This window comes from Scardinius erythrophthalmus (assembly GCF_964197995.2).
Source record: "Scardinius erythrophthalmus genome assembly, chromosome: 24".
Taxonomy (NCBI): Eukaryota; Metazoa; Chordata; class Actinopteri; order Cypriniformes; family Leuciscidae; genus Scardinius; species Scardinius erythrophthalmus.
In genome coordinates this window covers 9,774,114-9,845,523 of record NC_138244.1, presented here as the reverse complement: position 1 = coordinate 9,845,523, position 71,410 = coordinate 9,774,114, and the positions used below count along the sequence as shown (strand labels likewise).

The 71,410-nt window shown below is 37.3% G+C and overlaps 6 protein-coding genes and 1 long non-coding RNA gene across 8 annotated transcripts; 3 read left to right on the top strand and 4 right to left on the bottom strand.

The window, feature by feature from the left end:
- Positions 1–1,197: 1,197 nt before the first annotated feature.
- Positions 1,198–11,202, bottom strand: LOC308685024. Its single transcript, XR_014029410.1, has 3 exons — positions 11,038–11,202; positions 7,287–7,420; positions 1,198–2,210 (listed from the first exon to the last, which is right to left on the bottom strand). It is a non-coding gene; the product is annotated as an uncharacterized lncRNA (long non-coding RNA).
- Positions 2,613–6,325, top strand: tesmin (testis expressed metallothionein like protein; the record flags this gene model as incomplete). The annotated part of the gene is made up of 7 exons (XM_081355326.1): positions 2,613–2,627; positions 2,898–2,968; positions 3,080–3,139; positions 3,334–3,436; positions 3,544–3,681; positions 3,773–3,891; positions 6,130–6,325. The coding sequence occupies 7 exons, from the start codon at positions 2,613–2,615 to the stop codon at positions 6,323–6,325; spliced, it is 702 nt and encodes a 233-aa protein (XP_081211452.1).
- A 108-nt stretch (positions 11,203–11,310) lies between the features above and the next one.
- On the top strand, positions 11,311–12,573 carry cox8b (cytochrome c oxidase subunit 8B). The gene is made up of 2 exons (XM_081356451.1): positions 11,311–11,519; positions 12,338–12,573. The coding sequence occupies exons 1-2, from the start codon at positions 11,400–11,402 to the stop codon at positions 12,446–12,448; spliced, it is 231 nt and encodes a 76-aa protein (XP_081212577.1). The 5' UTR covers positions 11,311–11,399; the 3' UTR covers positions 12,449–12,573.
- Positions 12,574–13,463: 890 nt separating this feature from the next.
- On the bottom strand, positions 13,464–20,683 carry psmd13 (proteasome 26S subunit, non-ATPase 13). The gene is made up of 13 exons (XM_081356450.1): positions 20,412–20,683; positions 19,454–19,532; positions 19,336–19,370; positions 19,142–19,197; positions 18,981–19,024; positions 18,812–18,898; positions 17,674–17,845; positions 17,390–17,469; positions 16,097–16,222; positions 15,902–15,964; positions 15,645–15,725; positions 15,248–15,364; positions 13,464–13,683 (listed from the first exon to the last, which is right to left on the bottom strand). Exons 1-13 carry the CDS (start codon positions 20,510–20,512, stop codon positions 13,588–13,590), a joined length of 1,137 nt encoding a protein of 378 aa, XP_081212576.1. The 5' UTR covers positions 20,513–20,683; the 3' UTR covers positions 13,464–13,587.
- Positions 20,684–22,320: 1,637 nt separating this feature from the next.
- On the bottom strand, positions 22,321–35,462 carry ric8a (RIC8 guanine nucleotide exchange factor A). The gene is made up of 10 exons (XM_081355484.1): positions 35,209–35,462; positions 32,780–32,827; positions 27,910–28,536; positions 27,029–27,123; positions 26,357–26,507; positions 25,683–25,778; positions 25,066–25,210; positions 23,466–23,610; positions 23,245–23,364; positions 22,321–23,159 (listed from the first exon to the last, which is right to left on the bottom strand). Exons 1-10 carry the CDS (start codon positions 35,296–35,298, stop codon positions 23,024–23,026), a joined length of 1,653 nt encoding a protein of 550 aa, XP_081211610.1. The 5' UTR covers positions 35,299–35,462; the 3' UTR covers positions 22,321–23,023.
- A 3,136-nt stretch (positions 35,463–38,598) lies between these two features.
- On the top strand, positions 38,599–47,973 carry LOC308684731 (sterile alpha motif domain-containing protein 3-like). The gene is made up of 10 exons (XM_081355996.1): positions 38,599–38,733; positions 39,924–40,133; positions 43,961–44,027; positions 44,217–44,375; positions 44,554–44,641; positions 45,258–45,422; positions 46,596–46,802; positions 47,023–47,185; positions 47,343–47,422; positions 47,581–47,973. Exons 1-10 carry the CDS (start codon positions 38,640–38,642, stop codon positions 47,875–47,877), a joined length of 1,530 nt encoding a protein of 509 aa, XP_081212122.1. The 5' UTR covers positions 38,599–38,639; the 3' UTR covers positions 47,878–47,973.
- Positions 47,974–61,011: 13,038 nt separating this feature from the next.
- ehf (ets homologous factor) lies at positions 61,012–69,349 on the bottom strand. Of its 2 annotated transcripts, none has more exons than XM_081355992.1 (9): positions 69,242–69,349; positions 65,788–65,896; positions 64,600–64,857; positions 63,556–63,612; positions 63,319–63,378; positions 63,104–63,172; positions 61,918–61,947; positions 61,524–61,719; positions 61,012–61,424 (listed from the first exon to the last, which is right to left on the bottom strand). In XM_081355992.1, exons 2-9 carry the CDS (start codon positions 65,885–65,887, stop codon positions 61,325–61,327), a joined length of 870 nt encoding a protein of 289 aa, XP_081212118.1. In that variant the 5' UTR covers positions 65,888–65,896; positions 69,242–69,349; the 3' UTR covers positions 61,012–61,324. The 2 variants fall into 2 exon arrangements, with proteins under 2 accessions (XP_081212118.1, XP_081212119.1); XM_081355993.1 differs by having other exon boundaries at positions 63,319–63,375.
- Positions 69,350–71,410: the final 2,061 nt, after the last annotated feature.

The window sequence follows — 71,410 nt, the reverse complement described above, 5'->3', positions numbered from 1 at the left end:
ATCAGGAGAATGAATGAGTTGGATGGGCAAGAGTACAGCTACAGAAGAGACTTAACCGACGGGTCTCTGGTCCCCTTACACCACACCCAGGAAAGTCCTAGAATGGCAAATCTCTTCAGTCATGGGATGCATTCAGGACCGGGATATGCCAGGATGGAAGAATCCCTGCGGGAGGACGACTACACCACCTACAGGATTCTTCATCCGCTAACATATGATCCTTTGCCTCCAGTAGCCCACTTTGGCACTGCGTCCTATTCTGAATACTTACTGGCTCCGTCGAGCCATTATCAGCATGCACTAGGCCAACCATACAGCTCTATTAGAAGCCCATGGCCATCCCAGGAGGCTTTTCACTATGGCATGCCATCAGTGAGTGTGCACAAATTGAAGTATTTATTATGTGAAATCTTAAATCTCATTTGAACTGAATGCCTTAAGCATTTCCAGTAAGTAGGTTATGTCTCTAACTCATTAAATAAGCAAAACTTGTCTCATTTGTTTGTTTATCTCACAGGCAGAGATCTGTCGATCTGTCAATACTATCAGCTCTGAAAGTGCGGATGATTACAATATGGAGGGTTATTCTACACACCAAGGATTCAGACATGTTAATGTAATATGCCGGCTGAAGATGTTTGTGTGTATGTGAAGCATACGCTCGGTCCAAAGGGAGTTAATGGATTGTTCATATATACCTTTTCAGAGAAATCAGCCACATGGTCTTCTTGTGTCACCTCATGACCAGCACGAGATGGGGGAGAAGCCTCCAGTTCAGACGTCCAATATTTGTCAGGTATTAGCTCTCTCAAATGCTCTCTTACAAATATTTGTAATTGGCAGGTTTTATGGGGCTTATGAACATGAAGTGTGCATTTAAAATAAAAAAATAAAATAAAAATAATTTTCCAAATCCCAGTTAGCCGTTTGTAAGTCGACTTTCTGAAGAGAAAGGTCCTCAACCTCAATGTTTCTTGAGCACCAAATCAGCGTATTACAATGATTTCTGAATCATGTGATTATGTGAGTAATGATGCTGAAAATTCAGTTTTGCATCATGGGAATAAATTACATTTTAAAATATATTAAAAAAGAAAATATTAGGGTTTATACTGTATCAAATAAATTCAGCCTTGGTGAGCATAAGAGACTTTTAAAAAACATTGAAAAATTAAAAGACTGACCCCAAACGTTAATTCTAATGCAGGGGTGCCCAAATTATTTATTACTCTTGTTACAAACATATTGTTATTCTCTAAAGTAGATTTTACAAATTACACACACAAAAAAAGAAAGAATAATGTACAATAATAAAATATTTGTCATTTATAAGTGTTTTTTGATACATAGCTGCATTTAGATTCATGTTCAATTCATGTTATTTTGAGTGTCAAGGACAGATTATGCCAATAAACTGGAGGTCTTTGATAAATGAAAATGAAGCCGTTTGAAAAGTCTTGAAACAGGCCATCTTCTCTTAGATGTTACAGCCCGTGCAGTTTGTGTGTGATGGAGGGCAGGTCGTCATGTTGAACCATTGCAGTCCTGATCAGATTCCTCACTCTATGATGACGGATCCCAACACAGAGTCTCTGTCTAAGCTGTCAGTCCAGAGCTGCTCTACTGAGGACCAGTTACCTCATGGAAAAGGTGAACTTCAAACCTCAATGATTATAACACGTGTAGATATTTTAATTGATTTAAAGGGGTCATATCATGCATTTTTTATCATTTATGTTTTCCCTTGAGGTCCATGTATAATGCTCATTCAAGGTTTGCCAAAACTATAAAGCCATAATTTAGTTTCATGCCCTTTTTCCACGCTCTCCATGCTCTTTGGAGTCGAACAGGCTTGTTTTGTTGCTTTGCCTTTCAGTCTTCTATTTAAATAATCCCTTTGCATGTAAATTTAATAACAGCATTTACTGTTGTTAAAAATAAACGGCGTTCCTTTCTAATGCTGACATACTTCTGACTTTAAGCATTTTATTTTAAAATGGACTACAAGTTTAGTAGTTGAATGTATTGTTGAAGTATGTGAATGTCCTGTCCAGCGTCAGATGCCAGACATTCAGAGAAGACTGTGTTCACTGGGCTGCCTCAGACCCACACGACATCTGCAGGTGTGACGTTCAACCTCACGCCAGGACCTTATGCTTCACAGGTAGCGTTGAAGGCAAATATCATTTTCAGCCAGTCTCATTTGAAACCTGGAGTAAATATAACACATAATTATGTAAAGGTTTCCTTCAGCTCAAACAGTAGAGTAGCTTTGGATAAAAGCATCTGCCAAATGCATTAAAGTTGAAGGCCTATACATACATAATGAGTAATTGTTTGTCACACTTTACCTAAAAAAGAAAATTATATTTTGCTTAAAATTAAAACAATTTTTAACACTATTAATATATTTTCTCATTGTGACATTATTAATACAGTAATGAAAATAAACTTAAAATCAACTTAAATAAATTTTTCTATCATACTTATATGATGTATACATCCACTGTACTTTACAATTTAATTAATTATTAGTGTTTCTCATTAAATTAATGAGAAAGTAATTTTTTTTTATTTTAGAAATGGGAACTTGCAGAATTTTCATGAAAATAATGCCTCCAATCTTAGTGATCCTAAATTTACATAATTTTATTTATAAAAAAATGATTTTGATTTTGGGGTAAAATATGACCAGGACATTTCTTCTTAGGTTTCCTAAGTATGGTATGTGCGTATTGTATGGTTGTATTTGTCTAAATACAAAATAAATAAATAAAAGTGTGTATATATATATATATATATATATATATATATATATATATATATATATATATATAGTTAAAATTAATTTAAAAGGAATTACATTTAAAAAATATATATTTTTACTTTTTTTTTAGCTGCATCAGACGCTTTGCCCTACTGTGACTGTAGAACAGGAAGAGGAGGGTCACACTAAAGGACGTGGACGGTACATGTGTTATTACTGTAAAACCTCACATCTCGTGTTTATTCCTGAAAACCGATCTATCACTTTTATAAAACACTCTCAACTATGGCATAACTGTTCTTTGTTTATTAGTGTGAAGTGGGAAAAATCAAAGAGGCCCTGCAACTGTACAAAATCTCAGTGTTTGAAACTGTAAGTATTTTCATGTTGTAGTTTTTTTTAGCTTCTTGTGTGGTCAAATGTGACTTTAACTGATTCTTGGTTGTATTACCCAACAGTGTCTTTATTTAACACAATGATCTGTTTTATACTTGCTTTGGTCATGATGACTATGTAAAATTACTATGTAAAATCAGCTCCAAATGACCAAATAATGTCTCTGACAGTTATTGTGAATGTTTTGCGAACGGAGAGGTCTGCAACAACTGCAAATGCATAAACTGCTTCAATAATACTGAGCATGATGTAGAGAGATCCCAGGCTATAAAGGTGAACCACATAGCAATAACCTCTTAAAACATACCAACTCTAATGTGTTTCTTTGATTAGATGCCACTGATAACCTCATTATATTTTACATTTTTATTGCTCCTAAGACCTGTCTGGAGAGGAATCCAGGGGCTTTTCGGCCTAAGATTGGCAGTAAGAAGCAGGGGAATGTAAAGGGACGTCACACAAAAGGCTGCAACTGCAAGCGTTCAGGCTGCCTGAAGAACTACTGTGAGTGTTACGAGGTAAGTTGGGATGTTTTGGCTGATCTTATATTTAGTATATATTCAGTAGTGTGATTGTTTTGGAGACACTCTACACTGCAATTCCACACAGGCCAAAATCATGTGCACATCCACCTGTAAGTGTGTGGGCTGCCGAAACTATGAGGAAAGCCCTTCGAAGAAGAGATCAGACCGGGACAGGCCTGACTCCAGGATCTACAACCCGACCAGGTACATATGAGTCCATTATAATACTGAACCATAAAAACAGTACAATAGTAACAAATTTTTCTATTCAGTGTTTTTTTAAAATATCTTTTCTTATGAAAAAAAGAACAAAAAAGGAATTGTGGCCTTGTATTTTAAAAAATGAGCAGACTAGATGTGTACACACACTAGGGGTGGAACGGTACATGTATTTGTATTGAACCGAAACGGTACGGGCGTCACGGTTCGGTGCATAAATTTACACGGAGAATACACGAAATAAAAATAAATAAAACTCGCATGCAAATTAATTAATGTAATGCGGAACTACTGTTAGATATGTGGGTTCTTTAGGGACACCTAATCTGTAGCCCCGCCTTAGCTCTGAAGCGCGATGTTAAGATTGCAATGCTGGAATATGTTGTGTGTGTGTGTGAGAGAGAGAGAGAGAGGCGCGGGAGCGGGCGCGATCGAAAAGTCGCAAAGTGTTGACTTATATTTGTGTGCGTGTGCGTGTGTGTGAGTGAGGCGCGGGCGCGATCGAACAGTGGAAACATAAAAACATACTCCGTCATTTTGTTTAAACAGGACATCATTCAAAATGCAAAGTGTTTAAGTTATTGTTAATTAAAATTTTAAGGAAAACAAATATATTAATCTGAAATGTAGCAAATTAATTTTCAATTCATTCAGGTACAATTACCAAACATAGATCAAGGTCTTTTTGTCTTTTTATTAATTTAATTACAATAACAAATAAACTGGTTCTATGCCTTTACTTTATTAATAAAACTTATTTAAAAATTACAGGGCTTAAGTAATTTATTTTCCTTTAATGGTACAGTATGAGACATGCACAAGCCTTCTACATTTTTGTTCTGCTTTTCCCTCCATTGTACCGAACTTGTACCGAACCGTGATGTCTGAACCGAGGTATGAACCGAACCGTGACTTCTGTGTACCATTCCACCCCTAACACACACACATACACTGGCTACTGTAATAGGTACACCTTGACCCCTTTTGCCTTCAGAACTGTCTTAATTCGTCATGGCATAGATTCCACAAAGTGCTGGAAACATTCCTCAGAGATTTTGGTCCATATTGACATGATAGTATCACACAGTTGCTGCAGGTTTGTCGGCTGCACATCCATGATGCGAATCCTTCATTTCATCACATCCCAAAGGTGCTCTATTGGATTGAGATCTGGTGACTATGGAGGATATTTGAGTATAGTGAACTCATTAGTAGGTTCAAGAAACCAGCTTGCGATAATTGGACATTTTGTGACATGGTGTGTTATCTTGCTGGAAGTAGCCATCAGAAGATGATGCACTGTGGTCATAAAGTGATGGACATGGTCAGCAACAATGTTTAAACAATCCTCAATTGGTACTAAGGGACCCAAAGTGTGCTAAGAAAATCCCCCCCACACCATTACACCACCAGCAGCCTGAACCGCTGATACAAGGCCAGATGGATCCATGCTTTCATGCTGTTCACGCCAAATTCTGACCCTACCATCTGAACGTCTCAGCAGAAATCGAGACTCAGCAGACCAAGCAATGTTTTTCCAATCTGTTGTCCAATTTGGTGATCCCGTGTGAATTGTAGCCTTAGTTTCCTGTTCTTAGCTGACAGGAGAGGCACCGGTGTGTAGCTCATCTGCTTCAAGGTTCGACATGCTGTGCGTTCAGAAATGCTCTTCTGCAGACCTCGGTTGTAACAAGTGGTTATTCGAGTTACTGTTACCTTTCAATCAGCTTCAACCAGTCTGGCTATTCTCCTCTGACCTCTGGCATCAACAAAGCATTTTGCCAAACAGAACTGCCACTCACTGGATAATTTCTCTCTAGTGATGGCTGAGCGTGAAAATGGCTTGAGTTTTAGAAATACTCAGGTCTGCCAGTCCGGTACCAACAACCATGCCACATTTAAAGTCACATTAATCACCTTTCTTCCCCATTCTGATGCTCAGTTTGCTCAGTCTTGCCTAAATGCATTGAGTTGCTGCCATGTGATTGGCCGATTAGATATTTGCATTAACAAGCAGTTGAACAAGTGTAGCTAAGAAAGTGGCAGGTCAGTGTATGAGTATATATCCTATAAATATATATCTACATTTATGGCATCACTGTAAACTAGTCCAACGAGATTGAGATTAAAGTCGTGCTTTGTTGGTTGTTTTTCAAAAGGTAGTAAATGAGAGCAGTAGGGTTTTGTTATTCCTTCAGTCACCGAGGGTGTCTCTGTTGATAGGTGTCCTCTGGCGTGCATCACGCCTGATGTAGTGGAAGCCACATGCGGCTGTCTCCTCGCCCATGCTGAAGAGGCAGAGAAGGAAGGGTACACTTCAGCTCACGCTGAGAGAATGATTTTGGAGGAGTTCGGCCAGTGCCTGACGCAGATCGTCCGATCGATATTCAAATCCACCAACGTGCAATTCAATGTGTAGCTCGGGAACAAGCGCCCAGATGTGATTTAAAATGGTTACCAACAAGTGTTTCTGTTTCCTTTAAATGTTAAGAGATGCTTTAAAACTCACATCCTCATGACTTTAATAGCATATTTTATTTATTTATTTATTTATTTATATTTATTTATTTAAATACAAATGCCGTAATTTAAATATTATAAAAATGACTATTATTTATATATATTTTTCCATTTATTTCTTTATTTCCCACCATATCACATTTTATTTATATTTATTTATTTAAATGTACATGTTAATTATTATTTTTTACTATTGTTTCAGTTTATTTATTTATATCCATTTCCACTTCATATTCTTGTGATTTTAATTGATCATTTTATTTATATTGCACTATATTATTTAAGCATGATTTACATTTTTATTAAAAAAAAAGAAATATGTAAATTATTATTTGTATTTATTTCCATTTTTTTTTTTTTTTTTTTGTAGTTTGTTGAGAATACCTTCTATCATCTAAAGAAAAAAACACTTGCTTTTAAACCATTTAACCAGAAGCAATGTTTACATGTTTCTCCACGTTACTTGTTGCTTGTTCTGGAATGTTTTTTTGCTGTTCTGAAATTTTATCTGGTTTCTCATGTCAGGGAATTTCTGTCAGGTTGTATGAGCAGTCATTTCCGTGCATTAAAAATTGTATTGGCATTTTAATTTTGTCATTTGCAGTTGTGTTTATGTACTGGAGCTGTCACATTGTTTATGCATCAGTGACTAAATTGAATGACATCCTTATGTTTTTTTTAAAATCATTTTTAATCTTAACACCTACCCGAATCTGCCAGGATTAATAAAAAGGTCAATTTTTACGTCACCTTTCACGCAAGCAACTCATTCAAGCCATTTCGGATTCAGGGTTAAGAAAAACATGAGTGTTTTTCTCATGTGCAGAATTTTAGAGACACAGCTTTAAGGAAAACCTCACCGTATTGATTTTCATTATAGGAGACACTCTTGACGTCAAGCATTTGTGCAGGTTAATGCAGAAGGCGTTCCCATGATAGGACAAGGTGCAAGCAAGTGATGTCTCTCGCAGGGGGTTGTATCGAACCTTGGGTCCTGTTGTTAAAGAAGAACATAAATAGAGGAGTAGGGAACTGGACCGTTCACATTTGTTTAGTTCTTCTCATCAAAAACAATTCTTGATCCAACAAAAATGGTAAATATGCATACGTGTATTTTTACGTGCATACATTAGCATAGAATAAAAGATAATGTTTCATCTGTTTTCTCTTTATAGATATCAAGAATGTGGATTTTATGGACATGCACAGTTGTGATATTTTTACTGGTGAGAGAGTGTCATTGCATTAAAAAGGTATGGTTTTTGAGTTTTTATTGTAATTATTTATGCTGTTTCTTTTACTTATTTGCTCAAATGTATTTTAATAGACCACGTTATCTAAGAACTGGGGACCACAGTCAATGCTGTATCTAAAGGGAAAACGTGAGTGTTGTCTGACCTCTGATTGATTGCCAGCTGATGATCTTCTGTTTGAAATTAAGCATGAATATATATGTGGTCAGATTTTGATTTCTTGCTGTATTGATTTTTTTTCTTCTTCTTTTTTTTCCCAGATGGAAGACGGTTTGTCCCTGACATTGATGACATTATTTCAAATTCAGGGTTGAAAAGCTGGTACGCAATTCTCAAAGGTGTGAATCAATAATTCCTGATTGTTGCAGATATACAGCTCTTGCTTTGTTTCATTTTCAGTTAACTTGACTGTTGTGTTTTCTTCAAGGGTTTGAGAAACTGAAGTCGTTGAATGCAAGAAAACAATCAGGATTGTTCACAACACAGAACTTTGTTATCCATTAATTGGAGTGAAGGGTTTGTGTACAGTGTGCCATATTTTGTAATGTTTAAGATTCAAAATAAATCTATTTATGTCAAATATGTGGGGGGAAATAATTGTTTTATGTCTGCTGTTTAAAGGGATACTCCACTTTAAAATGAAAATTCTGTCGTCATATACTCACCCTCATGTTGTTTCAAACCTGTATGAATTTCTTTCTTCTGCTGAACAGAAAGGAAGATATTTAGAAGAATGTCAGTAACCAGACAGTTTCTGGTCTCATTGACTTCCATAGTATATTTTTTTCCACTATGGAAGTCAATGAGACCAGAAACTGTCTGGTTACTGATATTCTAAATATCTTCCTTTCTGTTCAGCAGAAGAAAGAAATTCATACAGGTTTGAAACAACATGAGGGTGAGTATATGACGACAGAATTTTCATTTTAAAGTGGAGTATCCCTTTAAGATAGTTGTGTTGTTTTGACAAACTTCATATTTAGGAAATGTCACACTTTTTAAGTCACTTTTTAATGTTCTGACAGTGGTGAGAATCATGTTTTATAAATGAAATAAATAACATTCACACTGAAGTTGAATTATATCCCCATTTGTGGTTATTTTATGCTTCTGCGTTTGTTTCAGTTTCGTTACACTTTTAGTTGCACTTTTCTTGATAAACAGAAGTCATTGTATGTATATAGACATAAATCCAAGGCAGCTGGGGTACTTCAGATGACCTTGAATACCTCAGAATCGCAGCCAAAGTCCAGCAGTTGCCAAAGGATATATCATATCATGTGAGCCAGACGTGACGCCTGCTCAGAGAGCAATGGCTTCTTTCACTGCCCTCGCATGCACTTCAGTCTTCAATGAAAACTATATGGGAGCTATTCTCTCACAATATGTGTTCTGTGTAGAATCATGTAGCCTATAAATCTAATCTAATAATCTAATCTAAACTGAAGCACTGCTAAGCAAACAAGTGGATATTTTCAAGTCTTTAGCCAGTTTCACTTTCTCGAGGTCACATAACTTTGCATTAAAGCATTCTGAATATGCCTGTGTTGTAATTTAAGTAGTTGCACAACAAGTATAGACTTTTAGATATATAGTCTGGTAAAGCATAGGCAATTTAACATTATCAATTACAGCATGATTATTAAAACTGGCAGGAAAACTTGCTAAAAACAGCTCAAGTTGCAGTCTAATACATCATCAAAATATCAGAATTTGTCTTGTTTGTGCTGTTTTCCCACCAAATATGATGTCACTTCCTGAAGGATGATGTCATTTAAGAACTGACAGTTAAAGTGGTATTACAAAAGACTATGGCAATCAAAATTCACTCCTTCGTTCACTTTATTTTCATTATCAACTATGATTTTCATCTTTAAAATTGTGCGTGTAATATTTTAGCCAATATAATGCTATCCATACTCAGTGGTGCGTTCAAGTCATGTCTGAAAAATCGTATTTAGGCCTACAAGCTGAACAAACTCAGATTCAAGTGAGAAGCTCGAGATTTTCTTTTACGAGTTGGGGGCGTGTCAGTGAGAAACGCGGCGGAATACTACAATATTTACACACTAAGAAAATGCTGGGTTATTTATTTATTATTTTTTACCCATGTGCTGAGTCACTGAAAAATTGCTGGGTTCTTTTTTTTAATGCTGTTGGGTCATTTAAAAAATAAAAATATTTTTACCCAGGTGCTGGGTTGACAAATAACCCAGAATTGTATTAGTGACATGGTCAGGCTTTTTTATTTTATTTACAACAAAATAAGCTAATTGCCTGCACAAGATGTAATAGCATTGTAATAGGCCACATAACAATAGGCTATCCTAACGAAAAAGTTTACAGTGGCTTCATAAATTAATTAAAACCATAAAAAAGCAAACCTGACACAAATTCTTTGTTCTTCATTTAGGAGTATAAAGTTTGCTGTAAACCTCGCTGTATTTTTGTGTAGTTTGCTAAGAGAAGGTAAACCGCCATATGACGTCATAACCATCTCGTAAAAACGAACTTCCCCTCTGCTCTTGTTTATATATATATATTTTTTCTCTGTATTAATGACTCTATTTGTGTGTTCTTATTCCTTGTATCGTAAAGATTTAAAAAAAAGATCCCAAAAACAAAAAAAACGAACTTCCCAGGAGACTTGAACGCATCAAGGTTGGGGGTCGATAAGATGGCAGCATTTATTTAATACAACATTTTTTTTTTTTAAGTATATTGTGAAATATTATTACAATTTCAAACAACTGTTTTTTACTGTATTAGGACTATATTCTAAACCGTAACTTTCATGCGAGGGCAGAGCTGTATTTTCAATCTGCAGATTTGGTGCTCAAGAAACACGTGCGTAATGTAAAAATAAATAAATAAATAGCTGATTAAAAGTAGTTTTTGGATTCTTTGGTGAATAGAACGTTAAAAAGAACAGCTTTTATTTGTAATTATTCGTCAATTGAATGGGCCAATCCTTGCTGAATAAAAATCATATAGCTCCATCTTCTGGTACATTATTGGCGAGGCAGTGGTTATAACCAAGGTTAATAGTTCTGAACATGTTTTTCAACAGTACTTAAGTGTTTTGTGAGTTGCGTATAGCCTACATTTTGAAATGCAGGTTTGACATAGATCCATTTACTGAGAGCAAGGACATGGATTATTATAGCCTACTATCAGTTTTGTAGTAAGCTTAGTTATTTTTGATGCAATGCAAAAGCCTACATAAATACAATATAACACTGAAATGTAAGTAAACAAAGTAACAATTGGGATAAAATGGAAATCAAAAGATAACATATTGTAAATCTTGGTATTTATAGATAACAAGAAGCATGCAAAAAAGCAGAAAAATACGTACGAAATAGACTGCATTTTTGCCTTCTAACCTTCTGTGGTTCAGTTCTTCCGTTTTAGAGCACCGTAGAGAAGACCTTACTTTTAAGACATCTTGCAGGTTGCATCCATCTGACTGCAGGCACGAAAACACTCTCCATCTTTACTGCAGCGGGACAGCCAATTAAATAGACCGAGCTTATCACACTCGCAGCGGATTGGCAAACACACACATTTCTTTTTCTTTTTTCCTCGCCCTGACCTTAAATAGGAGTTGGCAGGTAGACAAGAAATTGCAACTCGTCTCGCTTTCCCTGTAGGGCGCATTACCACTCGAGGCGCGCGCAAGTGGCGCATACATTTTAGCGTTTGGATATATCCAACAACATGACCATCATGTCAGCCTTTAATTGCTCTTTCAACCTGCTGAGGGCTACGATGAGACATCAAATCATCCCTAAAGCCAACATTTCAGCCAAACCAGCCAAACATGTGCTGTCCACTGGGGTGAGTATGGGCTGACTTTAACTGCGCACTTTACCACCAGACTGTCTGCGCGCGCGGGAGTGTGACGGCCTGTGAAATACGTTAAGTTATGGATACTATCGAGCAACTAGCTAAATACGTGAATAGGCGAAGTGGTAAAAATGTTTAATTCTGTTATGAAAACCTGTGAATAATATCTTAGTCAGTGTAATTAAAAGTCAGACGAGAGTATATGCCGATAACGCCATTGATCCTTTTTGCGCGCTCACGTACAGTGTGGAAATGGCGCTCGGGGTCAGCTTTCTGTCATGTCGACATTTTCAGTCATAAAATTAAGAAATTAGAGTCTGTAATGTAATGAATGTGTTTAAAGAGCTTCGTGCCCTTATACGTTTCTGGAAAGCAGCCAATTTTACGTCCCTGTCGGACAAATAAAGTTCACCCCTGTTTGGAAATCCAGGTTGGGATGGTGGTTTGGAGCTGCTGTTTCTTAGCAGGTCATTTGCTAGTCAGCCAACTAGACTGTTTCAAACACCGGTTTATTGCTGGTATTCTAGCCTGGACCAGCTAAAAAACATTTTAGACCAACTATAATAGCTACTAAGTCCCAAAACACAAATACCTCAGATTTTTTTCCCATCTGGGATAGTTTTGCCCAAAGAAAAATCACATGAAACTGTAGTCTCTAAGGAAAAAGGCACCAAAAATACAACGTGCTTGAGTGTAATGCATGGGAAAAAGTTTGGTTAGTCTATTACTAAATACACCCCACCCACCTAAAAAATAAAACTACTAATATAGTTCTGCATCTCACTACTGTCACTGTGTTCTCAATGCAGGAGCAACTCATTGCTATGGGGACCTTTTTCGTGACCATCCTGGGCCCCTCTGGATGGATCCTGTCACATTTGGAGAGCTACAAGAACCGTCCTGGTGCAGCCCAAGAATAAATCTGTCTTTGAGCATTCCTCCTTACGAAGCCTATTTAACCTTTGAATGTTTTAATAAATGATTGTACTTGTAGAACTCAAATGGTGGCACCTGGTCTGCATCGATTAAAATATATTAAAATGTACATGGCTATGTTGCTTTAATGTTTGTTTGCTGTTAGATGATCACAAGTCAACTAGCAAAAGGACAATCAATTCTGAAAACTAAGATAATGGAAGAAGGTTAAAAAAAACTTGCAATACAATTATATCATAAATGAACAATTCAAAGTAAAACAGACATTTTAAATGTGTCTGTTGCAAGTACAAAACTATTGCAATAAGGGCACTAATTGCATGCACAAGTTAAAGTATCTATTTTTCTAAAACTTTATAATATATACACATATGTATATAAATAAAAACTACCTTAAAGTTATTGTAGAGTGCAGATGAAGATACCGATTTGATATTTGTAACAGATGCATAGAAATGTACCTTGCATATGACACAGCAGAAGTGTGTTGCTAGGATACAAAATGAAATAAAAATGTGCAGGGAAACATCCCGTCATCTATTCCCAGTAGTGTAGGGTGATTTTGGACTGCTTTTTTTAGAGCACAGGTCCATTGTTTCAGAGCAGGATGTGGGAGTAACCGCATTTCAAATTAGATTTTGTTGTTGCAAGGTCACATTTCCAAAAGCTCAAGCAATTCAGGGCTTCACTTTGACAGTGCTATTCTTAATGGGCAATACAGATGCCTTATTAATCATACTGATAAAAATGTATGTATTGATAATTGTGATTGTGGTTCAGATGAGTAGAAAATAAAAAAACCTTTCAAAAATCAGCCTCAGTGATAGTTTATGCAAAAATGAATATGTCAACATTTCCTCATCCTAATATCATTCTAAACTTGTGACTTTTTTTTCCCTGCAGAACATAAAATATGATATTTTGAAAATAGATTGTAGAATTTTCATTTTTGGGTGAACTATCCCTTTAAATTTTATACAAAACCCCCCAAAACAATGATTGTGAAAACAAGTTACTTTAATGACAATGAAGATACTGACATGCATCAAACAAAGAACTGAGGCTTGTGGAGAATGCAATGTAAGGGAACGTTCAGATAGGCCAGACATGGTGAAGAACACTTCTAAGTCAGGATGTCCTGAGCCTGGTGTTCCACCAACATGGCCATGTTCTTAACATCCCCACACCAGAGGTCCAGACGATCCTTCATGCCCTTAATCTGTGGAGATGGGGGAAAAAATCCTTTGTGTTGAGCATAGGAAAACAACAAAGACATAAAATTAACAATGTAGAAAAATGTTTAATGGCATCTTTCTACTTAAGTACTATGAATAAAAGCTAGCTATACCAATAATGCAACTGATGTCTCTAACGAATTAAATTTAGCCATTCAACATTGCAGTATAACTGAAACCTCAAATTTTAAACTTTAAAAATATGTAACACTTAATTTTAGTGAACTTATTTTTTTCCCAACAAATTATAAAATTGTATATGCATAAACTACAAGTTGAAAATAGATTAATCATTTTAAAGCTACAATCGTTATTCAGTCAAGTGCAATGAGCGATTTTCTCTTTTTCTTCATTGTGTTTCCGAAGATGAACGGGTTTGGAACGACATGACGGTGAGCAATTCATTTCAGAATGTCTGAGAAGTAGGGCTGTCTGAGAAGTAGGGCTGACCGATATGGACAAAATTTCATATCTCCATTTTCATGCCAGATATCTCGATATCGATACAATACGATATGACTACGTAAGTACTAAAAAAACAATACATTTAGAGTTTGTAAAATACACACTGATGTCTATGGAAGAGGTAATAATAATCCTTTCCATTATAATTCGACACGTTTTATTCATATCACATACACATTGTGTAAGTAACTTCAATGTTTACTCTATTCTATTCCCAGTTCACCAGCCACTTACTTTTCAGTATTTCGGGAGAAGTGGATGAATTCACGTGTTGTAAACATAGAGGTTGCAAATCCAACAGATCCGATTCTTTGACCTGCGTCTGCGGCACAAACTAAAACGGCGGCGCCCATCGCGCATAACGTTACAGCTCAACTAACGCGATCGTTATAAAGGTGTTTAAACAACAAAATACTTCCACTTGCATGTATTTGACAATCGGAATATCAGATATTTCATGCCATAGCTAACACATTTGTGAATATTCTGAATAAAAAAGGAAAAATGACATAAAGGAAGATCATCATTCATTCAGCGCTGTTGCTGCTGCGGTGTGTCACGTGACAAGCAATGACGCGTCACCATGGAAACACCGTCCCCCCTCTCACAATATAGTTCCCACGTCCCTGGTAGTGTGCGCGCGCTGGCTTTAGCAGTGCATTCAAGGGCACTCGTAAAACTGATGTTTGTTGTGACTGCCAGAGTTGTATGCAGGGCGAGCGCGGAGAGGGGAAATCTATATCGTCTATATCGTTGCTTTTTTCGATAGTAATATCTTGAAAGTTCATATCTCGATATAGATACGATAATGATATATCGTTCAGCCCTACTGAGAAGTGGTTTTCAGTGTGCACGGCCACGTGTGTGTCGAGTGTGTGTTCACAGAGAGACACTTCTCAGACAGCACTCCAGTACATACGCATCTTTTTGCACTTGAATGGTTTAAAAGCACCTGAATGAACAAGAGAGTGATCATATACTGTAACACTAGCCAAAGAAAAAATAAATAAAAATATTTTATTTCATGCGTTAAACTGAAAATATATATAGACATTTTGGGGTCTTTGGTTGAGGTGGACATACCTGCTGCAAGTCCAGCACTCTGGGCTGAACCCAGGTCATGTGAACTTTCTTTTCCACCTCATCGATGCTTCCCTTGATCAGTCCGACAGACAGAGCCTTCATCACCAACAGCTCCACCTGAGGGGAAGGATAATGATAAGCTTAACCCAGACACAGATTAACTCTAGTCCTGGATTAAATACACTTCATGGTGACTGGCCACAGAAAACACTTCATTAACACTAGCTGTAAAAGTTATATATGTTAACTACTTAATGCAGTGTCATATATATATATATATATATATATATATATACACACACACACATTTATAGTATAAAATATTATATATAGTAATATCAAATAATAATATATATATATATATAAATATACACACACTCAAAAAGAAAAGACAAACCTCGTTCACTGGTATTTTGGCACTCTGTGCAATTTCCTGGAACGTCAGCTGCCTGTGATTGGCTGGCCGTGTGAAAGTCATCTATGAAGACAATCGATCATTGACTGTGTTAGCATGGTTTTACTCACAGTAATAACTCTTCCTGTGCCACTTAACAATTAATTAGCAAATAATGATGTACTGCTTAACTAAATGACACTATAAGGACTTAGAATCATTTACCAGCTCATCACATTTGTAATAAATAGCATTTATACCTCCATGACACAGAGTAATTGGATCTTCTTCATGAGTTTGCCCTCATGAGCTGCGAGATCAGGCTTTGAGGAGGAAAAGAAAACAACAATATATGAATTTCTACCGGAAATCCTCTTCAACATATTTTTAGTGAAGAAAGAAACCAAACAAAACTTGACAGCTTTTCATTTGCATTTAATAAGTCATCTGCTCACCTGTTGGCCCCATGCGGTCTTCAGGGATTGGAATTTCTCCACGTTGCCTGCATTAAATGCGTAGAGCGTGTCTATCAGCCACTGTTTATCTGTGTTCCTCAGTGACTCCAGGACAGGGTGCATCAGCTTTAAATATCAAACTCATGTTGTTAGAGCAAACAAATCCATCAAGACAAGCAGCTGCCAATGAAGGAGACATATAACAGTACAATGCAGGGTTTTTAAAACTAAACTATTAAAAAAAACTGCATTCATTGAAAAAGCTGAGATAAAACAAAATATTCATTTTGCATAAATTAAAAATGTTGCTTTTACAACTAACTGATATAAAATGTGTAAGTTAAAGCAGAGTTATTATCATTGACCAAAACAAAAAACAAAAAAAAAACATTTCTTTTAAATGAAATAAAGCTGAAATAAAATAAAACCAAAAATAAAAACTTGGCATTTGACCATTCGCAAAGACCCGCCCCCCCTTAGTTAACTGTCGCTATGTCCGACAAGCTACGCCGTTCTCACGCCACACCATGTTCTCACGCAGTGAAAAATACATCGCGGAGCAGAGAGGAGACTGACAACACGCTGACAGACCAGGTTACTTTTCGGTTACGTTTGATATTAAACATATTAAACAAAGTCTCACCTTTCAAATTTGGTCATTTTTTAAAAGAAATTTAAACAATAAATACCGTTTTGTGGCTCTTTAATGTGTTGTGACAGATCGCTGTAGAGCATCAGTTAAAGCTGCTCGTGAACCGATCATCTCTTCCTTTTAGTTAATTTATAGCCTCAAATAAACATGAACAAACATAAGAAGGAATGTTGTTTTAACCGCGGAAAGGCGTCAGTACACTCCGTTTTTCAAGTTCAAATACTCCCATGTTAATCTACTAACTCTCCTGACTGCTTTGTCGGACAAAATGGCGGATGGCGAAGTATGATTGGTCAGATCACCTGTCAATCAAGCTCCCTATTAACTGGAAATCAATAAACACTAAAACAAACTAAATCTGAAATAAAAAATAAATTAAACCTAAATTAAATTATAATAATAAAATGACAAAAGCTAAAGATAAAGATAAAAACATCACAAAATGACTAAATTACAAAAAAATCATTCAAAATATGAATAAAACTATTATAAAAATAAAGCTAAATAGAATAAAAATAAATAAAAAAACACATAAAATTACTAAAACTTAAAATAAAATTAAAATGAATAAAAACTAAAATAGTATATAAATACTGACACAATAACACTAAAATATCACTGGTACAATGACAGGCACTAACCAGTTCTCCAAAGTTGTACACCCCCTCTCCGAGCAGGCCGGCCAGACCTAATGTGAAAGCTCTTTCTTGTTGCTCTGCTTCTGTGGTGAGAAAAGCACAAAGCTGGTGTGAGCATTAAACCACAATCCCAACCGCATTATCATCTTCTCATATTTTCACCTGAAATTATGCAGATCCAATTCTACTTTCCAATGATTACTGTAGATGTGCTGAACCAACACTAGAGGGCGCTGCTTTAAGCATCTCGTCAAATGTAAACATCATGCAGAAGTCAGAATCCTTACCAGGCAAGTCTTTAGCTTCCACACATCCCAAATACCGCAGGGCATCCTTGTAGTACAAAGCGTGGTTCCCAATGATGCGGTAATATTTGCTCGACAGATCGTAAAACCGCCCATGCACTGATGTCACGCCCGGGAGATTGTTCAGCATCTCTTCCACTTCCTCTATTAATTTCTGCAAAATTATTATTCATAAGTAGAATTATAGGAATAACAGTCTCAAATACAATTGCCACTCTTGCCAATTTGTGAATAGATCACCTTGCAATTCAATTTTGAAGTGGGATGTAGTTTTGAGTCCTCAATGTCTAAGTGTGGTGATGTTATGAATTAAGGGAAGGCAAATTAATTGCAGGCCCTAATATTAATTTGATAATAATACTAGCCTGTTAATAATAATACTTAGGGCTGTGCTCAAAATATTGATACAACGATACATCGTCATGAACTCCTGACGATGCGCTTATCGATACAGCAGCTGCCGTATCGATACTGTTGTGCTTGTGTAGCCAATTCAGGGCTCGAATTTCGGCGCGGGTATGTCAAACATTTCGGTCTTTTTGAGTATCCTCTAAACACAGTCAGTTATGTCTTCAGCATAAACGCATGATGGGACAGTATAATGAAATCAGGATCCGTGCACTAGCTCTTAAAGGGACAGAAGCCATATGTGTCGGTCATTAATATTGTTGTCAAAACAACAAAAGATAGTTTTCATTTTAAGGAATCTGGATTAATAGCATATGTATTTAATTTAGTCAGGACTTAAATACTACCCAGTGTTATTTTACATTTGATTACTTTATTCTAGTATTTCTAGACCTATTCAAAAAGTTCTCTTTATTGGTAGGCTATCTTTATTCTATTGTATTTATTTGCGCTACTTTTTACAAAAATTGTTTTTACTTTTCATATCGTGATACGTATCGTATCGTGGCTTTAGTATCGTGATGCGTATCGTATCGTGACATTGTTGGTGATACACAGCCCTAATAATAATATTAGTAGAATCTGCGTGACCAACTTGAACCCGTTGTGGTCACATAGATTTCTATTGAAATGACTTGATTTCGCACACAAAAAGAGCAACTGCAAATGTGGCTGCACCTTAAGAAAAGAAACATATATTATGATGAATGACCTTTGTCGCTGGGAGATCGCTGATGTCGAGCTTGAGGCTTCCAACTGAGGTTTTGCAGAGGATGACGGCCTCATCGCTGGATTTGACCTGAGAGTAAAAATGACAATGACTTCAATATGTTGCCAATCACGTTGTAAACTCAGAGCTGAAACACAGAACAACTCGCTACCTTCTCCTTTGTTTTCTCTAGAAAGGTGATGGCTGTGTTTGGATCTGTTTAAAAACAAGACATATGTTATTAATATTACAACATAGTAGCATTTTTGTTCACTCTCTATAGGCTTTGCGATGGAAGTCAGCAAACAACACTATTGGATAATAATGATGTACCTGTCATGTGTTTTGCAACATGAAGGATGATTTCTACTAAGGACAATGGGTTGATTCTGTGAAGGAAAAAAAAGATTAATTGATTTTTAATTCAATTGCAATTAGGTTCCAAAATGATCTACTGCTTTATTATTACCAACTGGAAAATTCGGTTTTCACGTGCATGGGGAAATCTCATCAGAAATGCTTCTTACCTGTGTTCAAAATCACTGAGGAAGTTTTCATAGAGCTGTGGGAAGCAAATGAGACTTATGAAAGGTTTCACCTCACATTTCTGCAGTGTGCAAATGCAGTTGATTTCTGATCTGATACCTGAATGAGTCCGTCCCCTTTGGCGAAATAGGGGTCCTGCACAAAGTCTGTCAGCTTCAGAGTCAACTGATGCCACAATCTGTCAAAGAGGCAGAAAACAAGGGGATGTTGATCTGATATTCAAGTTATTCTCAACATGTGGATTTAATCTATCCATCTATCTATCTATTCATCCATCCCTACCTAATTATCTATCTATCTATCTATCTATCTATCTATCTATCTATCTATCTATCTCTCCCTACCTAATTATCTATCTATCTATCTATCTATCTCTCCCTACCTAATTATCTATCTATCTATCTATCTATCTATCTATCTATTCATCCATCCCTACCTAATTATCTATCTATCTGTCTATCTGTCTATCTATCTATCTATCTATCTATCTATCTATCTATCTATCTATCTATCCCTACCTAATTATCTATCTATCTATCTATCTATCTATTTATCTATCTATCTATCTCTCCCTACCTAATTATCTATCTATCTATCTATCTATCTATCTATCTATCTATCTATCTATGGGCTGATATGTTCATACACTCAAGCAAGTCACTGATTTGATACCCATGATTTGCATCCTTTCAATGAATAAAGCATGGTTTTAACAGTGTATTACATTAGAAAACGGTCTACTTTATAATTTTGCAAACCCTCAATAAATATTACCTCATAAGAAACACTTTAAAACAACAAACATGGCATATAACAAATATCTCACTTCAGGAATGACTTGCTAGCCACTAGAACTCATTTTTCAATAATTACCTACATCAACAAATATAAAACCATTACGCAAATAAACGGCCAACACGGTCTTTAAAACACAATTCAAAGTGGACTAAGTAGATTATTATTATCCACTGTGCAAGTAATATAAGTTGCCTTTAGCTTAGCATGCTAAATGACTCAGCTAGCTAAGATTCAGACACTGAACAGGCATCATTCTTACTTTCTGTTGTAAAAATCCTCCAGTGAGTGCCACTCCGCGGCCATCTCGGCCGTCGGGCTCTTGCTCTGCTGTTGTTTGAGGTATCCGATGACATCTTTCATCTTGAACGTAGATCTTTGACTGTTTGAGTGAGAAAAATTGAAGCTCTCGCTGCAGTCACGAATAAATCTGCACTACTAAAATAAATGGACGCTGAGGTAAACAGAGCGCTACCGCCACCTAGAGCAGCGGAGGATACGCAGAAGCTCAAACACACAGTCCCCTCAAGGAGTGGGGAGTGGCGGGAGTCCGCAGACCTGAAGCCGGTAGAGGCAGTTTTACGCCCCTGTTGTTCCTGATGCGTCCAGTAGGGGGAGGCTGTGCAGCGACACGAATTGAGAGGTAGCCTATGTTAAATCATCTGCTTAAGTTAATGTTGTTTAGCAATGATGCAACTTTTATTATTTATAAACGATAAGCTAGATAGAGCTAGGGTAGGTAGATATAAATTAATTTCTATATCAATGGATGGGTCTATAATTTATTTCGAGAGACAGTCAGGTTGATATGGAAGCTTGTTTCCGCCACTGAATAATAAATAAATAATAATAATTGCGACTTTTATCTCACAATTCTGACTTTTTTTCCTCACATTTGCGATATATCAAGTCAGAATTGTGACCTTTTTTCTCAGAATTGCGAGATATTAAGTCAGAATTGTGAGAAAAAAGTCGCAATTGCGAGATATAAAGGCGCAATTCTGAGAAATAAAGTCGTAATTGCGAGATATAAAGTCGCAATTCTGAGAAATAAAGTCACAATTGGGAGATATAACGTCAGAATTGCACGATATAAAGTCGCAATTGCGTGTTATAAAGTCATAATTGTGAGAGATAAACTATTCTGTTGTAAAAAATAAATAAATAAAAATGTCCGTCTTTTTTTTCCTTAGAATTGGACTTTATATCTCACAATTGTGAGTTTATATCTCGCAATTCTGACTTCTTTTCTCAGAATTGTGATATAAACTCACAATTGCGTGTTATAAAGTCAGAATTGCGAGAAAAAAAAGACAGAATCCTGACTCTATAACACGCAATTGCGACTTTATTTCACGCAATTCTGACTTTATATCTCGCAATTCTGAGAAATAAAAAAACAGGTAAGACCCTGTTTACTCCTTGCATTAAAACATAGGCCTACTCCACATGGTTTCTGGGGCAACATTACAGTAGATATTGGAATTATGTGAACTTGTTTTTGTGTGAACGCACAAAAGACACATTTATAATAGGCATATATGTATGCATGTAAATCTCTCTCTCTGAGTAGAGTTTAACTGCACACTCACTCAAATATTTTGATTATGGTTTGAATGTAGATTCTGTTTTGAGTTGTTTCTTATTAATGAGATGATCTAATTATCTAATGTATATGTTAATATAATTTTTTTCTTAAAATACTTACTGATCTGGACTAAAATGTAGGGTATGTGCACTTAGTTTGGGTTTTATCATACTCTGTCTTTACCAAGTTCTCTTTAACTTGCATCTCATAAAGGTGTGCGTTTGCTTTAGGAAATGAAAATCTCTCTCTCTCTAAACTTGTATAAACTATAAACACCCATCTCTTTTTTTAACTGCATTCCAAACCAATAGCTTGTCTAGTAAATAAACTACTTACAGAGACAAGACTGAATAAAGTCTTTGGCGCAAACGTCTTCCCTTAAAAAAAATAAAAAATAATATATATGTATTTATACAAATCATATATATATATATTACCTTTATATAATATTATTATATTTATTGTGTATTAAGATTATATATATATTTATAAATCATATAAATAGCAACAACAATAATATTAAAATATATAAATATAAAATTTAATTATCAATAGTATGTATAATTTTTTTAAACGAGACAATGACAAATTCAGCTCTTTTATTATCATCTCACAATATATTTCTTTTAACACAACGTGATACAAATCATACAACATTCCCTTCAGTCTTTCATACACAACTACACAGGCCACCAATAACAATATACAGCAATTGATCCCTTTACCACAAAGAACAAAAGAAAAGTTTACCATAGGAGGCTTTATATGCTCCTGTCCCGCATTAAAACCAAAAAGTTGAACCGTTTTTCCTCATAAAATATCATAAACTATCTATGTATCATAACTTTAAAAATGCTCCTGCTCAGCTCAGCTCATCCTAAAACCAAATAAATAAATAAATAAATAAATAAATAAATATCAGTGCTCCATCAGTCATCATCCATCCATCGACATTCTAAATGAAAAATAATATCTGTGCTCCTGTGATGTATAATAAGTTAGAGTTCCATTAAATTAATTCTGTTATATTAGTAAACTAGCACTGTGTAAACGAACCATGTTTTCACTGTCATTGTACAGAAAATATTACCTAAAGACAGGCCAACACAATAAACCTCAAATGAAATGAAATAACATTCACCAGGTGTTTTCCTTAGGAGTAAAAACCAAGCATTTAAATCCTAAAGTGTCAAAAGATTCAATTCCATAATATAATTCAATCAAAAACTTTTGTTTTTGATTCAAATTTGATTAGCAATCCTATCCGTCCTGTCTAAAGCCTCGGATTAGTTTGTGTCGCTGTCGCTGTCAGAATTATTGGACTCTCCGAACTGTTGGCGGGCTAAAAAACGAAGCTCTTGTGGTTCCAACGAAGTCATTTTACCATCAGCTCCAATTTTCATTGGCTGGATCACCTGCTCCCTGAAAGAAAAGCACGTTTGCAGTTACTTCATACTATTTTAAAAACACGTTGAAAGTTTGGGGTTTTCTGACATCGCTTTATTACCTAGAGAGTTTGTCGAACATGTTGACCAGTTTCATGGCTTCGAATTCTTTCTGTTCTTCAGTCATTCCCTCCATAGGGTTGGGCTGCTCCTCCTCAACACGGCCAGTCACTGGATTGATACTGTACAACATAAACAAAACAACAAAAAAACACAAACATCTCTGATTTTTTTCTAACCGTTATGGCCATTCTGATATCTGACAGTGTTGTTCGTGACATACTGAGGTTTTGCCTCTCTGTACTCCTCAGTATCGCTGTCCTCATCTTCAGAGTAATGCCCAGGGTCTCGACCGCCTCTCATCAGTCCTCGAGCGGCCAGGAGCCCCGCCGCGTTACCGTAACCCGTGTACTTGATAAACCTGGAAACTGATTCACAGTGGATCAAATGCCTATTATTATTTCTCTTCGACTTCAAAATAAATCCACTAAAGTTCAAATACAGGTCAACATTTGAAGTGGATCAAAAAAGTTCATCAATGTTGTCCTAAGACAAGAACGGGTATTGTTCAAAATTCATGTATATAACATTTTTTATTCGATTCTCTCTTCAGCGATTCTGAATCGATTCTTGAAAACTTCTGCAAATAAAGTTTTTTTTATTTGATTCTCTCTTCAGCGATTCTGAATCAAATCTTGAAAATTTCAGCAAATATTTTTTTTTTACTCAATTCTCTCTTCAGTGATTCTGAATCGATTCTGAAAACAGAAGCAAATATAAACTTTTTAATTTGATTCTCTCTTCAGTGATTCTGAATCGATTCTGAAAACAGAAGCAAATATAAACTTTTTAATTTGATTCTCTCTTCAGTGATTCTGAATCGATTCTGAAAACAGAAGCAAATATAAACTTTTTAATTTGATTCTCTCTTCAGCGATTCTGAATCGATTCTTTAAAAAATTTTGCAAATATAATTTTAATTCGATTCTCTCTTTAGCGATTCTGAATCGATTCTTGAAAACATCAGCAAATTTTTTTTTAACTCGATTCTCTCTTCAGTGATTCTGAATCGATTCTGAAAACAGAAGCAAATATAAACTTTTTAATTTGATTCTCTCTTCAGCGATTCTGAATCGATTCTTTAAATTTTTTTGTAAATATAACTTTAATTTGATTCTCTCTTCAGTGATTCTGAATCGATTCTTGAAAACTTCTGCAAATATAGTTTTTTAATTTGATTCTCTCTTCAGCGATTCTGAATCGATTCTTTAACATTTTTGTAAATATAATTTTAATTCGATTCTCTCTTTAGCGATTCTGAATCGATTCTTGAAAACATCAGCAAATTTTTTTTTAAACTCGATTCTCTCTTCAGTGATTCTGAATCGATTCTGAAAACAGAAGCAAATATAAACTTTTTAATTTAATTCTCTCTTTAGCGATTCTGAATTGATTCTTGAAAACTTAAACAAATATATAAACTTTTTAATTCGATTCTCTCTTAAGCGATTTTGAATCGATTCTTGAATCAATTATTTCTCCCACCTCTATAGTTTATAAGAATTAAAGATTTTCTACATGAAAGGAATTATAAATGCATAAAATTCAGCTTGTGTTGCTAAAAATGTTTTTGCTCACATACACATAATATATATTTTAAGCATTATAGCAAAAAAAAGTAATTTTAACAGTAATTTAAAAAACAATGAAAAAAATTCAATTATTGAAATAAAAATATATACCTATAACTTTGATGAATGGTTTTGATCCACTTTCAAATGTCGACTACTGTATATATCAGGATCAAAAGAACCAAGAGAACCGAACTACAAGTGTGAACACACGCTTAGCGTACTTTAATGATATTGTAGTATTTGACGTACCACTCTCCTTGCACAGTACAAACAGGAACTCAGCTGCGCAGTGCTTCACGTCCGTGTCTATGTGGGTCATTAGACGCACTATCTTGTTCCGCAAAGCGTTACCGACCTCAGGTCTGTTTTTGACATCTCGTAATGGGGGAAGCACCTGCGTAGACACACAAACAAAAATGAAAATAGGCCACATTTACTAAACAGGGAAAATTAGCATTGTAAAAAAGGGAGTGGAAAGTGATCTACTGATGATCTGCAAATTAGCCGGATCATTTCCATAATGACCGACGCAATCCACGAAGAGTAACGTAAATTAGCGTCTTGTTTAAGACATGTTTTTTTGGGCCGTTAAATAATGGCGAAAATACCAGTAAATTGACTAGCGAAACCTTAGTAAATCACCTTGCGTGATTCCTTTAAATACTCTCTTCGCATTCATTTTGCGTCTGGAAGGGAAACTCTTACAAATGCATATGGAACAAGTTCAAAATAACCCCGTCCACGCCTTTTCAGCGCAAATTTTTCACTGCGTGTCTTTAGTAAATCCTGACAGTAGTTTTTAACGCCGAAAGAGGGTTAGCGCTGGCGCGAGCTGTAAGTGAATCCGGTCAATGGCACAGTCTCACCTTCATTCGTAAAAACTTCCTGGTCTCTCTGTGGATGCGAGCGCTTTCCGTTAGTAGATTTAATGAGGGCAGCAGGGTTTCCTTCAGCTTGTTTCCCTGGAAATACAACATTAACAGGTGGAGGAGTTCAATTGTTTAACACTGGAGCTCCAGCTGTGTCCTGGTCTAGAAATCCCTCAAAGTGTTCCCATCGCACCCAGCACAAAAACAATAACAAACCAGCCAGCACAAACAGGTGTAAAAGAAATTGTTTCAAAGACACTGTTTCAAAGCAGCTTTACAGAAAAGCATGGCGTTAAATATCTTAATATCACACAATAGTTGCATTTAGCAGATTAGAGCTGGGCGAGAATACAGTTTACATTTCGCGATAATACTAGCAATCAAGCTAGTTATTAAATGTAAATGTAATACATCAAAACTAAGTGTGCTTTTGAACCAATGAGATTTCAATTTGGGCGGAGCTACCCACCAAATGACAAAGAAAATGTCTTTATGTGAGACAATGTTTACATTTGCAACAATCACTCAGATTAACATTGAAGAAATTGTGATTTATCACTTGATGTCTCATTTTATCTCGTCCGCTGATGAACATTAAACTGCTTTTAATAAGTTTGAACCTTTCTAAAGATGCTTTGAAAGATTAGCAGAAAACTTGTTCAGGTGCTCACCCGGCCGAGTCTTTTCTCCATAAACTCCAGCAGCACCATAACGGCGTCCATGTTGACGCCCATGTACTCGATAGAGCCCTGCTGGACTTTAGGCATCAGCAAAACGTCAAGACACGGAAGCGGCAGGTTCCCCAGCAGGTTCACCGTGTGGCTGTAATACAAATTCGCATCAGATTTAGTTTGCTTGTACAAATTGACTAATTAGTTGGGACTGAGGTCCCTGTGGATCTGCTCTAATTTGTTACCAATCAGAGCACATGAGACACATGACAATCTGTGCCAGTGTGTCAATGTGTCAAACAACTTTACTTGATTCAGTTGCGTTTTATTGCATTATTCAGAACCGGTATACTTGCTTCCATAAACTTTTCTGCATCTAGATCTTCTGCCCTGCTGTGTATGTGGTCCTGGACAATGTTATGAGGATACAATGTCCCAACAAAGATTGCAATACCAGAAGTCTTTGACCTTGTGGAGAGATTTTTTGGTCCTCATGCTTATAAATCATACAGAATGATGTTTTTTGAGAATCTAATAATGCAGAAACTTTAAGGGGTAAGGTTAGGGGATAGAATATACAGTTTGTACGGTATAAAAATCATTATGTCTATGGAAAGTCCCCATAAAACATGGAAACCCAACATGTGTGTGTTTGTGTGTGTGCAAGGGCACCTGTGCATCTCTTCTGTGCGCTCCTCTCCCTCTGAAGTGCTCATGATGCAGTGTCTCAGTATGGCTCCCAGGTGTCTGTAAGTGGCTGCTTCTTCCTGCATCACACACACACACACACACACACACACACACACACACCACATTAGATCTCCTTCACTAATTAAAAACTGTTATTTACACTGAGAGAGCAGATCTAATTGCTGCGGTTATGTAATGCTTATTCAGCAACTTGTGAGAATGAAATTTACATTCTAGCAAGCATCATAAAATAACATTATTATATTAAATAACATGCACAATATATCAGTATTTGCTTTTTAATTATTACACCAGTCTCAATAGTCAGATAATGGAAGCATCAACTTATTTTTCCAGCTCAATATGATATGCATCTTTGCTAGTCTAAATTTCAATTACACAGTCACATTTCATTTAAAGCATTTGTTTGAGTTTGTGTGAAATGTACTTTTTTTTTTTATTGACAAAGTATAGATTAATAAAAGTGGCCATCAATATGATGTATTTTGAATTTTTTTTCCATTATTTTACTGTAATACATTAGTAATAATATTTACTGTATAGCCATAAAATGGGAAAAAAGACATTGCTGTCTTTAAAGAATGTACTGTATGTATATTCTATATATTATATTCTAAATATACTGTGTGTATAGGCCTACACATAGTATATTTTTCTTTCTTTCTTTAGTCTAGAACAAGTTCTTTGCAGGTTTCGTGAGATTCACCCATTGAAATTGGCCAAAGTTTATAATTATAATTTTATAATCAGGGCACTTAAATTTAGGAAACAGCAGCATTGTCACAGTTTGACTACATAATGTTTCTTGACACAATTAAATGTGGCAGCAAACACAGTCTCACCTCGTCCACCTTGCGGCGGTTGGAATCAAAGGTGACGTTAAAGAGGATCTTCAGGATCTCCATGGCTCGCTCGGTCTCCTGCCTCCCCAGCAGGGGCAGCTCTGAGCAGCCGTCGAATCCCGCGCGGGCCACCTCGTACATGTCGGGCCAGCAGAGGCCGAGCGTGGCATCCAGAGCCTCCGACAGCAGGCTAACACCCCGCAGCTCGCGTGCCAGCTGGGCTCTCACGTCCACGCGCAGGGCGGTGATCAAAAACGTGAGGCGCAGGTCGAAGAACCGCACCTCGTGGTTCCACTGCGGCTCGCGGCACTGCTTAAGCCTCTCGGCCAATCCCACGATCAGCTGGAGCTCCGCCCCCGCCTCCTGAGCCGCATCGCTGTTGAACACGATGTTGCACAAGCACTTCAGGGCCTCCACGATCACCTCCAGGTCTGGGATCTCAGGCGTGACGCCCTCACCCTGCCCGAGGCCGGCGTGTCGGATCAGGATCTGCATGGCGTGGCGGGTGGCGAAGGGAGACAAGCTCTTCTTGTCACGGGACAGGATGCGGATGGTTTCCAGGCAGGCCAGCTGACAGGACGGCTGGAGGTCTCTCTCCAGGAAGCCCAACACTAACTCACCCAGACGCTGAGAGAGAGAGAGAGAGAGAGAGAGAGAGAGAGAGAGAGAGAGAGAGAGAGAGAGAGAGAGAGAGAGAGAGAGAGAGAGAGAGAGATACTGTGTGAGAACAGCAGCAATTACCGACACCATCACCTTGAGGGCCAGCGGTTCTCAACTGATTTTCCGTCAAAATTTTACACTGTACAGCCTCAAAATTGTTTAACCAAAGTTCTCACTAATTACAAATGACTTTTTAAAAATGAAATATAAAGAGTAGGCCTATAACAATATAAAAACTACAATATAAATTCAAGAAACTATTAAAAAATATAAAACACATTACAGTTCAAAAGTTTCAGAAGTCTCAATTTATTTATTTATTTGATCCAGTAAAAATTGTGAAATTTTATTACAATTTAAAATACTTTAATGTATTTTGAGATGGTAAAGCTGAATTTTCAGCATCATTACTCCAGTCTTCAGTGTCATACGATCCTACAGAAATCATTCTAATGATTTCTTATTATTATCAATGTTGAAAACAGTCGTGATCGGCTGCTGAATTTCTTTTTTTTGTGTGTGGAAACTACAATACAGTTTTTCAAGATTTTTTGATGAATAGAAAAAGTTCAAAAGAACAGCATTTATTTGAAATAGAAATATTTTGTAGCATTATAAATGTCTTTACTGTTACTTTTGGTCAATTTAATGCATCATTGCTGAATAAAAGTATTTAATTTATTTAAAAAAAAAAACTAAAAAAATCTTCCTGACAACACGTTTGAACAGTAGTGTCTATATTTTATATTTAATTTTATACAATTATAATTTACAATTTTAAAAGATACAAAAATCTAAATAGTAAATATACAATATATCAAAATATATTACATATAGAATAATATAAAAAAATACACATTAAAATTGCCCTATCAGAACAGACCTGTGACCCATTTTTGTCACACCCCACCAGTTGAGAAACACTGTTACAGACCATGTGAGAGAATCTCATGGGTGTCAATGTGGTAAAAAACGTTCATGCAAGTCCTGTTTATGCAAAAGTAGCAACATAACATTAAGGGCCCTATCTTGCACCCAGCGCAATTGACTTTGTACACCGACGCATGTATCATTCCTATTTTGCACCCGCGCAAAGCGCGCTTTTCCCTCCACAGAAGCACGTCGCTAAACTAGGGAATGAACTTGCGCTCCCTGGGCGGTTCAGCGCAAAAAAGGAGGCGTGTTCCAGCGCAAACGTTCCTTCATGCTATTTTGCAGGTTTAGAAAACAATTGCGCCACTAACCAGGAAAAAATAGTTTAAAGTCAGTGGCGCGCGTTGCGCATGTTATTCATATGCTATTTTAAGGGCGCATGCTTGGCCGTAATCAATGTAGCGTGTGCACAACGCGAATACACTTTGATTCTCTCATCTACACAGAAGCAGCAGTTTTCATTTTTGCAAATCATACATTATGATAGATAGATAGATAGATAGATAGATAGATAGATAGATAGATAGATAGATAGATAGATAGATAGATAATTTATTATAAAAGCATACATCTAGCTTACACATTTACCCAAATTATCATACGCCTTTTTAACCGAAGTTAATTTGGGTGGGTTTCTCCATCCCCAATGTCCCTGACGAGAGCGTTGCTCTCCTCGGCTGTGAACCGCTCCTGTCGCGCGCCTGGCAAATCCGCCGTTACAATAGGAATCCGCTTTCGAAAAAGCGCGTCTGCTCTTAAAGGGAATGTGAGATGACGCTCTGATTGGTTTATTTCACGTTACGCCCAAACCACATCTATGAATAATGAAGCTACTTCAGACCAACCCCTTTTAGATTTGCGCCTGGCGCAAGAGTCATTTATCCCGCCGGGAAAATAGCAACAGCGCCAAGACCTGCCCACAAAGTTACTTGCGCTTTGCGCTTTGACACTTGCGTTTCAGATCGTTAAAATAGGGCCCTAATGATCATTTTCCCCCCACCCCCGCCCTTCCCGGGACAATAGAAGTCAAAACCCGGAAGACTAATTTGCCACTGGTTCCATCGAGATTTTCCAAGGGGTTTTATAATGGGGGTTTTAAATTTATGACTAAAAATAAAATCTGTGGTAAACATAACAATATGTTTTGCTCTACAACATAAATTACACACACCCATTTTGAAAATGTTCTTATCTTACTTATTAGAAACACTTATTTTTTAAAAATAAACAACAGCTTCATGTTTTTGATGTGTAATTTAAGTTGTAGAGCAAAACGTCAAAAAAAGTTTCGTCAACTTATATTTGCCACACCTTATTTACTGATACACTGAAAAACCCCATTATAAAAATCCATAGGAAAATCTCAAGGGAACCAATGGCGAATTAGTATTCTTCTGGGTTTTGACATCCCCAATCTATTTAAGTTCCTGAGAGGCATCATTTATTATTGTTATAGTGGACAGCTTGCTATAAATACATGGGTGGATGATTGACAACTCCTCAAATTCTCCCTGACTGTGCCTCACTGCCAAGACCTCCGACTGTCTCGCTGTAGAGTTTAGTTACCAAATTGGAGTCCAACGGTGACACGTCCTTACATAACCCAGTCAAGCAATGAACAAAACCAGATCTGATCATCTGTTCGAAACCTGTCTATAACATCACACGCAGTGATAACCAAATATAGTAGCATTATGGTGTTATAGTCTTTTTACAAATGTTTGAAAAACACGTACATCTCAATGCAATTGTGATTTACTGTAGCGGTGCTTTTTGTAAAGCGTTACATTGCTGCAGATGGGACTGTTGAAAACAATAATGACAGGAGTCAGCCTTTATGTCAGAGACCAGAGTCAAAAACAGACATGAAGGGCACTGTATGCCAGTTCATATTAGAGACAAAAGCAAAAATGTGGCCAGCAAAATGCAGTTTGGGAACTAGACTAGACTGACCACAGAACTGAACACTAAAAATAATGGTAACACTTCACAATAAGGATTCATTTGTTAACATTAATTAACAATGCATTAGTAAAACTAACAATGAAAACTTTTTTTTATCTATCCCAAAAATTATTATGAATAATAATAATATATCAAACAATAAATATAGGCAAATACAAAAATTGATGTGAGGCACTTAAATAATCACAAAAATGTGATATTTAGGCACTGAAACATTCTTTTAAAGCATTTCATAATCTTAGTTAATGTTAATTTCAACATTTAATAATACATTATTAAAATCAAAAGTTGCATTTGTTACTATTATTTCAAGGGTATATTATAACTAATTTTACCTAAGATTAATTAATAGGCTTCTATACTAAATGTATTGCTCATTGTTAGTTAGTGTTAGTTAATACATTAACAAACTTTAATTAAACCTTATTATAAAGTGTTACCAAAATAACAAATATAAATCAAACATTAACAGTTTTATTAATATTATGAATAAGCTTTATTTTTAAATCTTTATTTTCCATGTTCTTTGAAAGTCGTTTCATTATGTATTTTTTCAAGCATTATTTAAAAATAATATTTAGTTTTATTTAGTTTAGTGCTATTTAGTTTTATATACAGTTTTTATTCATTCCCAGTTAATAATTTACTTATTTCAGTTTATTGCCAAGGCAACATTTCTATTTTCATTTAGTTTGTTTTTCAACTAACTAATATTTATCTAATTCCAGCTTTATTTCAATTAACATACATGTTTTTTATAGTTTTAGTTAACAATAATAACCTTGTATTAACACTAAAACCCATTATATTCGCATTAAACATTCTCAAACCATCTCAACACAGTGTCATGTTACAAAATCCCAAAGAGTATTTCTTTATATTTTTGGCATGTTCCCATCATGTGAAGTTTTAAAACCTTCTTTGATCAGAAGCCAATCAGGAATGAGAAATAGGCTTTGGGTTCTACGCTAATGCTATGCTACATCCAAAACATTTAGCTACGCATATACCTCGTTCAAATGTCCATCCTATCACAAAAGGCAAGCGAAAAAAAGTGCACATAAAGTCAAAGCAAGGACACATCACAACAGCAGTGCTTTAAGACAAGATTCAGTTGGTGTCATCTGATATAAGCACAAAAGCTTCTTACATTTATTGCAAATCAATTGAAGACATTTGGCAATGCAATATTCATGAATACTCAAAAGGCCATGTTTTAATGAATCTAAAATGGCAAGACAAAGCATAAAGCAGCTTGTTCTTCAGGGTTGAATTGCTGACCGTTTGCATTATGATGTCGGGTAAGCCTTACCTCTCTGTCTTCCTCTTCCCCAGAGGTAAACAAAAAACACTGGGATTTCTAAAAGAGAGAAAAAAAAAACATTATTCAGACAACTGTCAAATACAAATACATACATTTATGCATGAATACAAAAGACACTTTAAAGGAACACGGCGACTTTTTGGGACTTTAGCTTATTCTCCGTATCCCCCAGAGTTGGATAAGTCCATACATACCCTTTTCATCTCCGTGCGTGCCGTAACTCTGTCTGACGCACCCACCGCTAGCCTAGCTTAGCACAAAGACTGGAGGTAAATGGCTCCAGCTAGCATACTGCTCCCAATAAGTGACAAAATAACGCCAAAATGTTCCTATTTACATGGGATTTGTATAGTCACAGTGTGTACGAATAACAAGGTCACATGAGACACAGCCATCCTCTAACCGTATACATACTGGGAACTATATTCTCAGAAGGCGAAGCACTGCTACTTTGGCGGAGTGACTGAAACATACATTTGTAAATCTGACCTAATGTGTAAAAAATGGCACCTTTTTGGGCAAACATACTGTATGTGTGTCTTGCATCTAATTGCAGAGGCATAGCCTACACTTTGTAATTACATGATAATATTAACTCATAACCTCTTAATATGTATCACTGTCACATCAGTTCTGTCCTAAATACGATTAGAGCGCTTATCTGCATGAACCTCTGTGATACCGGCTCACGAAGCATCAGGATCAGCCTAAGAAATCTATTTGTGTTACTTGAGTGCTAATCCAGCCGACGTCACACAAAGTTTTTCAACTCGTATGACTTTTTAGGTAAGACTGATTTAAATGTACCAACTAACACATTTCCTATACAGATCATTTGTTAAGATTTCAAAGGCTTCTTATGTGTCTTTTTGAATCCTTTTGGTATGATTTTAGGAACAATATCTAAAAAGAAAGGACCAAATAAGGGTACATAACAGATTTAGTTAAAGCTGCAGTCCGTAGTTTCTCCTCTTTGTCGCCATCTCTGTTCGAAATCTGCAATTGCAGTTATTCGCGGAATTATCAACTTTACGTGGGTTGTGCCTCGGTATGGCACAGCGCGGATGAATCCAATGTTTGGCTCCAAGAGAATGTGCGGCTGTCAATCACCGCGCCGGTGTGGATACTGTCATTCGCAATCACAGATTCTACTTTTTGGAAGTATGACCAACATAAGAATTTTCACCGGAAAATGTCGTCTGAACAAGTAAGTAACATCCTCTTTTGTTCTGACCAACTAAGGGGGGAAAAGCATCGCAGTAAATCGCACTGATTAACAATCGCTTATCATATCACGTCAAACCGCGCAAATTATACTTTGTTCTCAAATTGTTAATGTTAACAACATCAGCATTGCGTGAAAACATTTAATGCCCTTCCGATATTTGTCCTTGTATTCACATGGGCCCGGTTGCAGTCTCTTTTTTTCTGTAGCCACTCCGAAGTCCGAATTTTTTTTGCATTTTACACTGGTGATTGTCGTTTGAACCTTTCTGGATCCGCCGTCAAATTGATAAGTTTAATTATATCAAGTGCTGTGAGAAAAGGCTATAAATCTCCACCTCCAACATCCTCACACTCAAAATAGCCTACTAGCCGAGACTCTTCTTTATGTGTACAGATGTGACGTAATGACGCAAAGACAAGCTCGAATTTCCCACGGAAATCCACCAGTACCACTGGAATTAAAAACATTATTACAAGCTTACCATTTACATCGAGCTAAGGCAAGCAGATAGTTTTGAACACTGGCTGGCTATGTACTCGCTCAAAAAATATTTTTTTTATATCTGCAGTTTTAATAAATGGGAGTCAAATGGGTTAATTATGTTATAAGTATAATAATTATGAGAATATATTGCAAAAAAGGAATGTTTTTGAGAGGGATCGAGGGAAGGTCTGCATCCCTGTTGACATTGTATGATGATATGAGTCTGACCACAACATTAGAGCCCATCAGCTTTTTTTGAGGCTGTTTTAATTGCTTTCCTAATGCCTGTCAGGACATGAACAAATCCATTTACTGACTCCATAAGGTACTTATTTGATTCTTTATTTGAATATGATATTTCTCTTTTATTATTTTAATATTATATTCTCCAGATAAACATCTATAAAGATAAACGACACTCATGCTATTTCTGTTACTAATGCAATTAGTACATCCTCACAAAACATAATGTATGATTTGACCATGGCAGCTCTTCGTCGATGGTGTTTTTCATGCAATATTTACACAACTGAGGATCTATTAATGTATCATCCAAATGTCACAGCGCAGCAAACTCTCTCTCTAAATATTATAATTAGTATTGAACAAGAAACACTTTTCCTAGGCACAAAACAGACACTTCATTCTAGAACATAGAGATGCATCACCTTATAACAGTCCTGATTTACATGTATCTTATATGTACCTCTCTATTATAGGTCTGTAAAGCTGTCAGTGCGGCGTCCTGGTCGCCCGTTTCCATCTTCTCTATGATGGCATTTAAGTCCATTTTCATCGCTGTTCCACCTTTCAGCTTTCAGGAAGAGCCAAAAATCATGTAAACAAAATCAGCTTCAATCCTCCAGCTTTATCCCAGCTATCCAGAAGCTCCTGGATGATGCGATTAAAGGAAGATTGCGAAGATCACTGCAGGGAATCATGGGATTTGTAGTGAAGCCCTTCACACAGACAAGACCCGCATTGTTTGTTGTGGTTGGTGCGGCTGTATGAACGACGTCTCAACGGTCCAATCACCGATTGCGTGTGAGAGCCACACCAGCCAATCGTGTTTAAGGAGGCGGGACTTGTTGGTATACTTGCTGCTGAGGGTGATGGGTTATGTAGTCCAGAAAGACAATTTAAAAATCGTCCTAAACAGGTAGATAACTAATTAAATAAATTTACATCGAGACTTAACCTTTTTATGCATGAATTATGACAGCTTAAGTCAGGATTTTTTCCATGTGTTTTTTTCCAACTTTTTTTTCAATATTTTTAATACAAATGTTTCCCTTTTCTTTCCTCTTTCTAATTTATGTCTTATTGTGTTATTGTATTGTGTTGTTTGGTCATTTTACTATTTGTTTTATGTGATGCAGTGGCTGTATTTTTGAGCCCAAGACAAATTTCCCTCTGGGACAATACTTAGCCTTAACCTTAATCTTGGTTTGGAGAAAAAAATCCACTTACAACGGCTTGATGGCAGTGTATATGATGATGCACTAGTGTCCACTGTAGTGGTTGATGTGCAACTCTGCAATCAAAACCCATGCATATACGCAAGATATGGCTTTTTTAATAGCTGTCACTGTATGACGCCTGTGCATGAAAGGGTTAAAGACAACAGCTGCTAAACAGGGATTACCGGTTACATTAAATATACTGTCAAAATGTTTTGAGATGTAAGCTGAAATATGTGATTTAATGTGTTACATGACACAATGCAATAAAATAAAGACGTTACAGATGTTGAAACATTTCATGATTGACATTTCCCTGTTTCATTTGAATCCCATTTGCGTGTTTAACATGTTTTTATTTTTAAGGCACTCGGGCTTATGCAATAGCTTCTTATCTAGAGTGTTTTACCAAAGGGAAGTGTTTTGTTGAAATGATGGAAAATAAATCACAACAGCTAATCTTATCTTTGTTTTCTGGAATCGCTTGAGTAAATGATCTATGTCGGAACAGTTTTGAGGATAAATTTAGACACCTTAAAAAGCACCTTAACCTGCAAAACCTGCTAGGACATATTAACACATTTAACACAAAAGAAAAATACATGGAAATGTGGAAAATGGTAGCATTTACCATAAAGTGAAAATGTATCCCCTGTGGATGGAGTTTCCTCATTGATTACAGTGTGTTTCTACACTGACCTCTAGTGGATGCAAATGGGACATTAGCGTAGCTCTCTTGATCCGTCACTGAAAAGAATACTGAAAAAGTTCATGACTCTAAATATTATTGTTTTATTTATTTTTTTTTAACATTGACAGTAATTTAAGGAAACTAAGTTAAGGGAATCAAGGCCATGCTTTTCTATTGACATAGCCAAATTAATCTGGTTTAACCGCAACAAACCACTTCCCTATTCCCCATTAAAGCTTTGTTTACACTTAAGATAGCTGAACATCTTAGACGGATTTTCGATTCATTCATGTTTTCTCATTGGAGGAAGTTCCCTCTAGTTCTCATAGGTCTTTTTATACACTCTCAGAAATAAAGGTACAGTGAGGGTACAATTAAGTACTTTAAGGTACAAATTTCACAAATGTGCCAGCAAAGGAACAAACATGTATTCAGCTGAGTACCAAAAAGTACCTTTCCAAAGAAAAGGGGTACACAATGAAATATGCATGGTGAAAGGTACATATATGTACCCTTTGAAAAGGTACATTGTCATATAAAGTAATAGTTAAGGTACAACATTCACAAATGTACCATTAAAGGTCCTATCGTGTTCCCATTGGGTACTTAGAAGTACCTTTTGGGTACACATCCTGCAGGGTACAAAAAAGTACCTTATTCAAGTCAAAGGGTACACTTCATGTGGGGTACTAAGAAGTACTTTTCAAGTTACAGGGTACACAATCCTCTGGGGTAGCAGCTACTTATGTGTGCCTTTTCTAAGACTGATAGAGCCTTTGTCATAATTTGTAAATGTGGTATGCTGAATAATCCTCTGTGATAAGTGCATAATTATTATCACTATCAAGTTTCGTAAGTATTTTCATTCGTTTCTGCTAAGGGATTATTTACAGATTTATACTCGATTTTTATAATTATTATCATTATTGTTTTCATTTAAATAATTGTTGCATATATTGTGGGTTCTATAAGCACTATTGGTTCGAATTAATTCAATAATATATTATTATAGTTAAGATAGATGTGTGTGCTTGGTTGTGTGTGCGTGGGCGCGGCTTGCGTGCATTTAGAGAAGGAGTTCTTCTCGCGATACGTTTCATTCAAGATAAAGCAAAGCTGATGGTCGCATCATTAATTAATATCATCCTTTACAGGTAACGAATGTATAAAATGTACACCATCATTGTTTTAGATCTTCATAAGAAGGACTGTTAATTGTATTATTTCTTATGTATATGAGACTGTTGAGTCTGTAAACTATAGTGTTAACGATCTGTGCTGCGAACATTGTTAGCAAACCTGGTGTGATTAGCGCCCGCGCGCCGCGAGTTATGCAGAGATAAAAATGTGGAGATAAAGTACCGAGTATAGTGTTATTCTGCATGTTTTATGTTTTCCTTTATTCATTAATTCTGTGATAAGTTTATTTCATGCTGTTTCACTGATAGTGAGTATGTATGTGACGTCATGAGTATAGGGTGAACTTGGATGTCAATGGCATGAATGGAATTTGAGTGTTTACAAGAGCAGCATGTAAACAAACTAATCTTCAGCGGCGAAATAAAAGCCTTTTATTGACGAGACCGGTCTGCGAGACCTCCAGCTCACAGCGGGGTCTCTGAGCAGGACTGGCCGAGCGACGAGCTAGCGGCTGGGGCAGGCGCCTGCTGGCTGTCACCTCACATTGAGCTTCTCAACTCCGAAAACTTTTAAGCAAATTGTCAATTTGGCATCAATTTTCACAAGACTGCCTATATTCGAAATCTAAACAGTTCTTTTCTCGCCTAAAACGTTCTCATAAGTGAATTTAGTGATGAATAAGATGGCGAAAATTGTTAAAATTGTCCTGTTGTTGGTCTGTCTAATATTATGACTGGCTGTTTTTTTCGCGCCGTTATTCGCGTTCTACGTCAGCGGTCACTTGACGCCTCTTTCTTTCACTCACTGTCAGTCGCTGGAGCCTGCAGGACCCTTTGCAGCTCAACAATGGCCCTGCCAACTTTATCATCAGATGAGCTGATCCAAACTTTAAAAGAAGATGGTTTAACTATGACAGAGATTGAAGTGCAGAAATTCAGAGGTGAGTACTGTCGTTAGCTAACGTAAAGTTACATTTAAGTGACACTTGCTGATTAAAGTTGGCTGCACGTTAGCTAAGTTACAGTTAGATCGAACTAACATTTATATCGGGACTTATTTGTAAGTTTCCACTAACGTTCGTTAGCTAGTTGTAAAGATTGTAAAGAAAAAAGCATAATATTAGCTGACCTAGCTAACGTTTGCCAGCTTAGAGTTGGCTCGTTAGCTCGAGTTCCTCATACAGAAAAGTTGAGTTAAAGTTAAGTTGATGTCCAAATAGTGCTGCAGCTATGTAGATAATCAATTGTGTAGGTGTTTAGTGTACGGGTATTGTATATTTATATGTTGAAGATGTTGGATGATGTTCGATTCCATTTGTGCACGTGGAACTCAGTTTAACGTTAGAAGATGGCGGCTATGTTGTGCACGTTAGAATAGACTAGTTGCATGTGGCCGCCATTTTGGACATCGGATCAGCGAGTGTGCGGTTAGACACTTCCAGTTTCGCGTTACGCCCGGTGCAGGTAGCCGGATAAAGCCGAAATGTATCTTTTATAGTTGTTTATAGAATCAATTATCACTTAAAATACTTCTAAGATCCATATTACTATCACACGAGCGAGTGGCAATTAAATGCACCGGCGTAATGCGACACACTCGCTGATCCGAAATCCAAAATGGCGGCCACGCGCAACTAGCCTATTCCCGGGTCTTCTCTATAGCAGTGTTTCTTAAACGTTTTTCAACATTGTAACTTACCCCCTTTGAATTGCTTTTTTAAGCCAAGTATCCCCTAACCAGTGCAAAACATTTTTGGTAGGACTTTTTTTAAAGAGGAAGAATACAAACAGCCTTTTTAAACAAAAACAAAAAAAAACATTTAAATGTTTTTTTTTTTTCAAATGTAGAATCCATCACTTAATTCATTCATTAATATAGTATAATTATTGTAGGAATTATGCATGATGTATTTTTAAATCAGTATTTTTGCAAAAAAATTCACGTACTCCAAAGTATCCCTAGGGGTACACTACCAATATTTGAGAAACACTGCTCTACGGAACAAATGAAATCTGTGGGAATTTCTGAAATGTGGACAACCAGTTACTGTGTATATACCCATAATGCATGAGTAATGATCAAATTCCAATGTGCTATTTATTAATAGAAAATTTACTTTTTACTTAATAGAAAATGAAGTGGATGGAGAGACGGTACACCTGGGCTTAACTGACTCAATGCTGGACCATCTATTTAAAGGCTCGTTCAAAAAGCAGGCCAAGTTCCTTCAAATAGTACGAAAGATGCAAGAGCCTGGACACAGAGAGGCCTGTCCCACTCAAAGGAACACACAACCCAACATGGGTAGAGACTGTCCCGTAACGGCTACTCACAGCACAGGTAGCCCCCCACCCCACCCCACCCCACCCCACCCCACCCCACAGCACTTCAATGTTATTAATGGAGAGTAGGGCTGGGCGATAAAACGATAGCGATAATTATCGTGATATAATTTTTCTCGATAAAACGATATCAAGAGGTCGATAAATGTTCGATAACGTTTTTGCGTTCCAAAAGCGTAACGAAACTCATTTGAACCGCGCGCCACACGGACCATTTATCCGCTCGGCTCAATGTCCAAACGGCAGCGTGAGCTCAGTAGAGCCGATGCGTTTACTCTGATCGGTCTCGGTCACGAAATCCAGTGAAAAGGAACACAATGTAAAGGCAGATGAAACAGCGCTGACAAACAGGAGAAACACTGCGCAACGATAGTCATTTTCCGTCTACAAATTCCCATCATTTACCATGGATTTACTGTAACATTAGCCTAGTAATATTAACTGCACCATGAAAAGTGGGATATACATATTGAATTGTATTATATTATTAATGTAGACAATGTATTAAAGGACTAATGGAATATAATTACAGTATTTAATGTATAAAGCTATTTAATGTATATAAGTATATAAGCTAATGTATTTACTGGCTACTGTTTTTCATACAAATACCATAGAAACAGACCTGCCAACCTGTACGCATTTTGCGTAGCGGATACGCATTTTGACATCAAAGTACGCTGGTACGATTTGTTAGTCTAAACTACGCAAAAACCTGGTGACGCCTCTGCACGCGCAGTCCTCAAATCAAGCAACAGCAAAAGAAGAAGAGTTCGACCAATCATAGCGCTGGATTCATTCCCCAAATAGCAAGCGGGGATGATTGACAGATGCGTAAGGCCTATCATTAAAAAGAGACTGAAAATCGACACCAATAAAGAATCCCGCTCGATCCGCCTTCTTCTACTCCCGCGGCCCGCAGTCTGACTGATTTCATAAGCGAGGACAGTAACGTTACAGTAGTCACTGTACATCTGACTCCTGAAGGTAAACGGGCTGGGCTGGGCTCGATATGGAAAGTTGAAATATTGTACTGAGTTAACCTAATCCTATGGATTCGATGATCACACGGATCGCATGGATTATCTTACTAATACTCCGTTCTTCATGGTCACTCAGAAAAAGAGGAAGACATCATTCAGCCACGCAAATAATAAAATGCTCAAGAAATACTGAACAATAAATCTTAATAAACTTGAAATCGCTATGGCTTCGTGATTATGAAAGTGATGTGATCATTTGTGGATTACGGATAAGCGCGAGTCTGGAGAAACAGGCGTTTATTAATTAATTCTCAGTGCTAAGAAACGTAGCCTTCATGTGTTACGTTATTGTGTTAATAATAACTAAAGTACCTAATTATGTTACATATTTATTTTGTATGAAAACTAGCGTGTTAGTTATGGATTAAAAAGTACCGTTGTATCAGTGCTGCGCGAGCTCTCTCACAAACACGGACGCGCGCACAGAGAGAAGATAATTGTAAAATTAAATTTGACGGGCTAAGTTTAAATTTTGTTCTTGCTTGTTTTTTGTTTTTTTCTGTGAAAATGCCAGAAAGCATTTTGTATTATCCATCCTTGTTTTTAAAATTCGTTAAATGACGAACGTTTTAACAGCCCTTATACACGGGTTTCTTGTATACAAACTATACCGGATGCGCGCGCATCCAGGAGGCAGAAAACCGCTATCTGTTATGCCGAGTTCTGTAAAAGAACATTGTAATTAACGTAGATTTCGCATTGTTTGTAATTTCTTGTTGACTCAATAATAAACTGCAATTTCAGAGTTGGATCTGTTTGTTTGTGTCTCATATTTAAAACGTCCAACTGTTTACGAATCAAAATCCGGACATAATGTGATGCATGTATGAATTATTATGTTAGACTAAGTTAGTAATGTAATAGCCAATGTTAGCAGTGCAGCATCTCTAGACCCCGAATTTGCTTTTATATAAGTGAACTTTGTTTACGTTACTTTACGACCTGCAACATTTCATGACACATATAACGTTACTTTACTGTAAATCAAAGATTTGACGATGGATTATGTGAGAAGCCATTAGTACCTCCGACCGTGGCGATTATAATCTATATATAAATATTAAAAAACTTAATCTCAGCAATGGTGAGATCTTACCGGATCCCTGCGCAATACATGACGATCTTTGGATTGTGGATGACAAGAGGTGGCCAGCAATTGTATGGCCTGATATATATAATTATCTTATTCAGACACCAAGTGTGTATACAAGAGAAATGATTAGAGCGTACAAATCCCTTGATGCATACAACTATATACGTGCTATGTGGTCATGTGCAGCTCGTCAAATTATGAATAGAAAGAATATAACATACAACTTCCTCCTTCTGTCCCACTCTTCCATTCGCCTAGATTTGGAATTACTTACAACACGTATAATTTAAATGAGCAGATAAAACACAACAGATAGGCCTGCATGTAAATAAATTACGCAACAACTCCTTGGCATTTTGACTTAGCGACAACAAAACCACTTTGCTACTAGCTTAAACCCTTTACTCCGGTACGAAGACCGCGGGTCTTTTGCCTCTTGGTTGCGTGCGCAAGCAGTGATGACGTCGCCGAGAAACCCATGTGTCGGATTTAAGTATTCAAGTATCTAACTTACCGGTATACTTGATATTCTTTTTAGAATAAGTGATTCGTTATGCTATTATTGGACTCCTGTCTATTTATTGTCAACTGTTTCCTATAATGTTTTGGCTAACATTTATTCAGCTAATGCGTGTCCTGTTTAAAATGCGCAATGTTCAAATGCAAAGACCACGTCACAAATAGAAGCCCTTTTCCCTGTGTTATTTAGTATCATATTTGGATATTGGAATAATAAATTAAGTAGCCTATCTTTTTTTTTTTTACAGTTTTATAGTGGTTTCTTAATTTTAGACTAGTTGACCAGCACACATTTTATGCAATGCAATATAATGCATGTGTGTCGTCGTCGCCGTCGTCGTCCACACCCCCACCCCCCCCCCCCACCCCGTCGGTACGCAAAAAATAATTTCAAGGTTGGCAGGTATGTAGAAACCATAATGTTACATTTTGCCATGATAGTGAGGTGCTACAGGCTATGCCTGGTTTCATCTGTGGTAGTCATGATCTAAATGCGTGATACTGGATGACCAATGGTTAAGTTAAATAAAACTCAGAATCAGAAAAGTCAGTATTACATAAAAAAAAAAAATGATATGTTCTGACAATAGAGTAGTTTAAAACCACAATTAACGCTCTGGTTTCTACAACTGTCACTTAGGAGCAAAAATCTGCCTTAAACTTGAAAGAAATAAAGATTTGACTTTTATCGTGATAATTATCGATATCGACTGATTTTTTATTTTTTTTGGCCATATATCGCCCAGCCCTAATGGAAAGGTGATTTATGAAGTAGTGTTGTCACAATACCAAAATTGTGACTTCGATATGATACCAGACTAAATACCTCAATATCGATACCATGGGGAAAAAAACTAAATCAGTAGTAGTAGTAATTGAAAAATATGACAGAACTTACAATTCATTGTTTTTTAAATTCATTTGAAAAAATTCTTCTTTTTGACCATTCCTTCCCCTTAAAATAAAATAATAATAATTGCATGCCATTGACATTATCAATCATGTTAACATTTGCTAACCTTTAACAATTCTGGTTAGGATGACCAAAATCTAATTTCATGAAACGAGTTATTTAATATTTTTTAAATGTAATTTTATAATTACAATATAGATATTTAATTTAATTGTATCTCTGCTATATGAAGGCAATATAATTATTTATTCTTACAGAGGACATGGACACAGAGGAGATCCACACTATTACATTTCAAGTGCTAGATGTTGATGCTGCTACGAGGTAAGTGTTGAGTTTCATTCAACTGCAACACCAACTCTCTTTTATTAAGCTCTTATACTTACCTGTTTTAAAGAAATCGAAACAAATCATTGTACTTTAAAGTGGCCGTGAGGGCCTCTCGGCTACCGTAGTACTTACTATAACGAACTAACAGACGTAAATTGTCTTTATTTTTTCTTGTAAAACTAGTTCTCAGTCCTTTGGGAGACTGCCTGATGTTTATGTCCTCCCATCATTCCCTAAAGAGCTTCAAGCAAAGCTGGATGCCAAAGAGGAGGTCCAGAGAGTTCCACAATACAGGCACAAAATAATACGAGTATTGCATGAGACTGTTGCCATGTATACTATGTAAGTACTACTGGCTGTATTCTTTGTCCCGTGTGTGTGTTGTGTGTCTTGTTTTTTGTCTCTTGCTGCTCATTCTGTCTTTTGTTGGCACTGTTTCTGCTGGACTTGTCCATTCACCAATCCAATCCAGATGCTATATCTATCACTAATCATTTACTTTTACTGGTTTCTGTTCTAGGTATCCCACTCACACAGAGTATGTCAAGGTAGCCCAGGCATTAATCCGGAAATACCCATTCCTGAAGGATGTTACGGGAAATGGCTATGTAAGTAGCTTTGCTTAATGTACTCCATGATAAATATTAAACCATGTGAATGAACTCTGAAAGTCATTGTTGTCTAGCTAGCTTTGTTGTAGTCCTATCCTTCATCCTAATATGTGTGTATTAAGTCTCTGGAGTGACAATGGAAGCGTCCATATACCAATCGACCGTTTCCCCGTTTATAGGAGCAATGTGACCACTCACCTGCAGCAGGTCTCTGAATAAAAGCACAAATGTTTACCTCAAAGCTTCCTCCAGACCTCCACCAATGAGGTGGGATAATTAATTAGTTAATATCCAGTCAGTTGTACAATTGATTAATCAGGTATGTCCTGGTCACTTATTCCAATAGTATAGGACAGGAAATGGTAGATGCAGTTTTACTTTCAGGAAGTAGTGGAGCTGGTGAATATAGCCTATAGGCTACTGTATATGGACACACATTTGAGCCTTGATTCCGCGACCTGCTGCAGGTGAGTGGTCATATTGCACATATAAACTGTGAAACGGTCTTTTGGCGTATGGACGCTTCCATTGTAACTCCATGGGACTAGCTTTGTTCATCCAAAGTGAGAGGTTTTGTTGAGTAATTTGGATTTATTTTTGTTGTTGAAATAAGCATACCTGGCACATGTCGCTGAAACGCAAATTCAAGACCGAACGTGCTCCACTTGTCCAAAATGATGAAGTGAAACTGATCAAAGAGAAGTTTGCCCATGGAACGAAGTCCAAGCTACCTGATGCTGAGAGTGCAAACACCTCTCTGAGAACCAAGCCACGATCAGTGAGTTGGATTTAAATAATTTTTGTTGTTTGATTGTCAAACAAGGGAGGGAAAGGGGGTGGGGAGTTGATTAGTCACATGTGCACAAGCCGTGGTAAGGGTCGAACTGTAAGGTCGTATCCTTACCTAATTTCTTGTCTCAGCTAGGGCTGTCGTGGTGAAGGAATTTCCCTTGCGGTAATTTTGAGTGGCTCAATAGCGCGATGTGCCATTTATTTATTTATTTATTTGATTTATTTATATTTATTTGTTGCTATATAAATAAGTGTTATGATGTGGTCAGCATGCACAAAAACTAGTACATTTTCAGTAATGTAACCGAAACTAAACAGTGTCTATCTGCGCATTGAAAGGCTGTCACTCAGCACGCAGTTACAGTGGGAACAGCCTGTCTTTGATTCATATAACCGTTCGTTCAACGAACACGTTCAAAAACGCTGATTCATTTAAAGATAGTGATGAAACAAGGTGTTACTTTATTTTTAACTTTGAGCTCCACTTTTCAAGGCTCAGCTTACCGCGTCGCATGGGTAACGCTGAAGCTGATGCGATTTAATGTGTGGCTTTCTGATTTTTGTTTCCTGCGGCTTCCTCACGCTGTGGAATGCTGACCAGCGCTGTCACTGATGCCAGGGACATATTCAACATATTTCGCTTTCCTTGGACACAGCAACCTTTTCACAAATCTATATGACTTTACCTCATAGACAGACGCAGGTAATCGCACGCAATCCGTCGATCATTCGTCGGTCTATTTAGGCTTAAGTGCAAATTCACAAAGCCTCTGTACAAATCACCATGATAAAAAAAGTCTCGTTATCATTATTAACTTATTTAACATTCAATATATGTGAGCGAAGTTCAAAACAAGAAGGGTATTATTGCCTTATGAAAAAAGAAAATGCGAATATTGCGGTGTGCTGCGATTACTTGCATTCCTCTGCGGTTGGCTTGTCAGTAGCGCGGTACTGCAATATTGCGGTTATCGCAACAGCCCTAGTCTCAGCTAAACATACCCCCCCCTGCCTGTCTCTTTCTTTCACTCACCTCTCCTCCTCTCTTTTTTCCCCCTCTCTTAGAATACAGAAGTCAGATCTCTCAGTCTCTGTCCCACACTCCCCTGGCCTGATCCTTTTTTTAATTTTTCTGTTCTGTTACTATTTTGGTCAATAGGAACTTGATGTTCTTGGGGAAGATGCATCTTCAATCGCTGGTCATGTTAAGATTCTGCAAACACAATACAGCAAGGCGCAGCCAGACACTGTGATTGTACGCGACCTAATGCAGAGAACTTTAGCATGGAGGCAAAAGGAGATTGCAGAAGGAATGAGTGTTGAGGACACTGTGAAGAAATATCCCTTCTTAAAGACACCCTCAGGAGTAAGTGTTAAAAGTTAGATGTACCCTAGAACAACAAGACCTTTATAAAAACATTTAAATAAGTCTTGACTTTGTAAACATGGTTTGTTTAAACAGAGCTAGTATAGTCTAGAATTATACTCCACTTCGCATTCTCTTAACCCCCCCATAGCATGTTAAAATACTCTGTAATCCCCTTTCCCTCATGGTCAGGTGCTTACTTGTCTTTGTCTTTCTGCAGCTGTTGGAGGAGGTGGGTCGTATCCACTCCACAGCGAGCATTAGCTTCACTGATGGCTTTAACCAGATTGTTCCCAAAGTACTTGCCCTGGCTCAAGGAAAATCTCCACTAGTCAAACAGTACTTGGAGGCCAGAGAAGAAGCGCTTACCGAGGATCTACCAGGTACTTACAAAACGCTTATTATGAGTGTACTCACACAAATCAGTAGACAAAGTGCATTTTGAGATGATAATCAGATTTTGTGTTTGTATAAGCTACTGGATGCCTAAAATTTCCTTCAGGATGAATAAAGTATCGATTTTTCATGATTCTCTTCTAGGAATGGACTTCAGAGCGGCACTAATCCTCCTGCCAATCATTTTTAAAGAGAGTGTGGATCATCACATTATGATGGGAGAGGTATGGATCTCTAGCACTCTAGTGTTTTGTATTTTTTTTCTTTTTTGGGGGGGGGGGGGGGGGAGGAATGATAGGATAGGATCGGATCGGATCGACTATCTCTTTTTCTTTTACCAAACATGTGTTTGCATCCCTGTCTACTTTGCTGTATTCTTCAGGGTGAACACAACACACCATACCCAATTGTCCAGGTGACCCAAGAAGACTGGAAGTCCACATTTGAGGGACGAAGCTCCTGTTCCCTGAAGGTAGACAGGGTCGAGGTGTGTGAAGGCATGAAGGTAGAGGAAGCCATGATCTCCTCGTTTTATTCATATTTTGTTTTCAATCTTGAATACCAACCCAAAAACAAGAACACTCTGACATTTCTCCAGCGATGTATTGCGAAAATTAATGTGAAGGGAGACCGGCCTCTGCCGACGACTGTAACCAGAGTTATAAACCACCTCTTCTAAATGCCTCGTTTACACCCACGTTTACACCAGTGCCCTAAGTGCCAAAGAAAAACTTTCACTCTTATGAAGTTGGTCCAACATGTGGGACTAACTCATGCCCATGAGGCAGGCTTCTCGATCACATGTGGACTCAATGACTGCCAATCCACTTTTTCTAGTTACCCATCTTTCAGATGTCATGTTTATAGAAAACATAGAGCTTGTATTTTACCTGCTAGTGAGGAGCCTGCTAGTGAGGAGCCTGCTAGTGAAAACCCTGCTTCTGAAGATGAACATGAGCATGTTATGTGTGATGATGCAGATGTCCAAACCCCCCCTTGTATGGACACACTTTTATATAACTTTAAAAATAATCTTTGTAGCTTCATCCTAAAATGCAGGGAAAAAAACAATTTACCAGAATCAGTTCAGCAGGAAATTCTTAGTGATGTAAACTTTTTATTTTGTTTTTTTAAGGAGAATTACGATGAATTTGTATCTTATCATCTTAAAGAAAATGGTTTTGATGTCAAAGGATGTCCTGAACTTCAGCAGGTTTTACAGTCCAATGATTTTTTTGAGGAAGCATCAAAAGAGTTCTCTTCTCAGTTCAAATTGAAAGAATACTGTAAGTCAATGTTAGACTTGACTGAACCAGTTCAATACACTTTAAGAGGGTCTACAGGACATAAAATAGGTAGCTTCTCCTATGTTCCCATTTCTGATGTTTTAAAAAAATATTGTTCTCATGAGGATGTATGGGATGACATAGTGTCTGTAAATATTGAAGATGAACAGGTCTTAACTGACTTTAGTGATGGATTGTACTATAAAGAGCATCCTTTCTTTAGAGAATATCCAAATGCATTACGACTGCATTTTTATGAGGATGAATTTGAGGTAGTAAATCCTTTGGGATCAAAGAAAACAAAACACAAACTGTGCGCCTTCTACTACACTGTAGGTAATGTACATGGAAGGTACAGGTCTCAAGTGAAGCATATTCATTTAGCATTACTGGTGCGCTATTCCTATTTAAAGGAGTGTGGCTTAGAAGTTATCCTAAAGCCACTGCTAGATGATCTTAAAGTGCTCTCAACAGATGGGTTCACCCTCACTGTTGGTGGGGTTGAGCAGAATGTCCATGCAGCCCTAGCTACCATTTCAGGTGATAACCTTTCAGCTCACATGATTGGAGGATACAGTATGTCATTTAACTCAGGAAGAGTTTGTAGACATTGTATGGGAACATATACAGATATAAAAGAGAAATTTCAGGAAGATAGTTATGTTTTAAGAACATCTGACGTTCACCGGTATCACCTGGAATGTATCCAGCAAAATCCTGACAGTAGAGTAACATATGGGGTACAGTGTAGTTGTCCGTTTAATGTGCTTCCTTATTTTGATGTTACGAAGTCCTTACCTCCAGACATAATGCATGACATGTTAGAGGGTGTCATACCTTTAGTTTTGAAACTTGTCCTGTGCCAAGCTCATAAAGAGAAACATATTAGCATACAAGAGGTGAACGAAGAGCTGCAGAGAATGACAATAGGTCAAAATGATAGAGCAAATAAGCCAGTACAGTTGTCTGAAAGATTACTACAAAAAGGAGGCATTGTGGGCTCGGCATCTCAGAAATGGTGCCTTTTTAGACTTATTCCTTTTTTGATCGCACATCGTATACCTCCTGAGTGTCAATATTGGCGTGTGTACCTGTTGTGCCGAGAAATTGTAGATATTGTTCTAGCTCCAACGGTGAGAAGAGAGAACCTTCCTCTTTTAGATGTACTTGTGCAAGAATTTTTGACAGAGTTGAAAGCTGTATTTGGAAATGTTATTACACCGAAGTGCCATTATTTAATTCATTATTCTAGATTAATTTCAATGTTTGGGCCTCTTCGTTCTCTCTGGTGCATGAGGTTTGAAGGCAAACACCAATATTTTAAGAATATTGCAAGTAATTGTCGTAATTTCATTAATATAGCTTCCACTCTGAGCAACCGCCACCAGTTAAAACAATGCTGGGAGTTTTCTTCAAATAATTTCTTAGATGATTTTGAGAAGGTACCAAGAAGCAGTACTAGCACTCCATTTTGTTCTTTACCACTTACTCTCCAGTGTGCTCTAGAGCAATATTTTACTGATGTTTCTTTTAGTGAAGATAAAGTTATTCAACGTGTTTCAGAAGTAACCGTTAACAATGTCAAGTATGCCACACAAGATGTTTTTGTTTTGGATGTGTTGCATGGTGAGAGAATTCCTCTTTTTTTCCAAATGAAATACATTTTTAATGTGGACACTACATGGGTTTTTTGTGGAAAACTGATATATCCAAAGTATTTTAGCCAGCACTTTTATGCTTATTCAGTCAAATTTGACCTGGAATGGACTGTGATACAGCCTGGGGCAGAGCTAGATTTTAATGCCCTTGATATATATACAGTTGATGGTGATATCTTTGTGGCAATGAAATACTGTGTGTAAGAATTATTGTACAAATATTTTAGCACTTTCATGAATTGACTAATCTTTTGATGTTGTCTTTCTCTTTAAAGGATTAGTTCACCCCAAAATGAAAATTTCCTAATACACTGCTCAAAAAATATAGGGAACACTTAATCACAATGTAACTCCAAGTCAATCACACTTCTGTGGAATCAAACTGTCCATTTAGGATGCAACACTGATTGACAATCAATTTCACATGCTGTTGGGCAAATGGAATAGACAACAGGTGGAAATTATAGGCAATTAGCAAGACACCCCCAATAAAGGAGTGGTTCTGCAGGTGGTGACCACAGACCACTTCTCAGCTCCTGTGCTTCCTGGCTGATGTTTTGGTCACTCTTGAATGCTGGCGGTGCTTTCACTCTAGTGGTAGCATGAGACGGAGTCTACAACCCACACAAGTGGCTCAGGTAGTGCAGCTCATCCACGACGGCACATCAATGCAAGCTGTGGCAAGAAGGTTTGCTGTGTCTGTCAGCGTAGTGTCCAGAGCATGGAGGCGCTACCAGGAGACAGGCCAGGACATCAGGAGACGTGGAGGAGGCCGTAGGAGGGCAACAACCCAGCAGCAGTACACGCTACCTCCGCCTTTGTGCAAGGAGGAGCACTGCCAGAGCCCTGCCAAATGACCTCCAGCAGGCCACATGTGCATGTGTCTGCTCAAACAGTCAGAAACCGACTCCATGAGGGTGGTACGAGGGCCCGACGTCCACATGTGGGGGTTGTGCTTACAGCCCAGCACCGCGCAGGACGTTTGGCATTTGCCAGAGAACACCCAAGATTGGCAAATTCGTCACTGGCACCCTGTGCTCTTCACAGATGAAAGCAGGTGCTTTCACAGTGCTTTTCACAATTCGCCACTGGCGCCCTGTGCTCTTCACAGATGTTGCAGGCAGCAGAACGTTCTCCACGGCGTCTCCAGACTCTGTCACGTCGGTCACATATGCGCCCTGTGATCTTCACAGATGAAGAAGGTTCACACTGAGCATGTGAAAGAGTCTGGAGACGCCGTGGAGAACGTTCTGCTGCCTGCAACATCTGTGAAGAGCACAGGTGCTTTCACAGTGCTTTTCACAATGCTTTTCACAATTCGCCACTGGCGCCCTGTGCTCTTCACAGATGTTGCAGGCAGCAGAACGTTCTCCACGGCGTCTCCAGACTCTTTCACATGCTCAGTGTGAACCTTCATCTCTGAAGATCACAGGGCGCATATGTGACCGACGTGACAGAGTCTGGAGACGCCGTGAAGAACGTTCTGCTGCCTGCAACATCTGTGAAGAGCACAGGGCGCCAGTGGCGAATTGTGAAAAGCACTGTGAAAGCACCTGTGCTCTTCACAGATGTTGCAGGCAGCAGAACGTTCTCCACGGCGTTTCCAGACTGTCACATGTGCTCAGTGTGAACCTGCTTTCATCTGTGAAGAGCACAGGGCGCCAGTGACGAATTTGCCAATCTTGGGTGTTCTCTGGCAAATGCCAAACGTCCTGCGCGGTGCTGGGCTGTAAGCACAACCCCCACATGTGGACGTCGGGCCCTCGTACCACCCTCATGGAGTCGGTTTCTGTTTGAGCAGACACATGCACATGTGGCCTGCTGGAGGTCATTTGGCAGGGCTCTGGCAGTGCTCCTCCTTGCACAAAGGCGGAGGTAGCGTGTACTGCTGCTGGGTTGTTGCCCTCCTACGGCCTCCTCCACGTCTCCTGATGTCCTGGCCTGTCTCCTGGTAGCGCCTCCATGCTCTGGACACTACGCTGACAGACACAGCAAACCTTCTTGCCACAGCTTGCATTGATGTGCCGTCGTGGATGAGCTGCACTACCTGAGCCACTCGCGTGGGTTGTAGACTCCGTCTCATGCTACCACTAGAGTGAAAGCACCGCCAGCATTCAAGAGTGACCAAAACATCAGCCAGGAAGCACAGGAGCTGAGAAGTGGTCTGTGGTCACCACCTGCAGAACCACTCCTTTATTGGGGGTGTCTTGCTAATTGCCTATAATTTCCACCTGTTGTCTATTCCATTTGCCCAACAGCATGTGAAATTGATTGTTAATCAGTGTTGCATCCTAAATGGACAGTTTGATTCCACAGAAGTGTGATTGACTTGGAGTTACATTTTGTTTAAGTGTTCCCTATATTTTTTGAGCAGTGTAATTTACTCACCCCAATTCCATCCAAGATATCCATGTCTTTCTTTCCTCAGTGGGAGAGAAATTTTGTTTTTTGAGGAAAACATTTCTGGATTTTTTTTCTACCAATTGACTTCATTGGTTACCATCGTTTTTAAGTCCAAATCAATGCAGTTTCAAGAGTCTTTGAAGTGTTTAAACGGGCTGTACGAGATCACAGCTGGATATCTTGGATGGCATTGGGGTGAGAAAATTATTAGGAAATTTTCATTTTGGGGAGAAATAATCCGTTAAGCATACAATGAACACTCACAGTAGCTCATAGTAGTTTAAAGCGTTATGTTATGTTATGTTATGTTATGTTATGTTATGTTATGTTCTTGCACTGCAGTAAGTAATGCGTTCATAAAGTGATTCTGCAGTAATTAATGCATTCATAAAGTGATTCTCTAAAGTTGCTTAAGTGAAAAACTTTGTTTATTAAAGTTTATTGCAAACGAAGATTGTGGTGTGCGGTCGTTATTCTCTTTCCAGTATTTTAATTTTTACAGTTTAACTTCTTTTAAATCATTGATTGTGGGAAAACAAAACATTGCTTTCTTTTGCTCTCATTCTTTTCTATTAATCAAGGACATTTTTGCCACTTTATAGGTACAATGGCATCGTCGCTGGGGTGGTACCCCTTACGAGAACAAATTGGTACCATCTAATTGGGTACCTTTTTGTACCAGTGGATTAAGGTACAAATGTATTGCTAAGGTACCAAATTGTCTCTCAAAAGGTACAGTATAAAAGGGTACAACTCTGTACCTATGGTAAGGGTACCATTGCTGTACCTCGGGGGTACCACCTCAGCGACGAGCCATTTGTACCCTAGAAGGTACATATTTGTACCTAAAAGGCACAAACTGTAGGGGTACTTCTTTGTACCCATTAATATGGTACAAGTTTGTTCCCCTTGGTGGTACTGCCCCAGCGACGAGCATTTGTACCTTTTTTTTGTCTTTTCTGTACCTTTATTTCTGAGAGTGTACGTGTATGACATTGTTAATTGTGTTTCTGGGAATATTGCCTTTGATGTAACACTGGCAGCATGATCTATACATGACATGTCTATCAGTCAGAAAATGGATAAAGTTAAAATCAGATAAGAAACGATGAAACGAGTTTGTTTTCTTCTTAAACACATATTGCGGGAAAGGCTGTATAAATGCTTGCATGCTTTCAGCAAAAAGTTGTATAAAAAGATTGACATGCCTGCCTGCAAATTTAACATGACTTTATATCCTCTGCCAGATCTTAAAGGGATAGTTCACACAAATATAAAAATTCTGTCATCATTTACTCACCCTCAAGTTGTTCTAAACCTGTATTAGTTTCTTTGTTCTTCAGAACATATAATAAGATATTTTGAAGAATGTTAGTAACCAAGTGCAAGTGCGTTCACTTGCCTATATTCATAAAATAATACCAAAGTGACAAATTGAGAAGATGAAATGCAATATTTTATGAAATATAATAAAAGCCTGACACCATAGGACTCCAGTTCTTTGTTAAATAATTAAGTTAAATAACACTGCTTGTCATCTCAAATCTGCTGTGGACTGAAACAGAAAATAAAAATAAAAAAACATCTGAAGACTTACTGATGACTCATATTAATGGATTACATTTGTCTGTTCCATCGTATCAAGTTCAGCAAAGTGTGAATGCCAACCTTTGTGTGATTGTCTCAAACACTGATGTGACTCACACTTAATATAGGTGTTTCTAGTGTATTATGGTTACCGTCAAAACTCTGTTTGGGTGTCTAGCTCAAGAATAACAATACAAAAGGGAAACATTTGGTCCACTCAGTCTCAAAAGGTTCCCTCAAAGTCATAGTTTCAGTCGGATTATTGCTTTTCAGAATTTTACGTCACATTATTATTAGCCTTTCAGGAAGGAAGACATCAATTTAGTACTGTCATTTTCGTTTCTGCTTATGTATAAAAATCATTTTTGCTTTTCCCAAAGATTCTGGACCAGGAAATAAGTAGGCCTGGCTTTAATGAAGATATTTGCATGGTGGGTTAGTGCCTTTAAACCTATATGCAGGGGAAACCCCTCTCAGTGGTATGAGGCTCTTACAGGAAACTACAGCTTCTCTGCACAGGTTTCACCTGTTCGGTGTGTAATCACTTGTCGTCATGAATTAATTAAGCAAACAATATGTTGAGTTCTACGTGAATGGGATGTGTTGTTGTCCGCACAAAATATGCAACAAATGTATATGAATATATGTTACTCTATTGCATTGTATAGTAATTAATATAAATATAATAGTTCATTAAACAAGTGTGAATCCAAAGCAGGAAGTATGCCTGAAAAGCATATTTGACATATTAAGTAAATATTACATTAATTCATGGAACAGTGGCGCTTTCTACTTTTACTGTAGATCTGCGTCACTCATCCGGGCCTTAAATGTGTGTGTTTTTTTGTGTGTGTGTGGCATTTTCTATATTTCTATCAAAACAAAATAGCCTTGTAACTCAAACGGTTTCTTTCGAAGAATTCTTTCTTAAGAATTTGAAAAATAATGTGAAGCAGTAAAAGTGAACGCGTGCAGTTGTCGGTACTAATTTACATTTATTTATTTAGCAGACGCTTTTATCCAAAGCGACTTACACATGAGAACAATAGAAGCAGTTAAACTAACAATAAGACAGCAAGTGCCATGACCCTTCCCAGTTTAATCTAACGCAGAACATGTATTTAAATTATTATTATTTTTTTAAGATAATAGATATAGAATAGAAGATAAAGTGTTAGTATTAATGGATCAAGTGTTGCCGAAAAAGATGTGTCTTCACCCGTTTCTTGAAAATGGCCACTGACTCAGCCACTCTGGTTGAGTTGGCAGATCAACAGAAAGAGATTTTGTGCCTCTTTGAGATGGCACCACAAGACAGCGTTCACTTGCAGAGCGTATTTTCCTGGATGCCACGTAAGTCTGAATTAATGAGTTTAGGTAAAAGGGAGCAGAGCCACTGTAGGCAGAAGTCAGTGACTTGAATTTGATGCGAGCAGCAACTGGCAACCAGTGCAATTTAGTGAGGAGAGGAGTGACGTGTGCTCTCTTCGGCTCATTAAAGACCAGTCTTGCTGCAGCATTCTGGATCAGTTGCAGAGGTTTGACAGTGCAAGCTGGAGGACCAGCCAGGGGAGCAGTACAATAGTCCAGTCTGGATAGAACAAGTGCTTGGACAAGGAGTCGTGTAGCATGCTCTTATAGGAAGGGCCTGATCCTCCTAATGTTGTATAAGGCAAATCTGCTGGACCAGGCCGTTCTAGCAATGTGGTCTGTGAAGTTCAATTGATCATCAATTACCACATCAAGGTTCCTGGCTGACCTTGATGGAGTTATGGATGACGAACCAAGCTGAATGGAGAAGTTGTGGTGTAGGGTTGGGTTGGCTGGGTCTTCGCAAGGTTTAGTTGAAGGTGGTGGTCCTTCATCCAGCCAGAAATGTCTGTCAGGCAGGCTGAGATACGATCAGCTACCGTCGGGCTGGAATGAGAGGTAGAGTTGTGTGTCATCAGCGTAGTAGTGATAGGAAAAGCCATTTTCTTAATCACAGATCCTAGTGATGTCATGTAGATGGAGAAGAGAAGTGGTCCCAGCACTGAGCCCTGAGGCACTCCAGTAGTTGGGTCTTAGACACCTCACCTCACCCCTCCACGACACCCTGAAGGGCCTACCTGAGAGGTAAGACTTGAACCATTGGAGTATGAACAACTGCTGTCAGCTGTTAGGGTTGATGAAGGAGGAGGAGGGTTAAGAAGAGAGGAGGTTGTTTTGAAAAGCATGCGAGAGTCAGAAGAATTGTTAATTTTGTTGTGATAGTAAGTCATTTTAGCAGTAGAGATATTAGCAGAGAAGGAGGAGAGGAGGGATTAATAAAGACCAAGGTCAGTAGGATCTTTCAATTTGCGCCACATCCTCTCTGCACCCCTGAGTTTAGAATGATGTTCGCGGGGAACATCAGATAACCAGGGGGCAGAAGTTGTCCAATCAGGATGTTAAAGTGGAGAAAAGAGTATGACTTGCACTGTTAGTATCTAGTGTTGAGAGCTGATCAGGGGGAGGAAGTGTGGATGAGACCAGAGAGGATAGGCGAGAGAGTGAGAGTGAGCGTAGGTTTCGCCGAAAGGTGACCTGTGGAGGAGTGTGTGTTGTGTTCTGAGGCAGGTTGAGGTTGAGAGTGAGGAGGAAGTGATCTGAGGTGTGCAGTGGTGTGACCAGTGTATGGTCAGTGGAGCAGTAAAGCGTGTAAATAAGGTCTAAAAATTTGAAAGAGACAGCTAAATTTTTTTAAATGTGTCCTAATTTACTCACCACGTTAGTAGAAACATTTATGACTTAGGCCTACTTTCTATGGAGCACTAAAAGAGAAATTATGAAGAGAAATATGCGGCTGGTTGTTTTGTTAAAATGGATGGAAAACCTTAAAATAGTCAGATTTACAAGCTATATTCAATATAGTCATATCATACGACAGATTTTTGTGAAGAACAGACCCATCAGATCAGTCCGATACAATAATAAATCAGAGCAGGTTTGCGAAAAGGAACCAGATCAATAAATATCTGACTCTGAATTGCTACATTTTAACGAGTCCATCGTTAGGGTTAGGGTTACTCCATAACCCTAACCCCTAACCCCTAACCCTATCCATCGACGTGAGGGTTAAAAACAGACGTTTGATTTTTATGAACTATATGTGATTCAGTCACACTGAATCATATTTTGATTTAAGTTAAAGGCTATTCTCACACCAAGGACTATAACTATAACGATATAGCTTAAGTTTTAATATCTGTTCTAATTTTGTGAGAATAGGGAAGTCCACACCACAACTATAATGATAAACGTCACAGAGGAACGATGTCGTTGGAATCTCTTTCACAATGTTTTTTTTTTCATTCAATGAATAATAAAAACATTGACAGCCAATCAGAATCCATACTGCTTTAACGTGTAAGTCCATTTAAAGCGACAGACAACAAAACTGTACGCTTTTCTAAAAAACAGAATGTTATCATCTGTTGGCGATGCAAATACAGCTATAGTGCTTGTTGTTAAACTAGCGAACAAAATAGGGAAAACTTTTTACATTACACAACATGGCTGACACATGCCTCTTAGCAATCGAGCCCTGCCATCATCAGCCGAACTAATGCGCCTCACATGAGACCTCAAAGGAGATTTTGAATGGGAAGCTAAGAGATAAGATGGATCCAGACTAGAACAAACACAAAGCCTCCTCTGATCCAATATCAGCTGATAGAGTCCCATCTGTTGCCACTGTCTTTACAACTGCTGTTATCTGCCATCACTTCCTTGTTCTGGATGTTGCATCTGATGATCAACCTGCTTTAAATAATGAACCGTCTGAGTAAAACACACATGGCGCATTCAAATATGTACATAATCAGTGTAGTGTTAAGTTCAAGCATGTAAAACAGAATGCTAATGCTATCTTTTGCTAAGGATAAAGGTGTGTTTGGGGTGAAATTTGATGAGATGTGCATGTGTGTGAGCTGCAGAAATCATTTTATCCTTTAATGCAAGATAAATGTGCTATTTACTGTATATAAAAATATATCTTGAATTAAGTTTCCAAGTACTGATAAGTAGATATAAATGCATTCAATTAGATTTAAAGTGAGTCTTTATTGGTTATATACAACAGCTTTTCTGCCCCAAAATGAGAATCTGTCGTGTATGTGGTCAGGTGTGACCCTCAGCCCAGCTCTGAATTTATTAGCACGTCGGCATTTGGCCGAGCAGCGTGTTGCGACATGCACCGAACAGCTGGCCGTCTTTCATTTTTACATTTTTCCTGCTCATTCCAACACCAGGCAGTGTGAAACATAAAACGCTGTCAGACATACCATTCATTTTCTCTATCACAGCCTCTCCTCTCCATGCCACAGCCTTTGAGCGTGGTATCCATGGATTTCATGTGGAAAAGTTGTGTTTTATGTGCAGAAGCTCCATGCATTAAATCAGGGTTTCTCATGTTTTGTTTAAACCAAACGCTCCTTTCATAATCCTAAACTGTTCACCAACACCACTATGAGAAAGAGGAAATAACAATATCAACAACAATATACCAAGTAAAAAGTAATTCAAGATGTTGTCATTGACCCATACAGCTAGTTACCCTAACAAAATTAGCCATTAAAAATATGAATGATATATATATATATAATATATTTTATAATATTTATATATATAATAATATAATTTCTAACAGGTATAAAAAAAAAAAAGCCAAAAATAAAATTCTTGTAACTCTAAGGCAATATATACGAAATCGATTAAAAATCCAAAATGACATATCAATGCACAATAATACAATCTTTTATTCTGAGTTGATGATAATTTCAACATAATACTTAATTTAAATTATTAATATTTTAATTCACATAAATCAATAACTAATTTTAAAAAATATTTATTAGGTAACACATTATGGATGAACATGAATGAACAATAGAATATTTTTAAATGAACTAACTACAATAAAATGTTACTCAAAATTGAGTAATGTTGGACATGTATTTGTAATTAATAAAAAAACTAACAAACACTAAACTAAAAAAATGAAACATTTCTCATTTTTATTAAGTTTAAATAACTGATACTAAAACTGAAATAAAAAATTAAAAGCTATATATACATATATATATTAAAAAAACTAAAACTTTAACAAAAATTATAATGAAAACAGAAAATATAAAAAAATAAAAACGAATTCAAATTATTAATAAAAACTATAATATAGTATTTTAATGATTCAACTGAAAATATTTTAAGAAAGTTTAGTCTTTTCTGCTGAGGCCGTGCAGTTCCTCCTCAGACCCCCAGGGGTCCCTGGTTTGAAAACACTGGTACTAACGCATTAATCCCAAAACACCTCAACCAAACATTTAGGATTCACGGTTACAGAAACTATATAGTCTTTAGTGGATTATCCTGAAATAATAAACTTGTTGACAAGCATTGTTCACTCCAGCAGCAACGCTTCAGTTATTCCCGTTTGCAGCTCCGGTGTCTTGTTTTACAGGTCCCCTCCATGATAGGAGCCCGTTTTCTTTAGTTGGAGATAAGGAATGGAAAGATAACGCAACCATATGGTGGCAAATTTTGTGGGTGTGGATAAAGATAAGGATTAAATAAATCCCTGTGAAATCACGTTTATGAAGAGAACCATAATACTCCAGAAAGTGATGGGACAGAGTTGGAAGGTGAGAGAGGGATTTGCCTATGACAAATCAGACAGGAAGACAAAGAGTGAGGCCAGAGAGTGTCAGCGGCTCTTATCTCACGGAGCAGCAGGGAGCCGTTTATCTATTGTCCGGAGGTGGCAGCACTGTGGCCGTGACACGCACGATGGAACAATTAACTCGCTGGCATTTCGTCTTATCTAACATAACTCAGCACTGACAACATCTTTGGCCACAGCTGCTGCAGATCATTACCATCCGAGCAACAAAAAGGAAAATAAAAGACTGGCTTTGACATCCAGCATTGTCCCCGTATGTGAAGGGATGAGCCGTTCCCCAACTTTATTGGCCGCTGGTTCAATCAGGTTGAAATTCATCTTCTATGTATAAGTGAAGTCTTTTAGAAAGAAGAAAGATTTTTGTGTCCTGTCATACAAGCGCAACTGGCTTTTAAAGGGAATGGGAGATTAGACTCTGATTGGTTTACTGCACGTTACGCCCAAAACACACCCATTAATCGTTAAGAGAATAGCGACAACCCTTTTAGACCATGCGCCGGGTGCACCGACCATTTTCCTGTCGTTAAACTAGCAAAAGTGGATTTGGACATGCACTAAGTGCACTTGTGCACTTCACTTAGATCGTTAAAATAGGGCCTAATGTCTTAAAAAACTTGTAACTTTTAAAGTAACTTTAATCTTTCTTGCATTCTTCGGTGTGTTCACAACTTGTATATATATATATTATATTTGGGATTCATGTAATTCATAGAAAATGTTTAATTTTCATCAATTAATTTGAAATAAAATGTAGCCATCTGCAGGTTAAAATAATTTTTTTTTTGTGCCATCTTGGCTAAATCTACCAAAATGTATCAATCATTGTGATGTTAATTAATGTGTCCCGCACAAATAAATAAAATAAATAGAAAATGACTCAATTAAATGTTCTGTGTTCGCCCCGGGGAAATAAAAGCTTCATTCAGTGTTTAAAAAATGTTTTTATTAGTGTTTAATTGCAAAATACACAGTCTATATACAAGCATTAATAAAAACTTGACATTGCGTCTTTTTGTGGTTCATGATGTGTATTGACAGTCATGTCAATAAAGACCACAACCTGCAATTGTTAGTGCTTTTTTACATTTTCGTCCTTCATTTCAACTCCTTTGCTGTTTTACTATGGTAAAAGTCTACTCAAAGAGTTCATTCTACTTGCATTCAAGACAAATGAAGCCATTTAAAAGCCAAACTGGAGTCATCCTCGAGATATTTCTCATTTTCAAAAGCCGGTTAAATAGCTTTTGACGACGTATATTCAAAACTGTTATGCTTTAAATTCAAATTCATAAAAAATATTTTAATGTAAACAAAGTGTTAAAGAGCATCTAAAAATAGTCAAATAACAAAAACAAGGTGACAGACGAGTACACAATTATTATAAACACAACATCATAGTCCCAGTTCTTCAAAAATACAAATAAAAATAGAATGGCCATAATATTATAAATAAGAGTTTCACTTGGAAGCTACATGTGAAGACAAAGTCCTTCACTTCTCAGACTCTCTCCAGCCTCGAGCGTTTCGGCCAAACTTATAGACAAGTCTACGTCCATCCACCCGTTCCAGGATCTCTCGTTTATAATAATACCTTTGGAGGTGAAAACAGAGAGAGATAGAAACATGTGAGAAGCTCGGAATACTGATCAGAATCCTTTAAAAAGTTGCAAAACTCCAGGGAAGATGTTACCTCATGGCTCGACTGAGTTTCTCGTAGGTCATACTGCTGTTATTTTTCTTCTTGCCCCAAAGCTGAGCCACAGCTTCCGACTTAAGGAAGCGGAAAACCCCTTCGGAGCGATCCTCCCATTTGATTAGGCCAGGGTTACGCTCAGGGTTCAGGAGAATGTCTCGGATGAACTCCCACAGGTGCGTCCCACGAGGGTCTGGGGAATATGGAAATGTTGAGATTGTGTGAACGTAGTGAGATGAGAAACCAAAGGAATCTAAAGCAGTTTAAAAAACTTGAAAAAGCACATGCACGTGCCAGAGGTTTCGGTATTCAAACACAGCGGTGAAGCTCAGAACATATTAACAGAAAAAACCCTTTAGGGAAGTAAGATATTAATAACCCGTCAACTTACTGTGTCTTTTGACTTGTGACCGTTTGGGATCTGAAAGGAGAAAATGGAAATGAAACCATATTTATTAAAGGGACATGACACGTTTCTTTTTGGATCAGGAAACTCCAGTAACTATGAATAATAACTCCAGTTTTGGTTTTAAAATATTTTATGGCTTTCGAAGAGTCATATGAGCTGCGGTCCTTAAAAAATGTTGCCTTCAAAAATGGATCCTTCACTGCCTTTGATATCCCACAATCCTGTGCGTTCCATTCTGTGTCAGTTATGCTTAAAAAAAATAAAGATGGTGTCTGAAGGTACAGTTGGTGGTCAGATTGTGTAAATGTACATTTTTGACCAACTTTTTCCACTTTTGTTGTCATTTCTAGCAAGAAATTAGTACTGTAGTAATTTAATATATGCTTGGTTATCACTAAAGCTCTCTCCATTTTGGTGTAGAACAGATCATTAAACCTCAGAAGTCTGTCCAAAATAAGTTCCGTGAGATACTTTCATGGGCAAACGCTGCTTGCAAAGTTGCAAAGCTGCCTGATAGGGCAGTGAGGCAACAAGTCAGCTGCCTAAGATTTCGGACGCAGCCATAGGTTCGATTCTCAATACCGGCTGGAAAACGTTCTGTAGGTTGGGGGAGTGAATGAAAAGTGCTCTCTTCCACCCTCAAAACCCACGACTGACCCCCTCAGTTGCTCTCCGGGCGCCACAGTGAATAGCTGCCCACTGCTCCAGGTGTGTGTCTACGGTTTGCAGTGTGTATGTGTTTAATACTCACTGCTCTTAATGTGTGTGCACTAACTTGGATGGGTTAAATGCAGAGGACAAATTCCAAGTAAGGGTTACCATACTTGGCTTTCACTTCACGTCACTTTAAGGGTGCTTTGATGACCTTTTTATAGTCCAGTTAGTATGTATTGTAGTATTTAGTACATGTTAGTATTTATTTTCATGCATTTGGCAGATGCTTCTATTCAAAGCAACTTAAAGAAAGCAACATTTTTATCTGTTAATTGCATTCCCTAGGAATTGAACCCATGACCGTGTTGGTAATAGAATTTATATGCATCAGGATAATTGAACAACAAATAAGCATTACTATACTAAACCATACCATACCATAATACCGGCATAGAGAGGAAGCAATACTGTTTTTAGGATTAGCTTTAGGACAGTTCAAATTAAGATCATTTACCTGGGCTTGAGGGAGCCGGTGAGGCCAATGTGATGTTGGGCTGGAATGAGCTTTTGATATCAAACAGTTCTGAGGAAAGAGGAAATATGACACAATGTTAATAAACCATCAGATTAATATGTGCATAAATAAACACACATCATCTTGTTTTCATAGGAAAGATGTAAATCACATAAAAATACGTTTAAAAAATCATCAATGGATTTCACAGGTACCTGAAGGGCTGTAAAAGCTGGGTTCTTCCTTGAAGGGGAGGATTGAACATGGGTAATCTGCTGAGGAAATTGAAGCACTTGGTCACAAAATTGCGACATGAGAAGTCTACAATTCTTTCAAGAGAATCGGTAAACTCCGTTTTCAGCAGCAGATACTGGATCAATGTTAAAAGTCACTGGAATTATGTGAACTTTATGGATTAAAACGAATCAAAAGCTTTTTGAGTATTTACTCACCATCTATTTCTGTTTTAATGTCCGCTGGTATAAACATATCTGTTTGACCATACTGACCTGTCAGACATTAAGAAAAAAAGAAAACCAAAATGAGAGTCTAAAAAATGTCTTCAAAACAGAGTGCATGTTTTGCAACGACTATCATCAAATTTCCAAGTCATTCCTGCATCATGTTGTCTTAAACCAGTTTAACTTGCTGGCATGGTTCTCACATGTCACCTCTATAAGTTTTCTGGATTTTATTAGGTTTAGTAATACACTGTAATGGAAACTGAGACAAAAGTATAGCCCTGACTGTTTATGAACCTCTGGGTCTTGTTAGCAGCACCCCTCTGGATTCATTATACTCTAGCATAGTACATGGAAATGTACAGTCCATTTCATATATTTGTTTCTCTAAAAACAATTTCATGGGAATATCTATGGGTGAATACTGGGTGAACAATTCCCATGTACTATACTATAATGAATCCAAGAGGGACACATGCTCATGCTTGTGAGATTTCACTAGAACAAACACTCATTTTTCCACAAAAGAATGCTTCTAGTGATTAAAATTGGGATCCCCAAAAGGCAAGCTCTAACAAGGATACTTGCTGCCAATTACACCACTTCATTGGAAAATTATAAAACATACCGTCATATTATTTTTGTTGAACACTCATTTATGCATTTATGGATAGGACAGTCAAAGAGACAGGAAATGAATAGATATAAGAGAGGAGAATGGGATCAGGAATGGACCACGAGTTGGGACTCGTGTCATCTGAAGTAATGTTGCACCATGCCCTCAAGAACTTGAAACAACATTCCTATAGCAAACAATCGAAAGGTAAACCCACACAACCGCAACTCTTATCCCTACCGCAAAACCCATAAACCATAACATACTCCGTGTCAGAGGGAATCAAAGGGAAACTACTGATTGACAAGAAGACCTAACCCAAAGTCAACCCTTAAACCCAACCGTAACAATCTGATATCTGGTTGATCAAGGATCAACAAGGTTGTTGATCCAGGACCATGTTCTAAATGACATCTTACCGTTCCACTTGAGGTCAGTCAGGCTCTGGAAAAGTATAGAACCTACGGATCCGGCCGCCCGGGTGAAGTCCTGGAAGCTCATGTTGCACAATTGCCTCCCGTCAAGGTCAAAGTTCTGGAAGGGAATGCTGGTGGCATCAATTTGGTGCATGTCCAGCGTCTGTTGGAGCCATTCCCACACCTGGTACTTGGACCAGTTCTGTGGGTGATGATCCTGAGACCAGAGCCGGCTTGTGTAACCGGATGTTACCATGGAAACTGGGGATGCAAGTTGAAGAAGAATAGTTTCTAAAGGATTTAGCAAATGTCTCTACTGAAACCTTGTTTATGCTGGTTGGTCAAGTGGACCAATACTGCCACGTTTGACCATTTTAGTGAAGTTGGTTGACCAAAAGAAAGACTTTATGGTTTATCTAGAGTGCACCAGGTAAAACTACTAACTGGAGTAAAACGAAGTGAAACGTTTCTATGTTCAAGCTGGAGGATCAGCACAATTATGGTGTTTCCAGCTGAGTTTGCTGGTGAAGATGGTTGAAGTCTTTGTCGTAGAAGGTTGACTAAGGAAGTCTCGCTGGTTTAGCTACAGAAGAGGTCTTCAATCCTGCTCCTGGAGACCCACTGACCTTCAATGTTTATTTCTAACCTGCTTCCACAAACCTATTTATGATTTTCAAGCAATCATGAAGACCTTGATAAGCTGGTTCAGGTCTGTTTGATTAGGGTTGGAGCTAAACTCTGCAGGATAGTGGGTCTCCAAGAGTTGGGTTGAAGTTCTCTGAGCTAGACTGCAGGACTGTAGTAGTGGACCATCAGATCCAAAACAATATATATGCTGTTGAACAGCTAAACACGTCTTTTCAGCAGTGGTGAAACTAATATTCACTGAAGAAGATTCAGTTCCACACTGCAAAAAGCATAAAAAGTACCTCACACGGTTTCTAGATAAGTATGAATCACTTTCACTATCTCTATCATGGTCCCCTGTGCATGCAACTGATAACCTGGTAACTCCAGCAGTGACTGCTAGAGTAAATGATTAACCTGCCAGAAAGAGTCTCCGCTGATTAGTGATAAACGAAACCTACAACCTAAAACCTTAACTGGAATTACACTGGATGGCAGAATAACCATAAGTGCTCCTTCTTAGACTCTTTAGTTCATGGTGTTTCAGATGAAAAAGACATTTACCATCAGCACAGTTGTAGTGAGCCATCCATGAAGAAGGTAGCTGGTTGTCGACACTCACAGTTGCTGGGATACTCATGACACCGCTGGCCTGAAGGACCATGATCCAGTGCTGTTGAATACAGGATATAGAAAAGAAACTTTACTTGTTGCGTTTATTCACCCAATGTAAATTTGGAAGATCAACATGGACTAGAAGAGTCTAACTTAGCCTCGGACATAAAGGTGATGTCTTAAAGCTTGTTCCTGGTGGAAAACATTCTTGTAATAGTAAACATACATACAGCATCACAAATGGACATTAAAGTATAGACGTTATTCTAGTTCCTAGGTTTGATCAGTAAAGGAAAACAAAGGTCTTGTATGTACAGAAAGGTAAAGGGAGGGGGTGAACGTTGCGTAGGCGTCCTTCGTGCTACATTCAACCACACATGCAGATACATTTGCACAGGAATGTGTTAGTGTGTCTAACTGCTTTGCATACATAAAGGTCCACCTGTCCTTCAGTTAAACAGTTAGATAAATGGTACAGTCATCCCGTGTACTTGCAACAGCATTATACAAAGCACTTTTTAAAATCATCTGTCGATGTGAATGCATTTGTGATCTAAGTTCCAGGTTAGCTGAAAACTACTGCACAAGCATCATTTTGTTTGATTCTGAAGTTTTTGTACGTAGGAGCCCAATGAAAAACTTGAGCATAATCTAATCCCAATCAAGCATTCTGAAAAGCTGATTGTCTTTTAACCTTTATAAAATAATATGAATATATCATTCAAAAACCCAGATTTAAGACATTGTAGTCCCTGTTCAAAAACTAAATTATGCAGTCTCCTATGATACCTCATAAATCCAATGAAAATCCAGGATGGTTGATGGCACAAAATAATGTTGATTATAAATTATAAATGCACTTTTAAAATACAAATACAAAAGTATTTTATGCAATATTTGTATATTTTATGTATTTTTTTACAGTTTACACTGTTAGCTTAGCAATATGCTAACATAAACTCAAAAGGAAATTGTAAGTCGCATAAGAAGTGCTATTTTCGTAGTGCACAGACTTGTTATTTATGTAGCTGCTTCAAATCATTCCGTACAAGGTTGCTTTATGACCTATTGGATTTTCTAACTTTATTTGTGGGATCAAATGAGAAAAATAAGATATCATTTTATTTTCACTATTGCTGCAAAAAAATACATTTTCTGTAACCCTTAAATTAGCATAATTATCAGTGTCTCACATGACATGGATCACGTGAGCTCCACCGATTGTAGACGAATCAGGACGCTGCTCATTTGCATAAAGAGAAACTTTTCTCAGCTTCGTCGCATTGCTTGACATGCCCGAATCATATCATCAACGCCAACTTCCGCTCAAGTTGTTATGTCCGGTTGTTTTGACGCTTCGAGTTGCTGTTAGTGTGAATGTCCACTTACAAAGAAACCCAGATCTAAATTAGATAATGGTCATAATCATAGAGAAAATATGTATGATATGAACATGGGGTGAAAACATGATGCTAAAAATTTAAATTAAAACCTCTTTCTTTTTTTGTGAATTTGTCAAAAAAGCATTTTTTAATTCAGCAGGGTGCCAGTAGCAATGACTATAATCAATTATTTACACAGTTTATTGACATTCCTGGGAAGGCTTGTAAACCTGTTTAGTTTGATTTCGTAGTCAACCGTAGATTCTCGTATACTGTGTATAATGCTGTATGTGAACAACCTGTGTTATCTGGTCTGCTAACAGACTTCCTACTTGAAATCTGACCTATATTTGTCTTTATATAGATCTAAAGATGACTGACCAAGCACATCATTTTATGGAATGTTTTATAAAACTGGGGTGAGCTATGCTAACAATAGGCCAAGATAATGTTCACACCTAGAGCAAATAAAGGAGATTAGAAACTTAGCATTTGTATTGTCCTAAAAAAAACTTCAACCACAGCTTAGTTAAGCTAATCTAAATGTTTCAATTTTCCTCCAACATTAAAATTATTTATTTAAGTTGCTACCTGAACTATTTAAGTTCAATCAACTTGGATGTTTAAGTAATTTCAACCTAAATTACATTAAACTGGCTTTAAAAATGAGTTGGATCTTGTATAACATAAATAAAGTTGAAATGTGCTTTGATGAGTTGAAGCGATGTAAAGACATATGTTGTCATAACTTATTGATCATATAATTTTTTACAGTGTGTAAGTTGCTTATACTTTTTACTATTTAAAAAAAATAGTAAAGTAAGTAAAAGTAGTAGTAAAAGTAATTACTAAAATGTATGAATTAATTTGTGAAGCACAGAACTTTAACAGATCCCAGTTTCCCATTATGAATTCTGTATAATTACAATTTGTTTTACATAGCGAGTTGAATCTATTTTTTTCAACACATAGATCATTCAAAAATCAAATTACTAATGAATTGCTCTTTGTCTTTTAACTGGAAAATCAGGTTGGCAGTTTCTTTCCACTATTATGAAACCCATCTGATGTTTTCATCCCAGACTGGTGTGTTACTATGGTGATGTCTACTGTAATGTATGAGGAAAAGAAATCTATAAATGCATATTTTGGTGTTTATGACATTCCTTACAGTGACTGACATTTCCTTCACCTGTCATTTACAGCGCAATAGGGGCCATTTACACTCAATTTGGATGTGTTGTTTACAGCATGCAGGTTTCCCAGTTACCCTAAAAGTGTTTAGACACTTTCACACTTAAAAATGTATGAATGTCAGTGCATTACATAAAAATAATCAAACCAAAAATGGCATCTGCAACAAATTATGCTTTTCAAAAAAGTAAATTCACCTTTTCAAGCAATTTTAGCAATTTATTTCTACAACTGGTCCCAATTTTAGTGGATGCATAAAGTCAGTTCCACTAAATTAGCTTTAACCGCAAAGTGTCCAAATAAATTTGAACAGTATATCGTTATATTGAAAACCTTGCTTAAAAAAAAATTATTGACTTCTAAGAGTTTGGGTTAATCCCAATATTCCTCCACTGAAAAAAATCAGTGATTTTGACTTAAATTCTTAAGTACAACCAACTTAGATGTTTAAGTCATTTCAACTTAAATTACATTAAACTGACTTTAAAAATAGAATTAGTAGGATCGTGTATAACTTATAAAAAAGTTGAAAATTGCTTAACTTATTTTGATGAGTTAAGGCAATTTTATCACAGTGTATCAAATAGTTCTTGATTTTGAACCTGTTTAACGTGATTTCAAAAAAACGAATATGCCGCACATATGCAAATGTTGAGAGAGTAAAGGCAAAAAAGGCACAAAATTCACATTATTTTTATACAACTATTGATTGTCACTTGTTAAACTGAATTATTTTGCATCATCTGGGACCGTCACAGAAGTGCATGAGTGAATAAAACCTGTCCTGCAGAGAATCAAAGATAATTAAAGTGTGTCATATTGCTCACCAGAGATGATGAATGTGATCCAGATGGACTACTACTTGTTGAAAGTTAAATGTCTTTTTCTTCTCCCTCTAAAGTTTTCAGCGTCTGTATGGGGAGAGAAGATTTCAGTTTAATGGAGAGACTGCGTTGTGTACCTGTGACACAGTTTAGGCCTGACAAACTTCTGTGACGGAGTGTGACCTTGTTCACCAATGAGGATTTTTATTCCGTCTGCTTCCTGTTGCTTTGATTGGCTTCTTTCATGTCAGGTTGGTTCCTAGGTATTTGCATACTGTAAGAAAGGTACTGTTGTAGCAAGTCACTTTCACACTTTCACTTACACTATCAGTCTCTCTCTCTTTCTCTCTCGCCCACACACTCACCCACATGCTTCAGCAATCCTGCCAGTAGTTAATGTATTGATGTTGAACAAGAACCAAACTATCCAGTCTTCCTTTTTGTTTTAACGTAATTACCCTTTTTTTCTAAGGGTAAAATTAATAACAGAGCCTGTAAACAAAAATCAAATTTCATATAAGAATAAAATTATTAGGGCTGTCAAAAGATTAATCGCGATTAATCGCATCCAAAATAAAAGTTTGTGTTTACATAATATATGTGTGTGTACTGTGTATAATTATTTTGTATATATAAATACACACACACACACATGCATGTATATATTTAAGAAATATTTGCATACATATACTGTATATATTTATATATAATTTATATTATATATAAATATAAATTTTTATATATAAATTACACATTTTTCTTAAATATATACAAGCATGTGTGTGTATTTATATATACAAATTTAATTATACACAGTACACACACATATATTATTTAAACACAAACTTTTATTTTGGATGCGATTAATCGCGATTAATCTTTTGACAGCCCTAAAAATTATTCTGGCATTATTTTCATGGCAAATAAGCACATAATTTCATTTCTTTTGAATCACCATACTGTAAATTAATTGTTTTTGTCATTACTGTAATGAGATTTTTTTTTTCAACAATACAGTAAAAAAATGGTAGTGGTCCTAAAAATAAGATTCATTTTCTCTATGCCATTTTGTGACGTCGTTACATTGTACTTACTCAAATAAGCAATTATTTAATATTAATGTTGATTAACTTCGTTAACTTACTATAGAGTTACAGCTAGGGTTTGGTTTGGGGTTAGTTACATAATATGTTATTAATATAGTAAGTACATGTAGTATCATGTAACTACGTCACCTTAAAATAAAGTGTTATCATTTTTTTCTTTTGTCATGAAATATGACCTTATAGCTAGAGCTTTCCTGAGATTATACACACTCACTAGCCACTTTAGGTTCACCTGTTCAATTGCTTGTTGACACAAATATCTAATCAGCCAATCACATGGCAGCAAATCAATGACTTTAAGTCTCATTCAGACTGTCAGCCCATAACATAAACAGAAGCTAAACCGTATTTTCTTGATGCGCGAGAACAAACCTCGCTGGTTCTTGCAGAAGCTCAAACGTGCTATGTGAGTTGATGAATGTTTGTGTGTGTGTGAATAAAAGCCTAAATTCAATCTGTTCATCATATAAAGTGACCGAATCTCTTCAGAAATATTTTGACCAAACCTCTCAATTCATATGGACTAGTTTAACAATCTATTTATGAACTTTTTGAAGCGTCAAAGTGGTAGTTGCGTAGCTGTCAATGGAGGGACAGAAATCTCTCAGATTTCATTCAAAAGATCTTTATATGTGATCCAAAGACGAACGGAAGTCTTATAGGTTTGGAACGACATGAGGGTGAGTTATTAATAATAGAATTTTCATTTTTGCTTGAAGTATCCCTTTAAAAGCTGGGGAAAGAAGGACATCAATGCAGTAATAATCTCAAAATAGTAAAAAAAAAAATTTGCGTAAGACAAAACAACCTCCAAACACTGCAAACGCCATTGTCTATCAAAACATGATCAAAAACAGGCCGCATGCCTCCTGATCTCAGGTCCATATGATCGAGATGAACACGTTCACTGACATACGTTCATCGACATACAAAGTAACAGCAGGCCGCGAGCGCTCAGGTCAGCAGGAAGCTTTACGCCTCTGATTAAAGAGACTCAAAGCTTTAAGACTCATAATGGGTAAACTCTGCTTCACTCTGACTCAGACATATGTGCTGGATATTATGT

Excerpts from the sequence above, each read along its gene's own strand:
- cox8b (XM_081356451.1), top strand. The coding sequence starts at position 11,400 with ATGACCATCATGTCAGCCTTTAATTGCTCTTTCAACCTGCTGAGGGCT. Across the intron at positions 11,520-12,337 it reads AACATGTGCTGTCCACTGGG|GAGCAACTCATTGCTATGGG; the intron begins GTGAGTATGGGC and ends TTCTCAATGCAG.
- psmd13 (XM_081356450.1), bottom strand. The coding sequence starts at position 20,512 with ATGAAAGATGTCATCGGATACCTCAAACAACAGCAGAGCAAGAGCCCG. Across the intron at positions 16,223-17,389 it reads TGTACAACTTTGGAGAACTG|CTGATGCACCCTGTCCTGGA; the intron begins GTTAGTGCCTGT and ends TGATATTTAAAG. Across the intron at positions 13,684-15,247 it reads GAGTGCTGGACTTGCAGCAG|ATTAAGGGCATGAAGGATCG; the intron begins GTATGTCCACCT and ends CCATCTCCACAG.
- ric8a (XM_081355484.1), bottom strand. The coding sequence starts at position 35,298 with ATGAAAATGGACTTAAATGCCATCATAGAGAAGATGGAAACGGGCGAC. Across the intron at positions 32,828-35,208 it reads TACAGACCTATAATAGAGAG|AAATCCCAGTGTTTTTTGTT; the intron begins GTACATATAAGA and ends TCTCTCTTTTAG. Across the intron at positions 28,537-32,779 it reads GGGAAGAGGAAGACAGAGAG|CGTCTGGGTGAGTTAGTGTT; the intron begins GTAAGGCTTACC and ends TCTCTCTCTCAG.
- LOC308684731 (XM_081355996.1), top strand. The coding sequence starts at position 38,640 with ATGGCCCTGCCAACTTTATCATCAGATGAGCTGATCCAAACTTTAAAA. Across the intron at positions 47,186-47,342 it reads GCTTACCGAGGATCTACCAG|GAATGGACTTCAGAGCGGCA; the intron begins GTACTTACAAAA and ends ATTCTCTTCTAG. Across the intron at positions 47,423-47,580 it reads ATCACATTATGATGGGAGAG|GGTGAACACAACACACCATA; the intron begins GTATGGATCTCT and ends TGTATTCTTCAG.
- ehf (XM_081355992.1), bottom strand. The coding sequence starts at position 65,887 with ATGGTCCTTCAGGCCAGCGGTGTCATGAGTATCCCAGCAACTGTGAGT. Across the intron at positions 61,720-61,917 it reads GTCACAAGTCAAAAGACACA|ACCCTCGTGGGACGCACCTG; the intron begins GTAAGTTGACGG and ends CATATTCCCCAG. Across the intron at positions 61,425-61,523 it reads AAACTCAGTCGAGCCATGAG|GTATTATTATAAACGAGAGA; the intron begins GTAACATCTTCC and ends TCACCTCCAAAG.